Source organism: Morus notabilis, unplaced genomic scaffold, assembly GCF_000414095.1.
Source record: "Morus notabilis unplaced genomic scaffold, ASM41409v2 Scaffold666, whole genome shotgun sequence".
Classification (NCBI taxonomy): domain Eukaryota; kingdom Viridiplantae; phylum Streptophyta; class Magnoliopsida; order Rosales; family Moraceae; genus Morus; species Morus notabilis.
Genome location: NW_010359376.1, coordinates 505,592 through 577,680, shown reverse-complemented (window position 1 = coordinate 577,680; position 72,089 = coordinate 505,592). Strand labels below are relative to the sequence as shown.

The following is a 72,089-nucleotide window of genomic DNA, read 5'->3' as shown; positions in this document are numbered from 1 at the left end:
AAAGGAATTAGTTCATCTCTAAACAAAATAAATTCCTAAACAAAGTCTTAATCATTGGAAAGGAAAGAAAAGAACTAGTTTGGAGTTGAATTGAAGCGTAGCCGTCTCCGGATTTGAGCCGTTCTTCTTCTCCGTCCCAATTCTCCTTTTCTCCTCTTGAATACTCTCTCAAAAGCCAGCCGTCATTCCACAGTCTAAAAGTCTCCTCTAATTGCCCTAGAATCATCTATTTATATGTTTCGGAGCATTAGGGTCAAAACGGGTAAGTTTTCGCGCGATTGGCCTTCAAAACGCGTAATTTCTCACGTCGTAGCGCTGCGGCGCTGTGTTTCCAGTGCTGCGGCGCTACTGTGTCAAATGCCTGGGCACTGCTGCGCTGTAATGGGCGCCTAAGCGCTGCCCATTCTGCCCAGTGCACAAATTCTGCCGGATTTCGGCGCCGCGGCGCTACAAACTGGCGCCAAAGTGCCACCAGTTCTGCCCAAATTGTTGATTCCGTATAACTCAGCGCCAAGGCGCTACAGATTGGCGCCTAAGCACTATGATTGCTGTCTTTTTCCACCGAAATTTGTCCAAAACCTTCCAAATCATAGACTTCCACCTATCCTTCAAACAAAGAACGAAAACACACATAAAAACTAACAAAAACCTCGAAACCAACTAGATATTAAGTCTAAAACGATACCAAATGAGCGAGTAAAACTCACTCATCACAAATCATGCATAACAATACAAGCAATCACCAACTCACGCCATTTTTCAGAATTTTTGCTACAAGAGCCAAACGACAAGCTACTATCACGAGAAATAAGCATTTGACCAATATCTCTAGTGTCTGATCTCGGACTAGTTTTAATATACTTTAACATGTTACCTATTTCATACTTACTGGCAGCAATATATTATTGCCCACACTTCTTGCAAGCACTCCTATGCTTTTTGTCCGGACCAAAAGGAAGGATGTCAAAAAAGTTACAAACTTTTGATTTCAACTTCTTCTTCTTGAGAGGTTGTTGGCCACCAACGCCTATGAGCTCAACCACATCCTCATCAAGCTCGATATCCACATCTATTGGTTCCTCAAAATCATTGTTCTCACTTTGTGCCTCCAAATCATTGTTGTTTATCTACAATAGAATTAAGAGAAAACAAAATCAGAATCCGAATCATGGAGCTGCCCAACTTTTTTAAGTGGCCCAGAGGCAAACTTGTAAAAACTAACACTGCCACAAATTTAACAAAATCGAAATAAAAACACACCCCATAATTTTGGCCTCACATTCATGTTTTACACCAATTTAAGAAATCATATAAAAGTTGTTCCCAAAAACAAAATACTCATATTGCTGTAGGTAAAAAGTATCATTTTATACATACATACGCACATAAACGTTTAACATGTACATACACACACACATGTACATATACACATATTTGAGTTAATTAGAATTATGTTCACGACGTTACATTTAGTTCACCCTAAAAAAGCTTCTCAGGTTCGGCTTCTGCTTGAAACATAAAGTAATTTCACTTTGTATTTTCATAGCCATCATTTTACAATAGTTCAAGACAAAATGCCAAACCAGCATGAGATATTGCAAATATATTGTATTAACATGTTGACATAATAAATTACAGTACTGGCCCATAGGCAAACTTGCAAAAACTAACACTGACACAAATTGAAATTATATTAATAACCCATCAAAATTGCAATGTTCCCACATTCCATCTGTAGAGGTGCAAAAGAAAGCTGAATTTTTATTAGACCTAAAGGTGGAACGTAGTGAAACTAACATTGGCCTTCAAAACGCGTAATTTCTCACGTCGTAGCGCTGCGGCGCTGTGTTTCCAGTGCTGCGGCGCTACTGTGTCAAATGCATGGGCACTGCTGCGCTGTAATGGGCGCCTAAGCGCTGCCCATTCTGCCCAGTGCACAAATTCTGCCGGATTTCGGCGCCGCGGCGCTACAAACTGGCGCCAAAGTGCCACCAGTTCTGCCCAAATTGTTGATTCCGTATAACTCAGCGCCAAGGCGCTACAGATTGGCGCCTAAGCACTATGATTGCTGTCTTTTTCCACCGAAATTTGTCCAAAACCTTCCAAATCATAGACTTCCACCTGTCCTTCAAACAAAGAACGAAAACACACATAAAAACTAACAAAAACCTCGAAACCAACTAGATATTAAGTCTAAAACGATACCAAATGAGCGAGTAAAACTCACTCATCACAAATCATGCATAACAATACAAGCAATCACCAACTCACGCCATTTTTCAGAATTTTTGCTACAAGAGCCAAACGACAAGCTACTATCACGAGAAATAAGCATTTGACCAATATCTCTAGTGTCTGATCTCGGACTAGTTTTAATATACTTTAACATGTTACCTATTTCATACTTACTGGCAGCAATATATTATTGCCCACACTTCTTGCAAGCACTCCTATGCTTTTTGTCCGGACCAAAAGGAAGGATGTCAAAAAAGTTACAAACTTTTGATTTCAACTTCTTCTTCTTGAGAGGTTGTTGGCCACCAACGCCTATGAGCTCAACCACATCCTCATCAAGCTCGATATCCACATCTATTGGTTCCTCAAAATCATTGTTCTCACTTTGTGCCTCCAAATCATTGTTGTTTATCTACAATAGAATTAAGAGAAAACAAAATCAGAATCCGAATCATGGAGCTGCCCAACTTTTTTAAGTGGCCCAGAGGCAAACTTGTAAAAACTAACACTGCCACAAATTTAACAAAATCGAAATAAAAACACACCCCATAATTTTGGCCTCACATTCATGTTTTACACCAATTTAAGAAATCATATAAAAGTTGTTCCCAAAAACAAAATACTCATATTGCTGTAGGTAAAAAGTATCATTTTATACATACATACGCACATAAACGTTTAACATGTACATACACACACACATGTACATATACACATATTTGAGTTAATTAGAATTATGTTCACGACGTTACATTTAGTTCACCCTAAAAAAGCTTCTCAGGTTCGGCTTCTGCTTGAAACATAAAGTAATTTCACTTTGTATTTTCATAGCCATCATTTTACAATAGTTCAAGACAAAATGCCAAACCAGCATGAGATATTGCAAATATATTGTATTAACATGTTGACATAATAAATTACAGTACTGGCCTATAGGCAAACTTGTAAAAACTAACACTGTCAAAAATTGAAATTATGTTAATAACCCATCAAAATTACAATGTTCCCACATTCCATCTGTAGAGGTGCAAAAGAAAGCTGAATTTTTATTAGACCTAAAGGTGGAATGTAGTGAACTAACAAACAATAGTACGTCCACAGCCTAGCAATCAAGTCCAGGCAACTCACAAATACCCTCGTGGCCTCTATTGAATGCATTTTATAGAACAACCGTTAAAAGGCAATCCCCTTAAAGCGCCCCATGGAAATCAACTCAAAAACACGAGCAGATCTAAAAGTAACATTGCAATGCTTATAAAGATGCAACATCAACAACCACGACCTAGGCACATAGCACATCATGCTCCAAAGATTTATAGCATATCTACTGAAGTGAGATTAAGCTTTATATAGTTCAAATACTAAAATCTCTATTCAACTTCAGACATGTAAGAAAGTCATAAGCAGTAAATGGACCTGAAGGACTTAATGGCTTTAATCGTTGAGAAGAAGAGGAAAGCTTTACTGTCGAGAGAGAGAGTTGCTCCTTACCTTGTCGCTATTTTGAGAGAGTGTTGCTCCGAATCTGAAAACTCACTGTCGAGAGAAGAAAAAAACAGACAAGAAATTGGCAGAGAGGACGGAACAGAGGCGGAGAAACAACCAACAAGATGAGGGAGATGTGGAAATTTGAAGGCAGAGAGGGAAATTTGAGGACAAAGAGGGAAATTTGAGGGCAGGCGTGCTTACTGGCGTAGAGATTTAGAGACGAAGAAGAAGAAGAAGAACACGAAAGAGGCGCAGAGGCAAAAGTATGAGGGCAAAGAACAGAAGAGAGGAAACTAGGGCATAGATGAACACGAAAGAGGCGCAGAGGCAAAAAAAGTTAGAGGCGTCGTTTTTGGTTAGTATTATATATATATATATATATATATTTTACGGGTAACTACGGGTCAGGTTCGGGTTTCAACCTGAAATTGACACGATATTGAATTGCAGGTCAATTTTGGGTCACACAGGTCCAACCCGAAAATGACCCGTTTTTTTCATGTCAATTTCGAGTTGACCCGATTCCGACCCGCACCCCATTTTTCTCAACCCTAACCCGTAATTTTCGTGTCAATTTCAATTCGTGTTGTCGTGTCGCGACCTGTATTGCCGCCCCTAACCTGCACACACCTGTACATTTTTCTTTCTTTCTTTCTTTCACGCGCACACGCACCTGCACTTTGAAATTTGATTTCTTTCTTTCACCTCTCTGCACACACGCACCTGCACACACCTGCACCCTCTTTTTTTTCTTTCTTTCTTTTACGCGCACACGCACTTGCACACAAAATTTTTTTTCTTCTGCACACATGCACACACGTTTCTAGATGAAAAGCTCTCCGAAAATTTTTTTTTTTGCACTCGCTTCCTTTATATAAGAGAATTTCACATTCTGCATGTTCTACACCACGTTTTGCACCACGTTCTGCACCATGTTTTTTTACCACTACTTCACGTTTTAAAACGTGCATTTTTTTAATCCTCCTTTTTTTATTATTATTTTTTTGGGCCAGCACAAAATTTTATTTTCTCCTCTCATTTTTTTTAAGCCCAATTTATGTTCATCATCCCAATGTATATATATATCCCCTAATCCCCCCTAACACTCCCAACCTAATACCCCCTAACACCCTAACACCCCCTAATACCCCCACCTAATACCCCCTAATACCCCTAATACCCCCTACCAAAGTGATGTTAAGTTAAAAACAATGTATCATTCTTTTTAAAGATAAGGTATCAAAATGATAAAACTCATTGAAAAATTATAATAATACTAGGAATACCAGCTTAAATTTTAACTCTTGTATAACAATTGATGTGATATGAGAGTTGTTATCCTTTTATTTATAGATAGAATCTTTTATCATTAATTGAGATAGCAATGTTTTTGTTACTCTTTAAACATAAGTACAAAAATAAGGCATTTTTTACTATGAGAAAAAAAAACTCACTAGTGAGATTCCCTTTAACCGTTAGATTAATTTTTCAATGGTCATATCTGTGCAGGTCCATATTAAATATTTACAGCGCGACACAAAGAATTACTCTTGGTGCAAATCTAACTGTTGAAAAATTAATCCAACAGTCAAAAAGCAGTGCTCTACCGGTGAGTTTTTTTTAAAGAAAATTTAGCCTCGTTCATTTCACCGATTCGAGTTTTCAGTTCTAGGTTTCTACAGTAAAAGGCTCTCAGAAAATGTCACATCTAACTTTTTCTGCTACAGTAAAAAGTTCTCACAAAATGTCACATCTCAGTTCGAATTGAAAACTCGAATCTGCGAAGTGAACGAGGCCTTAATTTTAACAATTGTTTTTCTAACTCTATTATTTATGTCATTACATAAAATGTTAATGCCGCTACAAAAAAATAACCTGGAGGTTACGAAAGGTAATGGTTACGAAAAGATAACGTATATGTTATGAAAAAATAACCTGCAGGTTATAAAAAGATAAAATGTAAATTATTATTAAAAATAAATTAGCGTATATCTTTGATAAATTTAACTTTTTTGCTATTTTGATAGTAATTGATTTTGATCTCAATAGATTTTGTGGTTGCGGGTAAAGTTTTATGGTAATTCTATGCCAACTTCACCGCAAGATGAGTTTGAATTCCAACATCCCCACTCTAAATTTAAAAATAAAATAAAATAAAAGAGAAAGATCGGGTTTTTTTTTTTTTTTTGAAAATAGTCTTAATAATCTGATGTTGGACTAAATTATTGTGCTTAAAATTAAATGTGTACGCTTTTTTGTTAGATAACACAGAAATGCAGACTGACAGTTTATTTTGATTAAAACACAAGGGTAAATTTTGTTTGATTAAAAAAAACACAAGGATACTCTGAATATTTTCAAAAGACATGGTATACATATATATATATATATATATATATGTATTCTTACATATTGTTGATTAAAACTTTAATTAGACATGGTATAATTAAAGAAGTAGATATATAAGTATCTAGAGATTGAGCATCGTTAGAAACCCGAAAAAGGTTTTCCCGAGCATCAGCTATTGGAGCAACAAACACAACAAACAGCAGCAACAATAAAACAGAAACTTTAATGAAGGCCATAATATTTATTTATTTTTTTTGACAATATTTATAGAAGATTGATATATGAAGTGATTGGGGGATGCAGAAACAAAGACTTTCTAGGACCTATAAATAGTTACATATTGAGGACTGTCATATAAGATAAAATTATCATACAGATCCTATATTTCACTAGAGCAATAATATTACTCTGCAAAAAAAGCACGTACCCTCTTTTCTATTTGTTTTCTTCAATTGAGCTTTTTGTTTTTTTCCCCTTGCCCTTTACGTCTCTTTTACATACAGAACCTATGCTTCACGTCTCTTTTTTCTATTTTAAAAGACATGGTACATATATATACTATTTTATTATATTTAAAACATTATTACTCCGGATGAAAAGCATGTGCCCTTTTTTCTATTTTTTTTTTTTCTTCAATTGAACTTTTTTTTCCTTGCCTTTACGTCTCTTTTTCGTACAGACCCTATGCTTCACTAGATTAACATCATACTAGGCACGCTGCGTTTGACTTTTATAATATATGTACACAAACGAGTGATGAGTCCAAATTTGGACCACTCTTTGTTTTTTAATAAATTGTATACACGAAAAGATCTACACGTTTGCATATATAGCTGAATAATTTTTTACTGGTCCTATGATGATTGTAAATATTATATATATAAGTTTTTTCTCCAATCTCTCTAAAAGAACTGTCCCTCTAATATAATGTATATGTAAGTGGACAACTTAACATTATAGTTATTTAGCATAATAGATATATTTTATAAAATAACGTGACAATTATTTAAGGTAACATGATTGCTAAAATACGTTAAACCAACAACTTAAATTATATGATATAATTGTTACACTGTAATTTTGTTATTTAACATAATAAAGAAGTTTAGAAGATGTAAAAATAGGCAGAATAATTAAATATCTTGATATATCATATTCTTAGTTTTATGTGGAATAAGTATTATCATATTACGTTTTACACTTTTATAAGTTATGTTTGAGAGACAATCCCTTTAGAGGGACTGAAGAAAAACCCTATATAAGTGTGTGTATTGCGGCATCTATGAGTATGTCATCACTTTGCTGATGATACTAGGAAAAACTAATGCACTAGCCATGTAATTGAAACAATTAGAATTGACGTAACAAATTGAGACCTCAATGCTACACTCATGATCACAACGATAGATCAAAGACGAAAATGTCGATGCCGACGGGGTTGTCGAAGTTTTGATTTATGGATAACGTAATATGCAAGTGGAAAACATAATATTATAGTTATTTAACGCAATACATATATTTTATAAAATAACGTGATTATTACTTAAGATAACATAAATACTAAAAATATGTTACACCAAGAACTTAAATTATATGATATAATTTTATACTGTAATTTAGTTATTTAACAAGATAAGGATGTTTAAAAGGCGTAATAATAGTCGGAATAATTAAATATGTTGATATCTCATATTGTTAGTGTGTTACGTAAAATAATTATAATCATATCATATTTTACACTTTTATACGTTACGTTGGAGAGACGGCCCTTCTAGGGAGACTGAAGAAAAACCCTATATATAAAAAGCACTTACCCTCTTTTCTTTTTTTGTTGTTCTTTAATCGGTTTTTTTTTTTTCTTCCCCTTAACCCAATTGCCGTCAGATAATAGTGTCTTTTTTGTTTACCTAACTCAACGAATATTAAGCACGCGAAAAATGTTCTAGTTTGTTAACGTTTGTCTTTTGAAGTAGTGTTTACCTTTATTTATGTACACGAATGAGTCCAATTATTGATCCATATATGTTGGACCACTAAATTGTGTCATCTGACACATGACACATCTTGCATAAGAAATTCAAATTTATAGCAAATACTTGATCCAATTTGTAGCAAATACTTGATTAATTAAAAAGAGTATCAAAATGATGTAAACTTCATCATTGTTTAAGGATAAACTTCATGATTGTTCAATTCGGGCCATTACATCGATTCCGCAAAGGACTGTAAAGTATTTTTTTTTATTATTAAGCATTTTTTTTCACAACTCAAAGTATAATTTAAATTTTTTTACTACAGCATTTTCTTCAAAATAAAAAAGCTTGAGTTGTAATTTCTAACTTTATAAAAAGAGTATATGTATGAGACAGGCCATGAAAAGTTAAGTAGATATATAGCTTCATCATTATTCAAGGATAAGCTTACACTTATTTAAAAGCCTCAACATTAGTAATTGAGGCAATATATGGGGGGCAAACTCTCATTATTCAAGCTTATATATGTATATATTTAGTTTTTCTTCATGGGGATAGCATTTTTCTGTCTGATCGATAGCATTTTCATGTCGTCGCAGATAATTCGCGACGACATAATGTCGTCGCAAATGTATTTGCGACGACGACCGTCTCTAATACGTTGTCACAAATTTCTCGTGATATGATCTATTTTGGCGACGGCAAGTCTAAAAAAGTCATCACAAAAAAATTAAAATTAATTTTTTTTAATTTTTAAAAAATGGTAATTATTTAATTTTTAATATTTTTAATTAAACATTATTATGTTACATAATGAATAGAATTTATTAAGATACATTAAAAGTGAAATATAAATTAATATTAAAAACAGTAAATCTAAATAAATTTATAAAATATATTTTGAATACTACATGAAGTGCATATATAATATTCAAAAAAATATAAAAGTCTAAATAAAGTGAAAAATAAAAAAGTACATATAACAGAACTAATCGTCTAAGTTTACAGCATCGCCAGCATCTGAATCATCATCAGGACCGTCATCATCTGAAGGAGGCAGAGGAGCGTCTAGGTCAACTAGTTCTGGACGATCAATCGTAGGTAATTAGATGTTGGGCTGCAATTTAGCCATCAACTCTAACACATTCACCTGATTCTCATAAATCTTAACTTGTTGCCGATATGATTTCTCTAAATAACGACTCATATGTGGGTCAGGTTGAGCCGATGATGTTGCGTCCGAGTATGAACCAGCAGATGAAGAAGAAGCCCCAGAGTAATGCTTTTGGGAGAGCGTCGGACTCACTCCTATCTTATATCCTCTACGCATGCCAAGAACTTGCTTAACGGCTTATTTTGGCAGCATAACGGCTTATTTTTCATATGATCCAAAAATTAAAACCTGTAAAAAAATAACTTTAAAAGATTTCGGCACACCATAGCTGCAAGATGTGCCACCTAGAACAATCATCAAAAACATATAAGTACGATAATGAAGTCAAAAAATAACTTTAGAATAATGACTTCATTTTAATGAAGTGGAAAAAATAACTACTAACCTTCTTATTGCGATGCTGAGAGTACGATATTTGACCATGTAAGCTTGGATACTTTTGGTTGCTACGATTAGTTTTATTTGTCTCTGATATTTTCTGTTTATGATTAACTATAATAAGTAATAGTAAAATTAAGCAAATTATGTATAAAAAATCATCAAGTTGTAACAAATCTATAATTACTTGAAATTTGTCGGCGGAGAACCTATCGCAACAACAATCCCAATGAAGTGGACTCCTCATGTTACTCAGGAGACTGTCTCCACCATAGCGTTTGAAGTGGCAGTGCAGGGAACTTTTCCAGTCCTTGTAGCACTTTGTTGCCTCCCTATCAACTACGGACCTCAGAATACCGTTCTTATAGTTGTAGTCGATGTTAAACCAGTCCTTACAAAACAGTTTCACACCACAACAACGAGCCGGTGGAGATCATTTCTCAACCTTACCATTAAACTTCTTATTCTTTCTCATCCCATGATTAATAGGAAGCCATTGCCAATGGCCAACAAAACAAGTCTTACTTGTTATCCTCTTTGAAGGGGTTGCATCGTTGCAAGTTGGGCATGCTAAATAGCCCTGACCACTCCATCCAGATAAACTACTACGAGCAATAAAATCATTAACTGTCATGAGCAACACAGCCCGCATTTGAAATGATGTATTCGAAACTGCGTCACGTACAATTACTCCTTCATTCCACAAATTTTTTAGCTCATCCACAAGGGGCCTTAAAAAGACATCCCTATCCTTTCCGGGTGCATTTGGGCTAAGAATCAACAATGTCAACATCTTAAAAGGATCCTTAGTGCATAACCACGGAGGTAAATTGTAGGTCGTTAAAACCACCGGCCACATACTGTATGAGAGGCTCATGTTCCCGAAAGGATTGAAACCATCAGCGGCCAACCCCAAGCGAATATTTCTCGGCTCACGTGAAAACTCATGATACTTTTCATCTACCATCGACTGGATGACACATTAAATCTTCATCATTTGAACGCCGACGCTTGTGCCACGTCATATCTTTAGCTATGTGACGAGAACCATACAGACGCACCAACTGATCTGTTAAAGGGAAATAACATAGTACTTTACACGGCACTTGTTTAGTACCCTTTGTCTTTTTTTTCTTCCAACGGGATGTTTTACATACTGAACACATTTGTAGATCGGCATTCTCCTTCCAAAACAAAGCACAATCGTACTTGCAAACATGAATTGTTTCGTAACCCAGTCCAAGTTTACTCATGAGCTTCTTCGACTCATAATGAGAAGAAGGTAACTTCACATCCGGGAATGCCCCTTTCAATAGATTTAACAGAGTATCCATACACTCATTAGGCCACTTGTATAACATTTTTAAATGCATCAATTTCACTAAGAAATTTAAAGATGAATACTTAGTGCAGCCCGGATACAATCCCACCTGGAGCTCAGAAAGTAGATCTTTAAATTCAGCGTACTGTGCATCTTCTAGATCTACACGCGTCTCATCCAACATTTCATGGTCATCATTAATCCCAGCAACGTCTTGTAAGACTGCAAACATCTCGTCTACTGGTTGATTAACTATTAGGTCGACACCTGAAACTGCTTTTACTTCACCATGGTGAATCCATGTACTATACAATGGATCAAAACCAAATCAATGTATATGCGCTCTCACAGTTTCTACTAGATGCATTTCATGGTTTCTACATTTTACACAAGGACAGCTGATATGACCACTTTTGTCAAATAAAAGCAGATAACTCATTCCAATATTGATCCGACAATCGGTTCCTCAAATAAATCTAACTTTTTTCAATCGGCATTTCAACTATACACAACAACAACATAACAATTTATTAATGTGTTTAATTAATTTTAATTTTACTCTTTATTAACACAATTAAATTTTATTCATTAATGTTTGTTAATGAACTTATTAAAATTCTCATTTTCTAACTAAATTTCGGCAGCATAACAGCTTATTTTTCTTATGATCCAAAAATCTAAACCTGCAGAAAAATAACTTTAGATTTCGGCACACCATAGCTGTGAGATGTGCCACCCAGAACAAGAATCACAAACATATACTAAATTTTAATAATATAAGAAAATCATAGTTCAAATATCAAAATCATAATCCCGAATTCATACAACCAAAAAGTATAATAATTTTAAACTAAAAGTACAATAAATATAAAAAACTTACAAAGTTCAAACCCACAAAACGGGGGTTGAAAATAGCGGGATTACATCAGAGGAACCGGACAAACAGTGACGAAGGTGAAAAATCAAACGCCTACATCAAATTGAAGCATCAAACATAATTTTCAAACACCGAAATTAACATTTTATTAACATCTAGAGTAACATATAGACACAATTCTTGATTAATCAGTGCAAGCTTAAATTTTCACATTCTCATAACCATAAAAAATGACTAAACTCGAACAAAACTCCTAAACAAAATCCCCAATATTCAACTCCTAGAGTGTCAATATTCTCGTAACAAAATCCAAGCACATACTCGATAAGCAAAACAAGAGCAATAAAATTTTCTCGGACGTGCACGATTCTTCTTCCATTTTCCATTTTCTCGGCAACCAAACAAAATTTACAAAATGAAAAAAAAAGGAGAAAACCCAAACCTGTCAGAGTATGTTAGCCTCTTCGAAGTCCTGGTGGGGAGGGGGCGGTGGGAGCGGCAGCGGCGGCCGGAGGGGGGAAAAAGAGAGATAAGAGAGAGATAGAGAGAGAAAGAAGGGAAGAGAGAGAGAAGAGGGGCAGCGGCGGCGACAGGAAGAGTTGGCAGAGAAAGAGAGAGATTTTGCAGGAGAGAGAGAGAAAACGTTGGGGGAAAATGAAGAAGAAGAAGAAGAAGATAGGGTCTATTAGATCAGACTTATTTGCGACGACATAATGTCGTCGCAAATATGTCATAACTGGCAATTAGTTGCGACGACATTATGTCGTCACAAATAATTTTTGAGTCGTCGTAAATAATCATATTTTCCGCGTTTAGTTTTTGGTGAAATCTTAAAATGATTATTTGCGGCAACAAAGAGAAAAATGTCGTCGCAAATAACCTCAAACTATTTGTGATGACAAATATCGTCGCAAATATCATATTATTTACGACGCTTTTTCGACGTAAAAAATGGATTACCTTGGCGGCAAAAATCCGCGCCATTGAAATTTGCGCTCCAAAATTATTTATGACGATATTTATATTATTAGTGACGACATAATTATTAGTGACGACATAATTATTTTATTTAACGGGAAGTAATTACAACGACATGTCGCATGTTTGATGGTCGCAGGTGTCAACCTCGTATGTGCACTGGCACGTCGGTGGTTGCCTTCTATCACAGAAACAAGGTGACCCACAAACCACTGGGCAGCCGCCAACCTTCCTGTCTGACCGATAGCATTTTCTGATTCCAAATTCTACTCTGCACACGCAGCTTGAGCAGAAGATTTTTCATGTACCTGAATATATATATATATATATATATATAAACACACACGCAAAGATGTGATGAAAATCGGAGACAATATTGTGTTTATAATAAAAACATACCTTTTGTTTTATTATTACTTTTTTTGCCCAAAAAAAAAAAGACCAATTAAGTTATTCGTTATGTTCTTTTAATCAGATAAATTATTTCATCCCCCAAATTAAGTACGATAAACACAATTACCATTAATAAAGAAATGCAGGTTTTCCAGGAGAGAATTCCCAAAGGGGGTAAACATAATTCATAATATTCTACTTTTTTACCATTTTGAGAGTAATTCATTTTGATCTCTATAAATTTTGTGATTGCGGGTGTTGTGTGGGAAAATGTGACGGACACATGGACGAAGTAGACCGCGACACGTGGTCTTGACACAATCCCCACCAAGCAAGGAACCCTCGATGCTTATGGACCCCTCCTATTCCGCTGCGAAGGCCTAAGGACGAAGTCCAAGTTAAGGCGACGATCCCTTATGGCGTCGAGGCTAAGGGATGAAGATCTCTCGACCGTAGAAAGGGCCACCGAAGAAGGCGGTTGGGTTAAGCAGCGCTGACGACGAGGGGAACGTCCTTTAGAGGACGTAACGGGTTACGTGCAGAACTGGAGGAGGTCTGCAGGCATTTATTGTAAGCTGATAGACCGCTCCCACAGGGGACGAAAAAGTATTACGGGGAAGCACAGAGCCGTAATAGGAGACTAATTGGCTGAGTGAACAGTGCTGATTAGTGGGCTACGTTTGGGCCTACCAAAGGAGAGCACTTGAGTGCTTCTACCTATGAAGGAAACCCCCTAAGCGAAGGAAGCCCAATATAAAAAGAGGAAGACCCCAGTGAGGAAGGGGTTCGAGAGAATGAAAAGAGAGGAATAAATTCAATAAGAATTTTGATTGTAAGTGGTGATCTTCCAACAAAGATATACAAAATTACAGTGGATGTAGCTCTGATTTTATAGGGTGAACCACTATAAAAACTCCTTGTATCATTTGCCTATGTATGATTTAGTTAGCTTACAAACACACACATGTTCTACAAATCCACATACGTTAAACTATACACACGCGGCCGGTAATCCGAAGGGAAACCAAGAGGTAATCCGGTCGGTTTTTTGTTGGCGAAATTTGACCGTAATTTTGTGCCGACTTCACCGCAAGATGAGTTTGAATTCCAACATCTCCGCTCTAAGTTTAAAATAAAATAAAAAAGAAAGGAAAAGAAAAGAAAAGAAAAATATTGGTTTTTTTTTTTTGTTGGAAACTAGCCTTAATAATATGATGGTAGACAAAATGATTGTGCTTAAAATTATATGTGTACACTTTTTTTTTTGTTAGATAACACAAATGTTGATTGACAGTTGATTTTGATTAAAACACAGGGTAAATTTTGTTTGATTAAACAAAAAAACACAAGGATACTCTGAATATTTTTAAAAGACATGGTATATACCATTATCATTATCATCATTAGTATATATAGGTATATCATTATCATGAGTATAAATGAGAGAAGCTAAAGTACATATGTGTATGCGCGAGCATATATATATATTCAGTCTATATTTAGGCACGTGCAGAATGTTTCTAACTTTTTGTTTCTACTAATTGAAACATATTCGTCCCTCCATTCTAGATGCTCGAGGTTGAAACTACGCAACTGTTCCTTAGAATATAAGCATCTTGATACAAAATAAACAAGATGAATATATGCACTTTTTTTCATATACGACTTAAATTTTCTTTAATTTTTCTAACTCCGCATGTGCACTTTGGGTGCCAATTTTCATTTATTAATAAATCATTTTAAGGATATAAATTTATTATTTTGATCTTCTTACAAACGAAACAAAAAACTATCTTGACCCGTCATTACTACAAAATATATGTCCTATTTAAAACCATGCCTCAAAATGGATTACCAAGCCGCCAATTTTCTAAAGTCTTTCCGGTAGTACTGCCATGTATGCTTTTCTCTTATATATAAGTATTTTTTTTAAGTGAAAAAGAGAGAAGGCAACTATCTTTTATGCATAAGTAATTATTCTTTAAAAAAACAAATATTTACGACGAACTGGAATGTCAAGGATGTGAAGAATAATTCTACATGCCACGTTTCAGTACCAACACGGTATTAAAATAATGAATTTAAAAAAACAGCAACAACAAACAAACAGGGAAAAAGGAGAACAAAAATAGCTTTAGAAGTTTCAATGCGTAAGCAAATTGGTAATAATAATAATAATAATAATAATAATATTCCCTTTTTTCTGGCATTAATGCTGGCAAGCCCCTATGATCTATCAACGGTGCTTTTACGGAAACGTTCCCATACGATGTCCTAGACAATGCTTATTGGGATTGATTTTTGTGACTTTAATATTTTTCTTGCATATATTTTCCTTGTTTTTATCACCCATCTTATTATTAAAAACAGAGAAAAGGCTAACAAAATCATATGAATTAGAGAGCAAAGGGGTGATTACATGGGAGGGCAAGGGCGACGAAGTCGTATGCTAACGCACAGAAGTCATATGCTAGAGCACAGAGCAGAAGTCACAGATTTACGTAAGTCCTCCATTTGTTTTGTATTAACTTTTTTGTTTGATTAAGTTTCTAACGTTTCTTCTACATTTATATTTTAATTTTTCTATTTCTCTTATTTCTATATTTCAGTTTATACTGTTCATCTAAATATTATTATTTAGCTCGACAGATGTATAATAAAGAATGCTTTATATCAATGTCGCATCATCTCTTAGATTCCAACTATGTGCATGAAATAGAAAAATATTCAAAAAAAGGGGATAAAAATTACTGAAGTTTTACTTCATTATTAATTTATTATGATACGCTTACACTTATTTAAAAGCCTCAACATCACAGCAGTAGAAAATTCTCAAATAATCACATTTAACTTTTTTACTACAGTTACATGAGGAAAGAAATTTAAAATAAAATAGTCACATTTAACTTTATTTAAAAGCCTCAAATAGTCACATCTCAACACAAATTAAAAATTAAATCAACGAACTAAACGGACCCTCAACCTATCACTAAGCGGAAAGGAATAGAGTTGGGCGAAGGGGATAGAATTCAGGGAGAGATTAATATGAGGGAAGAAATTAAGGTTTGTTATTTTGGTCAAATTTATTTGAGGATAATTATATAATTATGACGGCTCATAATATATATATATATATATACATATCTCTCGAAGGGGTACAAATTAGACCCAAGGGCAAAAATAATCGTTAAGTTTCTCTAAATATTTAGCTTTTCAGAAAAAAAAAATGAAAACTAAACATGCAACAGATACCAAACAAAATTTAACGTACCTCCTTACAACCTTTTGGAATAATTATTAAGAGAAAAACTGGGATTTTTATTGGATTTCAAAATAGCAATAGTTTGTAACTTGAATGTATGATATATGAGTGTTTGGAGAGGAGTTTGGTCATAGACTCAAAATTGTTTTTACTTGTCATTTTAAGTGAGTATTTTGTTATAATAAGAAATTTTAATTTAAAGGGGTACTGACGGTAAAAAAAAATTGTGTAAATAAAACTGGACTTTTAAAATTCATAAAGTATCATTTTTTAATATTTTTTAAACACAAGGTACCTCTGTGATATTAAGTCAAAAACAATGTATCATTCTGTTTAAACATAAGGTATTAAAATGATAAAACTCATCGAAAAATTTAGAATAATGCTGGAAATACCAGCTCAAATTTTAACTCTTGTATAGCAATTAATATGACAGGAGAGTTATTATTATTTTATTGATAGATGGAATCTTTTATCATTAATTAAGATAGCAATGTTTTTGTTACTCTTTAAACACAAGTGCAAAACTAAGGCATTCTTTAATGTGAGACAAAAAAAAAATCACCAGTGAGACTCACTTTAACCGTGAGATTAATTTTTTAATGGTATTATCTGTTCAAGTCCGTATTAAAAATTTATAAGGCGCTACATAGAACTGCTCATGGTACAGATCTGATGGTTAAAAAATGAATCCAACAATCAAAAAGTAGTACTCTACCAGTATTGTTTTTTAAAAAAAAACTTTTAATTTTAACCATTATTTTTTCCAACTCTATTATTTATGTCATTACATAAAATGTTAATTCCACTACAAAAAAATAACCTGCAGGTTATGAAAGGTAACCTGTAGGTTACGAAAAGATAACTTGTAGGTTATGAAAAGATAACATGCAGATTATTAGTGACATACGATAAATTTTAAAACAATGACAAAAATAAATTAGCGTTATATCTTTAATTGTTTTTCTGAAAATATCCCCTTGTTTTTGGAGTCTAATCGTAGAAATGTATTTGAGATTAAAATATGAGAGTATAATTTTTGTTACCCTTAAAACATAGGTATAAAAATGATAAATGCCACATCAAGGTTTGTTTTTTTGGTTAGGACATGTATAAAACATGCTCGCAGACAGATGACAGGAAGTACTATCAATGGTGCTCTGCATTTGTACCCTATACTTCCATTTCAAAGAAGAAAATAGTATAAAATCTTTGATGGGATATTATGTATCAGTAGAATATAATTTTTACAATCAATAGAATATAAATTATTAATTGTCAAATTTTATAATTAGGGTTTGTTGCTTTTACATATTTTCTCATCTTGATCATGAAATTTTGACTAATCTGACATTAAAACACGTTATACTACTGAACCTAATCTAATCTAACAAAGCTGAAACAAAAATAAGAGGAAAAAAGGGACAAAAATAGGCTTATTTACATGTTTCACGTGTAAGAAAATTAGCTAGCTTTATAAACAGTAGACAAATCAAAAATCTTACTGTAACATTCCATTTTACGTAATCGTTACTCTATTTAATCTTAATACTTAACTTAAATTATTTAGAATTTATACGAAATTTTTTGAGTTTTTTTATTTTTTAAATATTTTTTTTTGTAAAAATGTAAAATATATAATTTTAAATTAAATAAATAGAATGACAGAATGAACATTTTACGTTCCGAAAATCAATTTTAAAATATCGAAACAATGTTTCTTTAGAAGTAAAGATACCATTTTTATATTATTAAAAACACATGCTACATTCATATCACGATCCAACCTTTACGTACCATGATTTAAACTGAAAATCTCTTTAACTAATCATTTTATAAACTCGTAATCCAAAATTTTGGGAATTCATTTTTTAAATATGATTTAAAATCTCGAAACACGAAATAACTTTGAGCGAGTTAAAACGTAAGGAGTTGTACTAAAGTTCTGATATACACAATATAATTGCTATCTTAAATTAGGTTCAGTAATAAAGTTCTAAAGAGACAATCAATCACATTATTCAAATCATACAAGTCATAGTGGATTGCGTGTTTTCTCATCTTGATTCTAAAATTTTGACTAATCAAAGGTTAAAAACACGTTATACTACTCAACCTAATCCAAGAAAGATAAAACAGAAATAAAAGGAAAAAGGGGAGACAAATAGGCTTATTTACATGTTTCACATGTAAGAAAATTAGCCAGCTTTATAAGTAGTAGACAAATTAGAAATCTTACTATAACATTCAATTTTACCTGATCGCGACTTAACTATTTAATCTTCATATATTCTTATCTTTATGGAATCTTCATATATACTTATTGTCAGGGCATGTTCAAAGTGATAGACCTTTTTAAAAAGTTATATGCACTTTTTTATTTAAAATATATGCTTTTGTTTTAAACTGCAATATCATGCTATATATATATATATATATTGAATTCAGTAAATTTTTTTACTAATGATCAATTTGATGTTTTCTATTATATTGTGGATTTTAAGTATCATCGTAGTTAATTCATTTTATTAATATATATTTTCTACTATTATGATACTCCTAATTCATATGTTTCAACTACTAAACTTTTACTTTTAGTCAGATCTTTTTTATTGCTAGTTAGAAACTAATTGAGAACTCCTCTCTAGGATTCCATAAAACCTTATGTTCTTAAGTTTTTTTTTATTCTCTTAAATTCCTCGTATCCGGATTAGTATATTGATAAGTTATGTTGGACAAATAACCAAACTACTACCCAAACAAGACAATAGATAAAAATATGATATGAATCTCAAGGAAAAATTAAGAATATAAAAACCAGTGCAAGATTATTCAAATATTCAACTAAAAACCTTCAACTTGTACTGTTGGAATGATTTTTTTTTTAATAGCGTTATGGAATGAATATTGAGATGGAAGCAATGGGAAATCAGGAATGAAAAAGTTGTATTGTTGGAGACTGTTTTCTTTTGAGTGAAGAACAAATCTGGGTGTTTAGAGGAAAACAAGAAATATCAATGTCTCAAATGAAGAAAATTAAGTGGCAATAATACATAAAATATAAGTTACAATAACTATTTCTTGGGATTATGCTCTATCTTGATTACAATCGTTTATTTCCCCAACACAAAATTAAAATTTAGAAGATTCACTGCAATACACTTAAAAAAATATACATAATAAGGTTGCATATTGGGGACCATCACATCAGATAAAATTACCATAGAAAACGTAGAAAATTTTCTATTTTGTTTTCTTCAATTGATTTTTTGTTTTATTTTCCCTTCCCCTTCACGACTCTTTTTATTTTTTTATTTTTTCACTTAACCGGATAAATATTAGGCACGCCAAAAATGTTTGACATGTACGTTTGTCTTTTATAATGTGTACACAAAAGAGTGATAAGTCCAAATGTGGCATTTACATATGTTTTTTTTCATAATATGTTATCAATCAGTAAATAATTATGATGTTTGTTTCATAGGTTCAGAATCATGGTTCATGATTTAAATTTTTAAAATTTAAATTTTTTGTAATAGAAAAAAATTATAGAGAACCAAGAACTATGGTTCAGAACCGGGGACGAACCCTTGAAACAAACATCCTATAAGTAAGAAAAATGAACTTGCATCGACTAATTTCTTGCGAGCTTCCTGCAGCTCAGCACTGCCCCCCGCTTCCTTGTCCTGAGCTTCAGTCGATGTTTCTCCATCTTTAAGTTCTTTGCGGTATATATAGGTATATCATTATCATTAGTATAAACGAATGAAGCTGAAGTACATAGATGTGTATGCGCACGTGTGTATATATATATATATATTCAGTCTATATATAGGCACGTGCAGAATGTTTTTAACTTTTTGTTTTCACTAATTGAACATATGCACTTTTTTTCATATAGGACGATCAAATTTTTCTTTAATTTTTCTAACTCCGCATGTGCAGTTTGGGTGTCAATTTTCATTTATCAATATATCATTTTTAAGCATATAAATTTATTATTTTGATCTTCTTGCAGACGAAATAAGAAACTATCTTAACCCGTCATTACTACAAAACATATGTCCTATTTAAAACCATGCCTCAAAATGGATTACCAAGCTGTCACTTTTCTAAAGTCTTTTTGGTAGTACTGCTCTGCATCCTTTTCTCTTATATATAAGTATTTTTTTCAAGTGAAAAGAGAGAAGGCAACTATCTTTTATGCACAAGTAAATATTCTTTAAAAAAAAATATTTACGACCAATTGAAATGTCAAGGATGTGAAGAATAATTCTAGATGCCATGTTTTAATACCAACACTGTATTAAAAATAATGAATTTATAAAAACAAGAACAACAAACAAAGAGGGAAAAAAGGAGAACAAAAATAGCTTTAGAGGTTTCAATGCGTAAGCAAATTGGTGATTTATAATGATAATAATAATAATAATAATAATAATAATAATAATAATAATAATTATTATTATTATTATTATATATTTGGAGCAGAAGAACAAAAGAGAAAATGATGGCTCGGCAATGTCACAACGGGTTACTAAAACCATTGTTATAGTTTGCTGAAATTTTTGCGCGACATTTGTAAGTACGTGTTACTTTTTCAATTCACATTGGACAACAATTTAAAGTTTAGAAAGTATAGTGACAGTTTTAAAAATAACCTAAAATTTAAGAGTTACTAGTGATAATAATCTTATTTTTGTATGGCATTAATGCTGGCAAGCCCCCAAGATCTATCAACGGTGCTTTTAGGGAAACTACGTTTCCATACGATGTTCTAGACGAGGCTTCTTGGGATTGATTTTTGTGACTTTTATATTTTTCTTTCATGTATTAAAACAAAATCATATGAATTAGAGAGCAAACGGGTGATTACGTGGAATGGCAGGGGCGAAAAAGTCATATGCTAGCGCACAGAGCAGAACGAACAGATGTACGTAAGCCCTCTATTTGTTTTGTATTCACTATTTTGTTTGATTAAGTTTCTACCTTTCTTCTACATTTATATTTTAATATTTCTAATTCTCCTATTTCCATATTTCCATTTATATTGTTCATCTAAATATTATTATTTTTCCCGATAGATGTATAGTAAAGAATGCTTTTTTAAATGTTGCATCATCTCTTAGATCCCAACTATGTGCATGAAATAGAAAAATATTTAAAAAAACCGGATAAAAATTATTGAAGTTTTACTTCATTATTATTATACGCTTACACTTATTTAAAAGCCTCAACATCACAGCAGTAGTTGAAGCGTGGCAAGCTTTAATTACCCCATATTTTCTACATATATATATATATAGACGTAATATATATTGCACGTAGCATGCAATATATAGTTTCTAATTATTCATCATGCGCCTTTGACAGCGAGAAGTTTCTCAAACGTCAGCATATGATCAGTAGTGCCGATGGAGTTGCATTGTTCAGGATTGCAGGTCTCAACCTCATATCTGCAAAAGCATATTGGTGGCATACTTCTTGTACAAATGCAAGGTTCTCCGCAAACTAAGGGGCATCCGCCTATCTTTCTGTCCGTACGATAACATATTGTGGTTTCGGATTCTGTCTCGCACTCACAGGTAGAGCAGAATTTTTGTCCAAAACCTAAGATAACAAATATATAAGTATATCATTATCATTAGTATAAATGAGAGAAGCTGAAGTACATGTGTGGGTGCGCGTATATATATATATATATTATATATATCAGTCTATATTTAGGCAACTTTCTGTTTCCACTGGTTAGGGAGTCAGCGAAGGAAAGTGGAGAGAGAGACGAGCGAGAGGCAAGAAAAATAGAGAGAGAGAGAGGCAGCGAAGGTGCAGAGAGAAAAAGGTCGTTACGTGGAGGAGAGAGAAAGGTTGAATATCGTTAGAAATTAATTGAGATAGCAATGTTTTTGTTACTCTTTAAACTCAAGGCATTTTTTACTATGAGGAAAAAAAAAAACTCACCAGTGAGACTCTCTTTTAACCTTAGATTAATTTTTCAATGATTATATCTTTCTAGGTCCATATTAAAAATTTATAGCGCTCCACAAAGAATTGCTCCTAGTGCAGATCTAACCGTTGAAAAGTTAATCCAACGGTTAAAAAACAGTGCTCTATTGGTGAGTTTTTTTTTAGAAAATTTTAATTTTAACAATTATTTTTCCAACTCTATTATTTATGCCATTACACAAAATGTTAATGCCGCTAAAAAAAAAATAACCTAGAGGTTACGAAAGGTAATCTAATGGTTACGAAAAGATAACCTACAGGTTATAAAAAAATAACCTGTCAATTATGAAAAGATAACATACAAATTATTAGTGGTATAAGATAAATTTTGAAACAATGGCAGAAATAAATTAGCGTATATCTTTGATAAATTCAACTTTTTTGCCATTTTGGGAGTAATTGATTTTGATCTCAATAGATTTTGTGGTTGCGGGTATAGTTTATAGTAATTCTATACCGACTTCGCCGCAAGATGAGTTTGAGTTCCAACATCCCCACTCTAAGTTTAAAAAAAATAAATAAAAATAAAAGAGAAAGATTGGTTTTTTTTTTTTTTTTGGAAAATAGTCATAATAATCTGATGTTGGACTAAATTATTGTGCTTAAAATTAAATGTGTATGATTTTTTTGTTAGATAACACAAAAATGTAGATTGACAGTTGCTTTTGTTTAAAACACAAGGATAAATTTTGTTTAATTAAAAAAAAAAACACAAGGATACTCTGAATATTTTCAAAAGACATGGTGTATATATATGTATGTATTCTTACATATTGTTGATTAAAACCTTAATTAGACATGGTATAATTAAGAAGTAGATATATAAGTACCTAGAGATTGAGCATCATTAGAAACCCGGAAAAGGTTTCCCCGAGCATCAGCTATTGGAGCAACAAGCACAACAAACAGCAGCAACAACAAAACAGAAACTTTGATGAAGGCCATAATATTTATTATATTTTTCTGATAATATTATGAAGTGATTGGGGGATGCGGAAACAAAGGCCTTCTAGGACCTATAAATAGTTGCATATTGAGGACTGTCATATAAGATAAAATTACCATATAGACCCTAAAATTACCATACAGGCCTTCTAGGACCTATACTTTTTCCCCTTGCCCTTTACATCTCTTTTTCAACATTATTACTCCGCATGAAAAGCAAGTGCCTTTTTTTCTTTTTTGTTTTCTTTAATTGAACTTTTTTTTCCTTGCCCTTTTCGTCTATGCTTCACTAGAACAACATTATTACTCCGCATGAAAAGCACGTGCCCTTTTTTCTATTTTTTTTTTCTTCAATTGAACTTTTTTTTCCTTGCCTTTACGTCTCTTTTTCGTACAGACCCTATGCTTCACTAGATTAACATCATACTAGGCACGTTGCGTTTGACTTTTATAATATATGTACACAAACGAGTGACGAGTCCAAATTTGGACCACTCTTTTTTTTTTTTTAATAAATTGTGGACACGAAAAGATTTATACGTTTGCATATATAGCAGAATAATTTTTTACTGGCCCTATGATGATTGTAAATATTATATATATAATCTTTTTCTCCAATCTCTCTAAAAGAACTGTCCCTCTAATATAATATACGTGAGTGGAAAACTTAACATTATAGTTATTTAGTGTAATGCAGATAACGTGACAATTATTTAAGATGACATGAATACTAAAATGTGTTACACCAAGAACTTAAATTATATGATATAATTGTTACGCTGTAATTTGATTATTTAACATAATAAGCAAGTTTAAAAGATGTAATAATAATCGGAATAATTAAATATCTTGATATCTCATATTCTTAGTTTTATGTGGAATAAGTATTATCATATTACATTTTACACTTTTATACATTATGTTTGAGAGAGAAGGACCGAAGAAAAACCCTATATAAGTGTGTGTATTGCGGCATCTATGGGTTTGTCATCACTTTGCTGATGATACTAGGAAAAACTAATGCACTGGCCATGTAATTGAAACAATTAGAATTGACGTAACAAATTGAGACCTCAATGCTACACTCATGATCACAACGATAGATCAAAGACAAAAATGTCGATGCCGAGGGGTTGTCGAGGTTTTGAATTATGGATAATGTCGATAGAAATATCGATGTTGACGGATATTCAGAAAAAAATGGATACATCGAGAACACCTTAGAAGTTTTTGTTAAAATTGTACAAAATGCTCAAACCATCAATATTACTTAATTTCAACTAATTTAATAACAAAAAAGATAGTTTTTTAACTTAACCGGATGAATATTAGGCAGGCCAAAAATGTTTGACATGTACGTTTGTCTTTTATAATGTGTACACAAAAGAGTGATAAGTCCAAATGTAGCATTTATATATGTTTTTTTTTTAATAATAAGTTATCAATCAGTAAATAACTATGACGTTTGTTTCATAGGTTCAGAATCATGATTTATAATTGGAATTTTTAAAATTTAAATTTTTTGTAATAGAAAAACATTGTAGAGAACCAAGAATCATGGTTCAAATTACAAAAAAACATTGTAGAGAACCAAGAATCATGGTTCAAAACTAGGGACGAACCCTTGAAACAAACATCCCATAAGTAAGAAAAATGAACTTGCATCGACTAATTTGTTGGGAGCTTCCTGCAGCTCAGCACTGCCCCCCGCTTCCTCGTCTTGAGCTTCAGTCGATGTTTCTCCATCTTTAAGTTCTTTGCGGCATCTTATCATCTGTTTCCTCATAGTCTTCATCTCTTTCCAGACCTGTAGGCAACATAAATATTAAGTCTCTAAAGTTTGAACCGAGCAATAACACACAGGCATCATCAATAACAGAGCTAAGTGCCTCATCAAGAAAGAAAAAACGATATTTACTGAGAAGTTAATGAATTCTGCGCATTTTACATCTCAGATCCGCAAATCAAGCAATAAAAGAACAAACTAATGCGCTAGTTCAATGTCACATATACAGCTCTATCAAAAAGTTGCTAATGCTATTAACAACCAAACTAATGATAAGTCCAGACCCTTGGTAAGACAGCTGCAGGAAGCTCCCAAAAAAAAGCATACATAAACAAGCAAAGAGTAAACGCAAAATAGGCTTAATCAAGCAAAGAAAAGTATTGTGAGTTGTGTGTTTCCTTCAAGTATCCCACCCTCAAAAAATTCCTTGAACCTAGAGGTCGATAGAAAACCATGTTTCATTCAATTTCCTTATTTCCCTCATATAGCCATGTAATCAAACGATTGGTTGAAATAAACAAGGACGCTAACTCCAACTACGAAGTTATCAATCAGTAAATAACTAAGTAAGAAAAACGAACTTGCATCGACTAATTTGTTGGGAGCTTCCTGCAGCTCAGCACTGCCCCCCGCTTCCTCGTCTTGAGCTTCAGTCGATGTTTCTCCATCTTTAAGTTCTTTGCGGCATCTTATCATCTGTTTCCTCATAGTCTTCATCTCTTTCCAGACCTGTAAGCAACATAAATATTAAGTCTCTAAAGTTTGAACCGAGCAATAACACACAGGCATCATCAATAACAGAGCTAAGTGCCTCATCAAGAAAGAAAAAACGATATTTACTGAGAAGTTAATGAATTCTGCGCATTTTACATCTCAGATCCGCAAATCAAGCAATAAAAGAACAAACTAATGCGCTAGTTCAATGTCACATATACAGCTCTATCAAAAAGTTGCTAATGCTATTAACAACCTTACTAACTATTGAATCGTTAGAAGTTTAACCAACTTCAGAAGACTATTTGTGCTTAACAAAACTTACCTTTTCCCTTTCATCAATTAACCGTGCTCATTCTCGTATTTGGCTACCATCTTCTCCAATTTATCAATCCTTTTCTGCTTCATCTCGTTGAGTTCGGCAATGTCATTCACCTTCTTGAATCCTGATTAACATATTGTAACAGAAAACATACGCTTAAAATGACACATATACACACCATAAGTGGTGTGTATAACAGTGGGAGGCCTATATGATCCATATGTCATGCAAATAGAAAATTGTGCCAAAAAAAAAAACAAAAAACAAAAAGAAGCTCAACAGATTCTGATGCTCAATAGCAGACATTATTTTCAAAAGCCTGTGAAGACAAAATTGAAATATGATTGAACAAACTTATCACAAAAAGGAGAGCCTGAAAAAAATAATAATAATGTGGTGCGTAAACAAAAAGAGATTACAACCAAGTTAAATAGTTAGTATAAATGAATGAAGCTGAAGTACATAGATGTGTATGCGCGCATATGTATATATACATATATATATATATATATACATATATTCAGTCTATATTTAGGCACGTGCAGAATGTTTTTAACTTTTTGTTTTCAATAGTAGGAACATATTCGTCCCTTCATTCACGACTGTTCCTTAGAATACAAGCATCTTGATGCAAAATAAACAAGATGAACAATGCACTTTTTTTCGTAAAGGACGATCAAATTTTCTTTAATTTTTCTAACTCCGCATGTGCACTTTGGGTGTCAATTTTCATTTATCAATGTATCATTTTAAGCATGTAAAATTATTATTTTGATGTTCTCACAGACAAAACAAGAAACTATCTTGACCCGTCATTACTACAAAACATATGTCCTATTTAAAACCATGCCTCAAAATGGATTACCAAGCCGCCACTTTTTTAAAGCCTTTTCGGTAGTACTGTTATGTATCCTTTTCTCTTATATATAAGTATTTTTTTCAAGTGAAAAGAGAGAAGGCAACTATCTTTTATGCATAAGTAATTATTCTTTAAAAAAACAAATATTTACGACCAACTGAAATGTCAAGGATGTGAAGAATAATTCTACATGCCACGTTTTAATACCAACACTATATTAAAAATAATGAATTTAAAAAAAAACAACAACAACAAACAAAGAGGGAAAAAAGAGAACAAAAATAGCTTTAGAGGTTTCAATGCGTAAGCAAATTGGTGATTTATAATAATAATAATAATAATAATAATAATATCAGATAAATTTAAAAAAAAAAAAATTAGAGCACAGATGCGTGCTTCACCCGAACAACTAATTACTTGGCATAAAAAGCACTTGTCCTCTTTTCTTTTTTTGTTTTTTTTAATCGGTTTTTTTTCTTTTCCTTCCCCTTAACCCAATTGCCGTCAGATAATGTCTTTTTTGTTTACCTAACACAACGAATATATATATACATATATATATATATATATCTATGTTTAAACGCACGAATATACTTGATCCAATTTATAGCAAATACTTGATTAATTAAAAAGCGTATCAAAATACTGTAAACTTCATCATTGTTTAAGGATAAACTTACGCTTTCTTAAAAGCCCTCAACGTCACAGTGATACAAGGGCGGGCAAGCATTACTTACCACAAGTTTTTCAGTGATCAGTTGGTAATAAGTCCGAACTATCTATGTAGGACTACTAAATTGTTCTCATGCCAAGCATATGTATCGTTCAATGTTTTACATGTCTGATCGTGATGCGAGTCTCTCTATATATGCATACAAATTTATATAAATGTATATACCCATACATATGTTGGAAAAAATGGCTTATTAAGCCATTTTAAAGGCCATTTTGAGGCCCATGTTTGAAAGGGGCTCAATAGGTTTTGAGACGGGTCTCGATGGATTTGCGTTCTTCGTCACGAGGAGATCGAAATCAAGTATTCATACACTCAAAATGGATTTTGGGTGAATGAGAAATTGATGGTCTAAGTATGGTACTTGGAATGGCATATGTAGAAGGAAAATTGCAAAAGTCCCACATTGGCTAGGAGTGAAGCCAATGAGGTGTTTATAAGTGATTGCACTTTGAAACCTAGGTAAGCATGTATACTAGAGAGGCTCTCTCATGCGCAGGGGGGGGGAATCACGGGCCCGGCGGGTTTGGGGCCTAATGTGTGCGCCCGCGACTTGCGGACACGAATGCCGGACCGAAAAACCCGCTCCGTGCGTGCTTACTTTTGCGATTTTATTTTTGCTCTAGCCAAGACCTTCCTTCCAGCTTCCGTTTGGCATAAAACAATGATGGTTAAAGACCATAATGAGACCTTAATGGTGATCAATAGAGGCAAACCGAATCAAGCTTTCATGGCTTCAGTTTTTCATCATCAAAAGCTGAATTACTAGCCAGAATGTGGCCAGATTCACCATGGGAAATAAAAAAAAATAAAACGTTTTGGCTGATTTTAATCACCATTATTCCGGGAATAAATCTGGGTTATTACACCATAATGTCTTGGTGTAACACCCAGATTTTGGAGTCTATATAAAGGCCAAAACTCCACATGATAGGAACACACTTTCTCACTATTCTCTTCTCCTTTTCGGTTCTCTCTTTCTCTTGGTTTGTTCCGGATTTTCTTGAGTAGTTCTTGTAGTTCGGTTTTGGTGATAGAGGAAAGATCAAGTTCTAGTTCGCCGGACGGTTTCGAAAGTGCATCGAGCTGCCGTCGTTGTCGTTGTATCCTGAGAGACGGACGTCTAACGTAACCTCAAGCACACGCCGGAGGGGACGAATCTGTTTTAAGGACAACGTGGTTCACGTGCCTCGACATTCATACAATTCCGTTTTCCGAATTCCATAGAAAGGTTGATTTCGGGTTGTAACAATTTTCATTATTTTGTTATTCCTTTATTTCCTGTTTCTTTGTATTTTCTATTATATTGTCTAACAATATACATACATATGTATACATCACATACATATGTACATCTATAAACCATTGGGCAGCCGCCAACCTTGTTTATCTTTGATAAGTTACATATGCATATAAATATGCACAAATATATGTACATCTATAAACCTCGTATGTGCACTGGCACGTCGGTGGTTGCATTCTATCACAGAAACAAGTTGCACCCACAAACCACTGGGCAGCCGCCAACCTTCCTGTCTAACCGATAGCATTTTCTGATTCCAGATTCTACTACGCAATCGCAGCTTGAGCAGAAGATTTTCCATGTACCTGAATACATATATATATATATATATATGTATAAATATATGTATATATAAACACACACACGCAAGCATGTGATGAAAATCGGAGACAATATTGTGTTTATAATAAAAGCATACCTTTTGTTTTATTTTTATTTTTATTTTTGCCAAAAAAAAAAGACCAATTAAGTTATTCGTTGTGTTCTTTTAATCAGATAAATTATTCCATCCCCAAAATTAAGTATGAAAAACACAATTATCATTAATAAAGGAAATGCTGGTTTTCCGAGAGAGAATTCTCAAAGGTGGTAAACATAATTCATATTATTCAACTTTTTTGCCATTTTGAGAGTAATTAATTTTGATCTCAATAAATTTTGTGGTTGCGGGTATAGCTTTATAATAATTTTGTGCCGACTTCACCGCAAGATGAGTTTGAGTTCCAACATCCCTGCTCTAAGTTTAAAATAAAATAAAAAAGAAAAGAAAACGATCGGTTTTTTTAGAAAATAACCTTAATAATATGCTGTTGGATAAAATTGTTGTGCTTAAAATTATATCTGTACACCTTTTTGTTAGATAACAGAAAAATGTAGATTGACAGTTGATTTTAATTAAAACACAGGGTAGATTTTCTTGGATTAAACAAAAAACACAAGGATACTCTGAATATTTTTAAAAGACATGATATATATATATATATCATTATCATTATCGTCATTAGTATATATAGGTATATCATTATCATGAGAAGAAATGAGAGAAGATGAAGTACATATATGTGTATGCGCATATATATATATATATATATATATATATATTCGGTCTATATTTAAGCATGTGCAGAATGTTTCTAACTTCTTGTTTTCACTAGTTGAAACATATTAGTATTATTATTATAATATATTTGGAGCAGAAGAACAAAAGAGAAAATGATGGCTCGGCAATGTCACAACGGGTTACAAAAACCATTGTTATAGCTTGCGGAAATTTTTGCGTAACATTTATAAGTACGTGCTACTTTTTTCATTCACATTGGACGACAACTCAAAGTTTAAATAGTTAAGTGAGAGTTTTTAAAATTTAAAGGATAAACTGAGAATGATTTTGAAATTTAAGGATTACCAGTGATAATAAATTTTTTTTATGGAAACTTCGGTGCTTTTACGGAACTTATCAACGGTGCTTTTACGGAAACTACGTTCCCATACGATGTCCTAGACAAGGCTTCTTGGGATTGATTTTTGTGACTTTTACATTTTTCTTGCATATATTATCCTTGTTTTTATCACCCATCTTATTATTAAGAACAGAGAAAAGGCCAACAAAATCATATGAATTAGAGAGCAAAGGGGCGACGAAGTCATATGCTAGCGCACAGAGCAGAAGTAAGTATTAACCATTTTGTTTGATTAATTTTCTACGTTTCTTCTACATTTATATTTTAATATTTCTATTTCTCTTATTTTCATATTTCCGTTTATACTGTTCATCTAAATATTATTATTTGGCCCGACAGCTGTATAGTGAAGAATGTTTTTTTAAATGTTGCATCATCTCTTAGATCCCAACTATGTGCATGAAATAGAAAAATATTTAAAAAAACCGGATAAAAATTACTGAAGTTTTACTTCATTATTATGATACGCTTTCACTTATTTAAAAGCCTCAACATCACAACAGTAGTTGAAGCTTAGCAAGCTTTAATTACCCCAAGTTTTCTAGTGACTTGGTAGTTTTATAAACATACATATATATATGTAGACGTAATATATTGCACGTAGCATGTAATATATAGCTTCTAATTATTCATCATGCGCCTTTGACAGTGAGAAGTTTCTCAAACGTCAGCATATGATCAGTAGTACCGATGGAGTTGCATTGTTCAGGATTGCAGGTCTCAACCTCATATCTGCAAAAGCATATTGGTGGGATACTTCTTGTACAAATGCAAGGTTCTCCGCATACTAAGGGGCATCCGCCTATCTTTCTGTCCGTACGATAACATTTTGTGGTTTCGGATTCTGTCTCGCACTCACAGCTAGAGCAGAAGTTTTGTCGAAAACCTAAAATAACAAATATATAGGAATATCATTATCATTAATATAGATAAGAGAAGCTCAAATACATATATGTGTGTGCGCGTATGTATATATATATATTCAGTCCATATTTAGGCACGTGCAGAATGTTTTGAACTTTCTGTTTCTACTGGTTATCGAGTTAACCAAGGAAAGTGGAGAGAGTGATGAGTGAAAGGCAAGAGAAATAGAGAGAGAAAGAGGCAGTGAAGTTGTAGAGAGAAAAAGGTGGTTACGTAGAAAAGAGAGAGAGAGGTTGAATATGGTTAGAACGTTTTTAAAAAAAACACAAGGATACTCTGAATATTTTTAGAAGACATGGTGTGTGTATATATATATATATATATATATATATATATTCTTACATATTGTTGATTGAAACCTTAATTAGACATGGTATAACTAAAGAAGTAGATATATACATACCTAGAGATTGAGCATCATTAGAAACCCGAAAAAGGTCTCCCCGAGCATCAGCTATTGGAGCAACAAGTACAATAAACAGCAGCAACAACAAAACAGAAACTTTGATGAAGGCCATAATATATATATTTTTTCCTGATAATATTTATGAAAGATTGATATATGAAGTGATTGGGGGATGTGGAAACAAGGACCTTCTAGGACCTATAAATAGTTGCATATTGGGTACTGTCATATCTGATAAAATTACCATACAGACCCTATATATACTTCACTAGAATAACATTATTAGTCCGCATGAAAAGCATGTGCCCTTTTTTTATTTTGTTTTCTTCAATTAAACTTTTTTTTCCCTTGCCGTATACGTCTCTTTTTCATACACACCCTGTGGTTCATTAGTACAACATTATACTCGGCGCGCCAAAAATGTTCTGACTTCTTTCGTTCGGCTTTTATAATATATGTACACAAACGAGGGATGAGTCCAAATTTGAACCACTATTTTTTTTTAATAAAATGTGTACACGAAAAGATCTAAACGGTTGCATATATAGCAGAATAATTTTTTACTTGATGGTTGTAAATATATATTATATATATAAGCTTTTTCTCCGATCTCTCTAAGGATCTGCCCTCCAATATAACATATGTAAGTGAAAAATGTAATATTATAGTTATTTAACGTAATACAAATATTTTATAAAATAATGTGACAATTACTTAAGATAACATGAACACTAGAAATACGTTACACCAAGAACTTAAATTATATGATATAATTGTATATTGTAATTTACAATTATAAGAAATACGTGACATATTACATTTTACACTTTTATACATTATGTTGGAGAGACGGTCCTTCTAGAGAGATTGAAGAAAAACCGTATATATAAAAAGCACTGGCCCTCTTTTCTTTTTTTGCTTTTCTTTAATCGTTTTTTTTTCTTCCCCTTAACACAATTGCCGTCAGATAATAATGTCTTTTTCGTTTACCTAACTCAACGAATATTAAGCACGCGAAAAATATTCTAGTCTGTTAACGTTTGTCTTTTGAAGTAGTGTTTACCTTTATTTATGTACACGAATGAGTCCAATTAATGATCCATATATGTTGGACCACTAAATTGTGTCATCTGATACATGACACATATTGCATATGAAATTCAAAATATAATATATATATATACACATATACGTATATAAATATATATATATATATATATATATATCTATGTATATATGCACGAATACTTGCTCCAATTTATAGCAAATACTTGATTAATTAAAAAGCGTGTCAAAATATTGTAAACTTCATCATTGTTTAAGGATAAACTTACGCTTTTTTAAAAGCCCTCAGCGTCAGAGTGGTACAGAGGAGGGCAAGCATTAGTTACCACAAGTTTTTTAGTGATCACCTGGTAATAATTCCAAACTTTCTATGTTGGACCACTAAATTATTCTCATGCCAAGCATATGTGTCGTTCAATGTCATACAAATTTATATAAATATATATACCCATACATGCATACATATGTATACTTCATCATTGATTATTATCATTCCAAGCATATGTCTCGTTCAATGTCTTACATGTCCGATCGTGATGCGAGTCTCTCTATATATGCATACAAATTTATATAAATATATATACCCATACATACATACATACATACATATGTATACATCACATACATATACTCTAAAATAAAACAGTAGAGAGTATATGGCAAATTGTACGAACACATGTTTATCTTTTATATGTTACATATGTATACATATACACACACAAACATATGTACTATACAACACATACATCTACAAATATATACTTTAGGGTTAACAACATAGGATTGATTTTTAGGATTCATTTTTGTGACTTTTATATTTTTCTTGCATATATTCTCCTTGTTTTTATCACCCATCTTATTATTAAAAACAGAGAAAAGGCCAACAAAATCATATGAATTAGAGAGCAAAGGGGTGACGAAGTCATATGCTAGCACACAGAGCAGAAATAACAGATGTACGTAAGCCCTCCATTTGATTTGTATTAACTGTTTTGTTTGATTAAGTGTCTACATTTCTTCTACATTTATATTTTAATTTTTCTATTTCTCTTATTTCCATATTTCAGTTTATACTGTTCATCTAAATATTATTATTTGGCCCGACAGATGTACAGTGAAGAATGCTTTATATAAATATCGCATCATCTCTTAGATCCCTACTATGTGCATGAAATAGAAAAATATTTAAAAAAAGAGGATAAAAATGACTGAAGTTTTACTTCATTATTAATTTATTATGATACGCTTACACTTATTTAAAAGCCTCAATATCACAGTAGTGGTTGAACCGTGGCAAGCTTTAATTACCCTCAAATTTTCTAGTGACTTGGTAGTTTTATAAACATACATATATTTATAGACGTAATATATATTGCACGTAGCATGCAATATATAGTTTCTAATTATTCATCATGCGCCTTTGACAGCAAGAAGATTCTGAAACGTCAGCATATCATTAGTACTGATGGAGTCGCATTTTTCAGGATTGCAGGTCTCAACCTCATATGTGCAAGGGCATATTGGAGGGTAACTTAAGTAACAAAATTTGCAAGTTTCTCTGCAAACTAAGGGGCGTCCGTACGATAAAATTTTGTGGTTCCAGATTCTGTCTTGCACTCACAGCTTGAGTAGAAGTTTTGTTGAAAACTTAAAATAACAAATATAAATGAGAGAAGCTCAAGTACATATGTGTGCGCGCGCATATATATATATATATATATATATATATATATTCAGTCTATATTTAGGCACGTGCAGAATGTTTTGAACTTTCTGTTTCTACTGGTTACCGAGTTAGCGAAGGAAAGTGGGGGAGAGTGATGAGTGAGAGGCAAGAGAAATAGAGAGAGAAAGAGGCAGCGAAGGTGCAGAGAGAAAAAGGTCGTAACGTGGAGGAGAGAGAGAAAGGTTGAATATGGCTATAAATTTTTCTTTCTTATATAGGTCTTACATAAGCGTTCTTTTTATATTCCTATTGATTAATAGGATTAATTGTCTAAAATGAGTGGTTCACAGTGAGAGAACGCACTTCTGTGAGAGTTCTCTCGTCGTCCAAAAATCGACTAATCCAATCAATCAATCTATCCCTAAGCGGAAAGAGATGGAGTTGGGGAAGGGGACAGAATTTAGAGAGAGATTGACATGAGGGAAGAAATTAAGGTTTGTTATTTTTGGTCAAATTTCATTGAGGGTAAGTATTTTGTTATGATGGCTGATAATATATATATATACACATACATATATATATATATATATATCTCGAACGGTTACAATTTAGACCAAAAGGAAAAAAGAATCCTTAATTTTCTCTAAATATTTAGCTTTTCAGAAAAAAAAATAAAAACTATACATACAACGAATACCAAACAAAATTTAACGTACCTGCTTACAACTTTTTGAATAATTATTAGGATAAAAATTTGGATTTTTATTGGATTTTAAAATAGCAATAGTTTATAACTTGAGTGTATGATATATGAGTGTTTGAGAGTGTTGAGTAAAAATATTTATTAATGTTAAAATAATATTTCACACACAACATAATTTTACCTATACTAGGATTTAATTAATATAGGAGTTTATTATTTTTAGTTCGACCCATTCAAGATTATAAGAATAACCTCTTAATTACAATCCATCGGTATAAGAAAAGATCTTTTGATTCCAATTAAAACAGAAAATTCTATTTTCTGTGAATTTGGGAAATTTGGGTTGATTTAAAAGTGTGGCTGAACTCGATGAATTTAGCCGAGTTGCCTACATACCCTATTAGGGGATCAAGCCACTTGTAGTTCAAATTTTGGGTTTGAAAATTTTGGATAATTCCTCAGTGTATGACCTTATGAGAAATTTACGCACTTTGAAATTTGATTTGGATTTGTTTTGACTTTGTCCTTTATGTGGATTTTTTAGGATTTAATTTGGTCTTGAAACTGCACTTAAATTTTAGGTTGCCTACGTATCCGATAGGGAATCAAGTCAATCGTAGTTCTTGAGTTTGAATTTAGATTTTGGAGAATTTCTCGATATATGACCATAGGAAGAACTCAAAGATATTTTTAAAATTCGATTTGGAATTTTACTTTAGAATTTGGATTTGAAAGTTACATTTGGATAATTCCTTAGTATATAACCTTATGAGGAATTAAAAGGATCCTTTTTGAATTTGGTGTTGAGAGATTTTTTTTTTGAATTTGGGATTTGAAACTTGTATTTAATCACCATATGGTTTTACGAGACAATGAGCTCATATTTAATATATATATATATACACACACATACCAGGTGCTTGTCTTCCTTTTTTTTATGTATCTATGCAAAAGCTATATAAATATATAAAAGATACCAGGTGCTTGTCTTCCTTTTTTTTTTTATGTATCTATATATACGTGTACGTGAACATCAATTTCCATCAATTCTCAATTTGCATGTAAAGCTATCAGCCCGAGTATTTGCTCTTCTTTTTTAATCTTCCTTCTTTAATTGTTTTTTAATGGGTATAGTGCAATTTATATGGATATTTTCATAATATGCCGATCATTAAAGTATAATTCGTATGAATTTTTCACTCGAATTGCACTCAAAACAATCGTAACAAATAATTTGGAAAACTTTTAATTCTTGATTTTTTTAAAGTCACATTTGACTTATATAGATCTCTAAAAAGAAATCTAAGTCTTAGTAATAATCATAAGATTATGATAAGAACGAGAAACTACACACCATGAGTGCATTCAGAATTTATTAAGAGCATCGCAAATAAGAAATCTCACACTATAAGACGTATATAAGATTTATCTTTGTGGAGAGTGTCAAGGAGAAAATCATAATCCTACACTTTAAAATGTATATAGGACTTGATTTAAATGCACTGCAATATAGAAAACTAAAATTGTTAGTGCAAAAAAAAATTAAAATATCAAAACATGTATTTACCTTGTTGTTTTGAAATATCATTTTTTTTAGAATGTATATTTTTCTTTTTCTCACGTCACTGTCACTGCACACCTGCACCCTTTTTTTTTCCTGCGCACCTTTTGTTTTTGTTTTTTTTCTCTTTCTTTCTTTCTTCTCACGTCTCCTGCACCCTTTTTTTCTTTCTTTCTTTCACTTCTCTATACACACACACCTGCATCCTCTTTTTTTTATTTATTTCTTTTTACGCGCACACGCACCTGCACACAGAAAATTTTTTTCTTCTGCACACACGCACACACGTTTCTAGATGAAAAGCTCTCCAAAATTTTTTTTTTCTGCACTCGCTTCCTTTATAGAAGAGAATTCCACATTTTGTACGTTCTGCATCACGTTTTACACCACATTATACACCATGTTTTTTACCACTACTTCATGTTTTAAAATGTGTATTTGTTTTTAATCTCCCTTTTTTTATTATTATGTTTTTGAGCCAGCATAAAATTTTATTTTCTCCGCTCATTTTTTTTAAGGCCCATTTGTGATTCATCATCTAATATATATATATATATATATCCGCTCTTTTTTTTTAAGGCCCATTTGTGATTCATCATATAATATATATATATATATATATATATATATATTACCGCGAACAGAGAGCAAATTCGAATTTCAGTTGAAGTCTCATAGAGTTGGTACGAGTACCTAATGCCCCCTAATACCCCTTAAAACTCCCAACCTAACACTCCCTAACACCCCTAACACCCCCTAATACCCCCACCTAATACCCCCTAATACCCCCTACCAAAGTGATGTTAAGTTAAAAACAATGTATCATTCTTTTTAAAGATAAGGTATCAAAATGATAAAACTCATTGAAAAGTTATAATAATGCTGGGAATACTAGCTTAAATTTTAACTCTTGTATAGCAATTGATGTGATATGAGAGTTGTTATCTTTTTATTTATAGATAGAATCTTTTATCATTAATTGAGATAGCAATGTTTTTGTTACTCTTTAAACATAAGTACAAAAATAAGGCATTTTTTACTATGAGGAAAAAAAAAACTCACCAGTGAGACTCCCTTTAACCGTTAGATTAATTTTTTAATGGTCATATCTGTGTAGGTCCATATTAAAAATTTACAGCGCGACACAAAGAATTGCTCTTGGTGCAGATCTAACCGTTGAAAAATTAATCCAACGTTCAAAAAGCAGTGCTCTACCGATGAGTTTTTTTTTAGAAAATTTTAATTTTAACAATTGTTTTTCCAACTCTATTATTTATGTCATTACATAAAATGTTAATGCCGCTACAAAAAAATAACCTAGAGATTACGAAAGGTAATGGTTACGAAAAGATAACGTACATATTATGAAAAAATAACCTGCATGTTATAAAATGATAACATGTAAATTATTAGTGGCATAAGATAAATTTTAAAACAATGGCAAAAATAAATTAGTGTATATCTTTAATAAATTTAACTTTTTTGCTATTTTGATAGTAATTGATTTTGATCTCAATAGATTTTGTGGTTACGGGTATAGTTTTATGGTAATTCTATGCCGACTTCGCCGCAAGATGAGTTTGAGTTCCAACATCCCCACTCTAAGTTTAAAAATAAAATAAAATAAAATAAAAGAGAAAGATCGGTTTTTTTTTTTTTTTTTGAAAATAGTCTTAATAATTTGATGTTGGACTAAATTATTGTGCTTAAAATTAAATGTGTACGCTTTTTTGTTAGATAACACAAAAATGTAGATTGACAGTTGATTTTGATTAAAACACAAGGGTAAATTTTGTTTGATTAAAAAAACACAAGGATAGTTGATTAAAACCTTAATTAGACATGGCATAATTAAAGAAGTAGATATATAAGTATCTAGAGATTGAGCATCGTTAGAAACCCGAAAAAGGTTTCCCCGAGCATCAGCTATTGGAGCAACAAGCACAACAAACAGCAGTAACAACAAAACAGAAACTTTGATGAAGGCCATAATATTTATTTTTTTTTCTGATAATATTTATGGAAGATTGATATATGGGGTTGTTTGGTTGAGAGATTCGTACCCCGATTCGAATCATGGTTCACGGTTCGTTACAGTATTTTTTCTCACAAAAAATACACGTAAATCAAAAATAATTCTAATCTTATTATTCTAATCCATTAACCAAACGTCTCCGAAGTGATTGAGGGATGCGGAAACAAAAGCCTTCTAAGACCTATAAATTGTTGCATATTGGGAACTGTCATATAAGATAAAATTACCATACAAACCCTATGCTTCACTAAAACAACAATATTACTCCGCATAAAAAGTATGTGCCCTCTTTTCTATTTGTTTTCTTCAATTGAGCTTTTTTTTTTCCTTGCCCTTTGGGTGTCTTTTTCATACAGACCCTATGCTTCACTAGAACAACATTATTACTCCGTATGAAAAGGTGCCCTTTTTTCTTTTTTGTTTTCTTCAATTGAACTTTTTTTTTCCCCTTGCCCTTTACGTCTATTGCTTCACTAGAACAAAATTATTATTCCGCATGAAAAGCACGTGCCCTTTTTTCTATTATTTTTTTCTTCAATTGAACTTTTTTTCCCTTGCCTTTACGTCTCGTTTTCGTACAGACCCTATGCTTCACTATATTAACATCATACTAGGCACGTTGCGTTTCACTTTTATAATATATGTACACAAACGAGTGATGAGTCCAAATTTGGACCACTATTTTGTTTAAAATAAAATGTGTACACGAAAAGATCTACACGTTTGCATATATAGCAGAATAATTTTTTACTGGCCCTATGATGATTGTAAATATTATATATATATATATAAGCTTTTTCTCCAATCCTTCTAAAAGAATTGTCCTTCTAATATAATATATTTAAGTGGAAAACGTAACATCATCGTTATTTAGCGTAATATAGATATTTTATAAAATAACGTGACAATTATTTATGGTAACATGAACACTAAAATGCATTACACCAAAAACTTAAATTATATGATATAATTGTTATACTGTAATTTGCTTATTTAAGATAATAAGGATGTTTAAAAGCTGTAATAATAGTTAGAATAATTAAATATCTTAATATCTCATATTCTTAGTTTTATGTTGAATAAGTATTATCATATTACGTTTTATATTTTTATAGGTTATGTGAGAGAGACGATCCCTTTAGAGGGATTGAAGAAAAACCCTACATATAAGTGTGTGTAGTGTGGCATCTATGGATATGTCATCACTTTGACGAAGATACTAAGGAAAAACTAATGCACTAGCCATGTAATTGAAACCATTAGAGTTGACGTAACAAATTGAGACCTCAGTGCTACACTCATGATCACAACGATAGATCAAAGACGAAAATGTGTTGACGGGGTTGTCGAAGTTTTGATTCAAGGATAATGTCGACAGAAATGTCGATGTGAACGGATATTCAGAAAAAGAATGGATGCATCAAGAACACCTTAGAAGTTTTTGTTAAAATTGTACAAAATGCTAAAACCATCAATATTACTTAATTTGAACTAATTTAATAACAAAAATGATACTTTTTCTATTGGAATATGAGAGTTATGTCGAATAGTATACTAAGAAATTATCATAATTATACATGGATTATGATTCAAATATAATTTTACCTACTCATTATAAACAAGGAACAATAATTCAACCTACTACATAGAAATTAACTACCAAACATAGTAAAGTACACACGAATTTAAAGTGCTTTCAGCAAAAATGATTTTCTAGCAGGTTGAAAAGCGCTAGGTAGGTTCTGATCTTGATCTAAACAATACATTTGTCAAGATATTACCCTTGAATAATTCTGAATGTAGTTGTTGATGTGCCACGTGTATGTTTCTTGATATCTTCCCATTGTTAACCCATAAATTAGATACTATTGGTTTATCAAACTTGATGACTTTAGGGATGTGTAATGACATTTTAATACTGACATGTGGTGGAAGATATACTAATATATCATACAAACTATCTTAGTTTTGTACTTCTGAAGTAGATCCCATGTGAGAATTGTATGGATAGCTATATGAACTTTGCTCTATTCCTAAGCTCATGTAATCAAAACTCAAGGCCGCAGAATCCTCATTGGTTTGACTCAATTAAAAAGTATAAATTTTAAAATACTAATTAAGTCTTAATATTTGCTTTTTATTTAAACCATGTTGTTACATTTTAGTGAAAAATATGAAAAAATGTGCTACGACAATAATTTTTATTAAAAAAAAAATTTCTCAAGGTTTTTGGACATTTTGTGGACATTTTCAAAAATATCCTGAATATTTACGGATATTCACAGATTTTACGGATTTTCTTAGACATTGCGGACATTTTGCGAATATGTCATGAAGAATATCTTTCCCCCATATCCATATCGAGACTTGCTTTGTTTGGTATGAGGATTCAAACCAGGGTGATTCTAGTTTTGATTTTGGAACCAAAACCATGATTCATGATTTTGGGTCCAAATCATGGTTTTGAAACCAGAACCAGAATCAGGGGTTCGAATCACCCAAAACCAGGGTGTGATTTTAGAATCATGGGTGATTCTGGTTTAAAATATCACGTCAGAGTTCAAACCTTAAATTAGAACTATCCAAACCAAACATTGATTATGGGTGAGTCAAATCAAAACTACTTTTTACTTTTTGTAAATAAATATGGATTTGAATTATAATCATGGTTCCGAGTTCTAAAACTCTTCTACCAAACGTGCTTGAAACTTGAAAATATGGAAAATGTCATGTCGTGGACATTTTCATCCTTACGATATCTATATAAAGCATACTTCACCACACATCTGTTAGGCAAAAGAATACTATGAAGATAAGCATAAAACGGAGACAGGAAAATAAAAGAATAGAAATCTGAAAATATAAACGTACGAGAAATACAAAAGCTGAATGAATAAAACAAGTAGAGAAACTGCAAACCGGTGAAGAACTGAGGTATTTCTTTAGAACATAATCGTCCCTTCATCCTAGAATACAAGCATCTTGATACAAAATAATGAACATATGCACTTTTTTCATATGGGACGATCAAATTTTCTTTAATATTTCCAACTCCGCACGTGCACTTTGGGTGTCAATTTTTATTTACCAATGTATCGTTCTAAACTTATAAATTTATTATTTTGATCTTCTCACAGACGAAACAAGAAACTATCTTGACTCGTCATTACTACAAAACATGTCCTATTTAAAATCATGCATCAAAATAGATTACTGAGCCGCCACTTTTCTAAAGTCTTTCATGTATCCTTTTCTCTTATATATTATTATATTGTTTCTAAAGTGAAAAGAGAGAACGCAACTATCTTATATGCATAAGTAATTTAAAAAAAAAATATATATATTTACGACTGACTGAAATGTCAAGGATGTGAAGAATAATTCTACATGCCATGTTTTAATACCAACGTTGTATTAAAAATAATGAATTTAAAAAAACAACAACAACAAAGAGAGAAAAAAGGAGAACAAAAATAGCTTTAGAGGTTTCGATGTGTAAGAAAATTGGTGATTGATGATGATGATGATGATAATTGTATAGATCCGTATTAAAAATTAACAATGCGTTACACAGAACTATTCCTAGTGTAAATCTGAACGTTAAAAAATTAATCAAACGGTAAAAAAACAGTGCTCTACCAGTGAGGTTTTTTTTTTTTTTTTTTGAGAAAATTTTAATTTTCACAATTATTTTTTTCAACTCTATTATTTATGCCATTACACAAAATGTTAATGCCACAAAAAAAAAAAAAAAAAAAAAAGAAAGAAACCTTCAGGTTATATAAGGTAATATGCATGTTACGAAAAGATAAATTGCAGGTTATTAAAAAATAACCTGCAGGTTATGAAAAGATAACATGCAGATTATTAGTGGCATATGATAAATTTTAAAATAATGACAAAAATAAATTAGCGTTATATCTTTAATTGTTTTTCAGAAAATCTCTTTTTTTGGAGCCTAATCGTAGAGAATGCCTAAAACTAAACCAGAAATAAAAATTGAATATTACAAAGTCGTATGAATGAATTTGAGATTAAAATATGAGAGTATAACCCTTAAAACATGAACGTTTGTTTTTTTGGTTAAGACATATAAAACATGCTCGCAGACAGATGACAGGTAATACTATCAATGGTGCTCTGCATTTGTACGCTATACTTCCATTTCAAAGAAGAAAATAGTATGAAATCTTTGGTTGGATATATATCAGTAGAATATAATTTTTGACAATCAATAGAATATAATTTTCAATTGTTAAATTTTATAATTAGCTTTATAAAGAGACCTTAAACGAAATTGTATAAAGAAACTTTTTAAAAAAATTATACGCACTTTTTTATTTAAGATATATTTTTTTTGTTTTCAACTGTACTATCATGATATATATTTTACATTATTAAAAACACATGGTACATTCATGATACATATTTTATTATCATAGAAAGTATCAAAATGATTTTATTCATTATTTTTTGATAATTTGTATGGAAGATTGATTTCATTAAAAAAAAAAAAATGTATGGAAGATTAATGTATGAAGTTGTGGGGTGGATGCGGAAACAATGGCCTTTTAGGACCAATGCATAAATGGATGCATATTGGGGACCATCATATCAGATAAAATTACCATAGGTGGTAATGTCATTCACCTTCTTCAATCCTGATTAACATATTGTAACACAAAACACACGCTTAAAATGACACATATACACACCATAAGTGGTTTGTATAACAGGTGGGAGGCCTATATGATCCATATGTCATGCAAATAGAAAATTGTGCCAAAAAAAAAAAAAAAAAAACAGGTCAACAGATTCTGATGCTCAATAGCAGACATTATTTTCAAAAGCCTGTGAAGACAAAATTGAAATATGATTGAACAAACTTATCACAAAAAGGAGAGCCTGAAAAAAATAATAATAATGTGGTGCGTAAACAAAAAGAGATTACAACCAAGTTAAATAGTTAGTATAAATGAATGAAGCTGAAGTACTTTTTTTTTTTTTTTTTTGGGAAGGGTCATAGAACAGTCTAACTGAAAGAATTTTGATCGACAACCAAGCAATGAATAGATAGAATCTGGAAAAACCCAAAAAACTAAAATAGTGAATATTGCAAGCTTAGCCTAGCATACCCATATTTGTATTTTTATCCTTAGGAGATCAAGAGTTCAAATCCCTTCATAATCCCAAATTCAAAAAAAAAGGTAATAAATAATAATAATAATAATAATAATAATAATAATAATAACAATAATAATTTACTTAGAGACAATTTTACTACAGTCATTTCAAATCTTTTTGAATGTGAAGGATGAATGACGATATTTCTCAAAAAAAAATAAAAAAATAAAACAATAAAACAATAAAGCATAGCCCACCTTCAAAATAGGCTTCATAAAGCCGAGCATTTTCTTTGGACAAACGACATATTGTTGCCTGCAACTCTTCAAACTTTTGGTTCTCCATCCTAGAATAACAGCTAACAATAAATTAGTTACAAGAACCGAAAAAACATCAACCAATGTAATAACAATAATAACAAAGACCTTTATATTAAGAGTAAAATGTCGAAATTTTACATCGTTTAAATACAAATATAATTATATAAGCATATTGAACCACTATATTTAAATAGGTTAACTATTTAAAATAAAAGTTTAATATCTTATAAAGTGTTATTCTTCTCCATCACTTTCCTCCTCAAATTTTAACATGATATCAGAACTTATTGCTCAAATGAGTTAGGTCGATCCATAAAAAATACAAGATTAGTGACTCTTAACATAATACTATCTTACGATAACATGTTGAGAGTAAAATGCCCGAATCCTATATCGTTTAAATACAAATATAATCAGTCATATAAATTATATTAGACTACTCTACTTAAATATGTTAACTTTTTAAAGATAAAAACTTAATACTTTATAAAGTGATTTTTCTCTTTCACTTCTCTGTTCAAACTCTAACACTCTGTTTATTTCACTAATTTAAATTTAAATTTTAAATTTTATTACAGTAAAAACTTCTCACATAAAATCACATTTAAACTCAAATTAAAAAATTTAATTAGTGAACTAAACGGATTTTAATACTTTATTCCTTTGCCCATTTCAGCCAAAATAAAAATCTACCGACCCAAGACGTTATTTTCAAGTTCCGAGATATATGGGTTTGGAAGAACAAACATAAATGTAAGTAAAAAAAACAAAAAGAAGACAAGACAAGAAAATTTCCGTAAATGTTTGGAATAGCAAATGATTCTTCCTTACCGTTACCGCCAGAGGGTCAAGCAGAAGATGGAAGAGTAGTACACAACAGAGAAGGCGTGAAGGGCAAGCAAATGGGTTTGCTTTATTAGTATTTAGCCAGGAGTTGTTTGGTTTTCTTTTTGTTAATTGCCGGAAATCAAGTACATGGTCGCAGGTCTATACTTGTGTGTCTGAAAATCAAGTACAGTCCTTTTTATTTCATGAAATTGCATTTTTCTCCCTACTAATGATGTTATTTTAACTATTAATCCCTAAGAGAGTGTTTAGTAGGAAGAAGAAATAGAGGGATGGAGATGAGTGGAGGGAGAAAGAGGTAATCATTTAGGGGATATTTAGTTTATAAATTTAGAATTATTTTTAATTTATATTTTTTTTAAGAGAAAATGTTGTAACGAATCACGAATTATAATTTAAATTATGACACGAATTCACTAACTAAATGCACCAAAAAAAAGAAAAAAATGAGAGAAAAAAGAATGAGCCTTCGTTCTTTGCCTATAAAATTGCATCCTTTCACTTATGAGAGGATGCATGAAATCCATCTCAATTATGTTTTAAAAGACTTTTTTATTCTCTAAAATAACTAGTAAAAAATAATAAAAAGGTAATGTAATAATTATACATTCATTTATCTTTTCAATTTTTATCTCTCTTAGTAAATAACATAAAATATTACTATAATTATTTTCATCTTTACTACTTTCTATCCTTCTAAATTTTTCCATTCTTCTTACTCTTATGTCTCCTAGCAAACGAAGCTTAAGGATATATATTTGTCTTATGTTATTCTAGTCATTCACTTTTAAAGGTTTTTTTGCTCTGAATTCACTTTTAAAAATTTAAGTGATATTTAGTTTATGAATTTAGAATCATAATTTATAATTTTAATTTTTAAAATTTAAATTTTTTGTGAGAAAGAAAACATTGTAGCTGAACCAAGAACTAAATTCAGAATCAGACATAACCCTTAAAATAAAAGTCACCTTAACTATATATCACGAGATTTTCTCAACAAAAATAAAATAATATATATCATGAGGTTTCCATAATCTACTATTTATTTTCATACGAGTTTAAAAATGAGTGTATATATAAAGATGAGTTTTTAATGATTACATTTCTATAAATAATTACTATTAAAGTTAAAATTTTAATAACATAACATGATAAAATTTTAATTTCATTAATAATACTTATTAATAAATAAATATTAAAATAACCGTTAAAATCACATATAACATAACAGGCACTCACTCATTTTTGTGCCCATTAATTATATTTATTCTTTCCTTTTTTTTTCACTGGAAGGACGTGGTTAGTAACTCTCACATCCGATGAGTGATGAGTATGACCAATTAATTAAATATGCTAAACACACATGGGAGTAACATGAAGGTGCATTCTTAACCGTCGATCTATGTGAAGAACTATGAATTATGACATTTATCAACATTTTATAATGAGTATTATTTAACTAGTATGAGGCTTTAACATCTCTCAGCTAAAAAAAAAAAAAAAAAAAAGAAAGAAAGAAAGAAAGAAGGAAAGGAAGAAGGAAAGATATGTTTTAACACTCCTCCAAAACCTCACACCGTAGATATTAAGGATCCGTTTAGTTCATTGATTTAAGTTTTTAATTCGAGTTAATATGTGATTTTATGTGAGAACTTTTTACTGTAACAAAAAAATTAGATGTGACTGTTTCTGAGAACTTTTTACTGTAATAGAACTCGAATTCTAAACTCAAATCGGTAAAATGAACGGGGGCCTAAATTGACATGACCATCTACTGATCCAAGCCAGGGGATTAATGCCCTTTACCTGATTCTCTAGATTCCAAGCTTTCTCGTGTACCTATGCTTTTTTCTTTTTGTCAAATAGAAAATCGGGGTCTTTCTTAAATTTGTTTATTTTACCGATTTAAGTTTTTAATTTTAAGTTATATTTAATTTTTTTTATTACAATTAAAAGCTCTCAAAAATGGCATATTTCAACTTAAATGAAAAACTCGAATCCGCAAAGCGAATGAGACCTAAATAAGCTTGTCGGGTTGGTATTTTTGCTTTTGTGAACTTATAAGCACTTGAAAAAATGAATATATTTTCCGTCGTCAAATTGTATTAAAAATTATTTATTTTTTATTTTTTTAAAATTTAATGTGGTTTTAATCTGACTACGGTTAAAAATTAACATTATTGATAAAACTAACCTCCCAAAAAAAACTCCCAACTAAAAACGTACTTTTTGAGTTTTAGGCTTTTAGCTAGATTCCATATTTGCCTCCATATATAATTGCTTATTCGAAAAATATATCTTATATTTTAAACTATGTCAAAAGTACTATTTAGTTGCATAACATTTTTAATTTGAATTTGTGTTTAGAAGTCATTTGAACCTAAAATTACCCCCTTCCCTCCAAAGTTCTTAAGGTTCTAACTCATTTTAATGTTCAAAATTCAACCCAAACGTTTTTACTAATCATTTTCATTCACATTTTTTAAGAAACTCATACTTACAATAATGTAACTAAATGTAGATTCAAACTTTATTCCTGTTTAGACCTTACACTATTCAACGTCAATTTAAACCACAAAAAATTCACGTATAAGTTTAAGTCCAAAAGTTCAAACTCACACCATTCAAAGTTACGAAGCGAACAATATCTTTGTTTATTCTAGGATAGAAATTAAATTTCTCTGCAATTAGTTGATGACCTCAAATATCCGATATTTAGTCAATTAATAGAAAAGTCAGTATTAAGTGATCAATTAATACTACTACGTTAACATTTATTAAAAAAAAAAAAAAAGGAATACTTAAATTTATAGAGTACCGCATTAAACTACATGGCTACACGCATGCATGAAAATTGGGATCACATATTTCAAAAGAAGAAGAAAAAAAAAAAGAAAAAACTATCTTTCTTCGAAGTCCATAAGTCTTCTATATCTAATCTATCGATACAATTTTAAAAATGATGATGATGGTATGGTACTTACTATTTCAATGTTGCTTAGGCATATTTACAAGTGTGTCTCTTGCATGACATAGTCCAGCAACTACGTTACCGATGTGCATTCGTTCTTGTGGCAGTTCCACGGAGCAAGCAACACCGATCCTAAAGATAGAAACCAAGCACTCCTGAGTTATTTCGCGTCGCGTCGTGAAAGCGCGTTTTGTCCGACGTATTTTCTTCATCATGATCTCCTTGAAGAAGAATTTTGGGATCCAGTATTTCTTCTACATGTTGAGGCAAAGCAAGTGAAACAAAGTTATGCAGGTTCATGTCATCTTTAAACATGTCATCCGTAGGCTTCTTGCCGGTAAACATCTCCAACAAAAGAATTCCATAGCTGTACATATCGCCCGATGTTGACACCTCACTTCCCATGCCATACTCTAATAACATAACACCATAATTAGTTAAATTGAGGAAGAAAAAGTCTTATTTATGAATCATATTGTAGTGCTTGAAATGATACATGTTTTTTTTTTTTTTAATTGCTCTTTCTTCTTCGTTTACGCCATATATTATCACTTCAAAAACTTTTGGCACAGAGAATAGAAGACACACGCATAAATAAATATAATTTATAACATACTATTATAACACTACTTTCTTCTCAAATGTAATTGGAAGATTATGTTCTCGGTGGCATAAACATAGTGTCAATAATAATAATTTAGTGGGGGTTTAAAAATGTAAGAAATGGCAATCCCTTGAAATATTGACTCTTGGGAAGCACAAGACAAGTTGGAAGTGGTATAAACAGTGTGTTAATAATAATTTAGTCGAGCTTCAAAAAGTTATGACATTTCGTTGTGAATGCATAGAAAGAAAAAATATCTCAATCAGAATTTAAACGAAAAAATTATGACATTTTTAAGAATAGAAAAAATATTGTTCATTAACTTGAGTTCGAGTTTATGAACTCGAGTTGAAGGGGAAACTTGAATTCATGTTCAAACTCAAGTTTTACAAAAGAATATGAACTTGAATAAAGTTGTAACTCGAATTCAAATTTTTTTTGAATTTTGTTGTAAAAGAACAACCCCTCAATCTCTTGAAATATTGACTAATATTGGAAGTAAGAGACAAGTTGGAAGTGTTTAAGTGGCATAAAGATTAGGCAAATAATCATGTAGGCCCTATTCATTTCACTGATTCGAGTTTTACTATAGTAAAAAACTCTTAGAAACAATCACATCTAACTTTTTTATTACAGTAAAAAGTTCTCACATAAAATCACATCTTAACTTGAATCAGCGAACTAAACGGGTGCGTAGTGGTTTATAATGGTTAGAATCAATTTGTAATTCTGCAAAATATTGGCAACTATACATAAATTGCAGATAATAGGTTTTGTACAAGAAATGATAGACAAGGACGATAAATTTTTAGTTTAAATTTACCTGGAGCAGCATAGCCGACGGAACCTCTTAATCCAATAGAACTAGTTGGGTTTGATGAAAATGAAGGCCGGGAATCGTGTGGGAGAAATCTCGCTAATCCGAAATTTCCAACATGACTGGTCATGTCACTGTCCATAAGAATGTTGCGTGGCTTCAAGTCACAATGAGCTATTTTGATGTCGAAATGGTTGTGGATATAATCTAGAACATTTGCCACATCAATGGCAATGTTCAACCTTTGAAGGAGATTCAGATTTCCCTCTTCATGTAGCCACCTTTCTAAATTCCCATTAACCATGAACTCATACACTAGAGCTTCGAAAATGTTTCCTTGAAAGTCGATGCTCGAACACGCGGTTAAGAGTTTCACGAGATTCCGATGCTTAATTCCTTTTAAGACTACACATTCCGCTATGAAACTTTTTGAATACTTTTACGGCAACAACTGATTGATCATTCAGAATTCCCTTATACACAGATCCAAAACTGCCAAGACCAACTAAATTCGAAGAAGAAAAGCCATCAGTTGCTCTAAAAATATCGCCATATGATACTCGCAAGACTCGAATCCCAAAGGATAACGATCCCAAAGTTGAGTCACTTGTTCTTTTCTTTGACCAACAGACAAAAAATGAGAATCGACAACAAAATCAATCCAATAATTCCACAAGCAACTGAAATTAGCGCCTTCTGCGTAGCGAATAAATGATGCCTTTTGTTTTCGGTATCTTAGATGCATCTTGTCAATTCTAATTGAGCTATACCTCCAAAAAGCCTTGTATTTCCTGCCAAGGAAAATGCACTTACATTTCTGAAAACGAAATGCCAAGTTTAAATCTTGTAGAAAACGAAATGCCTCCAAGTATCTTGGAATTTTTCCAGACAAGTTGTTGCGAGAAAGATTGATCTCTTGAGTTCCTTTTAAAGAAGACAGAGACTTTGGAATTGTACCGTGAAACAAGTTGCCCTCTTAAGCACAAATACACCAAGCTTGTGCAACTACCAAGAGTATCAGGAATTTTGCCTGCTAAACTATTTTCAGGGTCTTCAATCTTCCTATTGTTTCCGGTATATGGCCACTTAGATGGTTTTCCTCCAAACCTAATGCCACCAAGTTGATGAGATTTCCAATCCCAGTTGGAATGCTTCCCGTTATTTGATTTCTTCCAAATGCCAAGAGATTGAGCTTTGTTGAGAAGTTGCTTATAGACACCGGCAGCACTCATCCTAAGTTGTTGCCGTCAATAGCCGCAACTTGTAGATTTGTGCAGTTTAGAAGAGAGTAGATAAAATCCAAGTCCCCCTCCTCGCCATAACCGAGATTGTTCTTATGAATTGTAAGCGTATACAAGTTGGACAAGCCTGCAAAACTCGGCACTTTGCCACTCAAGTTGTTAGTTGAAACTTGAATAAGCGATATAGTTTCGACGCATTAGAGATCGAAATAGGAATCCGTCCGGTGAAATGGTTAGAATGGAAATAAAGAGCTTCAAGATTTGGAAGAGTGTGACCCAAGTCAGGAGGCAGACTTCCTACAAGTTGGTTTGTGTGGACAGAGAATAATTGAATGGAAGATAAATTATATAGTGAGGAAGGGATAGTACCATTCAGGTTATTTAGGCCTAGTGCAAGATATGTCAAACCTTCTAACTGGCCAAGGCTATTTGGAATATTACCATGAAACTTATTTGATTCCATGGTGACCATCTCAAGAGAAGAAAGGTTCCCAAAGGAAGATGGTATTTTCCCAACAAAGTCGTTGAATCTTAAATTTAGTACTTGAAGTTTTGATAGATACCCCATACCGTTAGGAAGTTTGCCCGTGAGATTGTTACTTCCTAGTCCTAGGTACCATAGATTGGAGCAGAGAGATATGTTGACCGGAATTTCGCCACTCAAAGAGTTGTTCTGAAGCCGTAGTACTTGCAACCGGAACAAAGCACCAATTTGTGGAGGAATTTCACCCTCAAAACTATTGTTTTGGAGATTCAATGTCCTTAGAAAGCTCAAATTTCCGACATGGGGAGATATTTGGCCCTTTAGTTCACACGAGTCGAGGTCCAACATAGTAACTCTTCGGTGTCTTCGACCGCAAGTAATGGCTTGCCAGCGACAAAAATGGAGGGAATCATTCCAAGAATTGAGGATGCCTAGCGGATCATCACTTATTTTGCTCTTGAAGGCAAGTAAAGAGAGCTTGTCCGTCTCATTGCTGGGGCGGCCAAGTGCAAAGGAGATTGAACTTGAACTAGTCATCACCATGAAAATATGGACAACAAACAACCAAGACATGGTTAAATGAATCATATTGCGTAGGACAAGTTGAATTTGTTCAGGGGATAATTCTTAAGAGCATATACAAGTAGAGAAGCTGAGGAAAGTTGGTGTTTGAGTAAGACGGCAAGGAAACTTTAGAATATGGTTGTTAATATGTTGCTAGTCAGCTATGGTTTTTTTTTTTTTTTTTTTTTAGTATTGTTGACTTCTTATTGATAAATTTTGGAAAATAATGATTTAATTTTCCGCAAATTTAGTCCATTCACTATTTTTTAAATAATCAGTGCTCCAAACGCGAGAAGAAAAATATGTGCCGTCTTCAAATGCATGTGACGCGTGTAATGACGACTATACATGATTATTTCCTTGTTTTTAAAAAAAAAATGACTACAATTGGACAAAATTGAACTAATAATACTGTTTTTTAAATTAATAATAATAATTGAGACTTTTTTCGGTACACTAACATATCGATAGGTTAAGTTTTTTGTTCGTTAAATTTATATAAAATCACATAAAAATTAAAAAAATATACATATTTAACTGATAGAAAAATTTAACTCACCGATACATCAGTCGTACTATAAAATCTCTTATAATAATTATTTGTTTTGATTGTTTTATAGTTGTGAAGTTTCATTCGGTTCAGAGAAGCACCTGTGCTGGCACGTCTAGTCAGTAGTCACCACAGCAAGAGGCATTTTGCAACCACATTTGCCATCTTTGAAAGTATTAATTAAGTTTATGTTTGGTAGAGTGGAAAGGAAGGATAGATACTTATCTTTAATATTTAGTTTTGAATTTAAGATTATGTTTATGCCTTAGGGTTGTGTAGGATGTGGATAATTTTCTTTTATATTATAATTATTCTTGAATATTGAGATTTTAGATTTTCTCCTTTAGAGTTCTCCTAGTATCTCTAGAAATTTTTCGTTTTACTTCTCCTTTAACTGCTTTAATATCTAGTTATTTAATTACTCTATTGTCAAAAGCCTGAAAAAATAGGGTCTTTGTCTAAAGAAATGCTTTGAGAAATAACCTTTGTGCGTTTTCAACCCTCTCAAAAAAGAATATATTCCAAACTCACAATTCATGGATTCTTTAATAGAGGAAAGTCGAGGTAGAATTTTTTTTTTTTAGTTGGCTTAAATAAAAGAAGCCCCATGTTAGGTATTTTTATTAGTTGGCAATTTATTAGCGATCTTGTAAAAATTCAAAAAAAAAAAAAAAACAGGTTCAAAAAGATTTCGTATTGTAGAAGAAGATTCAGAATAAGATTTTAAGTTAAAGTTACAGATTTTGTTGAGTTGAGATTTAAAGAGATAAGGATAAAGGTTTGGTCAAAGGAAGATAAGATATTGGTTAAGATTTGGAGAGATAAGGATAAGACCCTACTCAAAGGAAGCTAAAGCATTGGTTATTTGAATTTAAATGGGATTCTAGCAAGATAATGTGGAAATTAAGTTGCTATTTTAAAGGAGTAATTCGGATTTGAAAAGTAGATGTATAATCCGAATATGCATTGGTTTGTTTCAAATTCGCCACTACGAGATATACTTCAAAGGCATCATCTTTGGATATATTTATATATATATATAGCTCGATTTGAATTTAAAAAGGTGCTGGACAATTCAAAGCCTTCAAAAGTGGTGAAACGTGAAGATAAAGTGATTGATGGACGAATTGTTTGAATTAGATTTTTTTCACTTTATTTAAAGGTTTTGTTTCTTAGCATATGGAAAGTACGGGTTTAATAGAATATTTTTAGAAAGAGTCTGTGAGTTTTTGTGAGCCTAGTACGCTATTGAGATCGTCCTTCGAGAGAGGGATTTGTTGCTTTCGGGAGGAAGCTCTGTCAGTCGAAAGGAGTTCGTCAGGTGAATAGAAGACGTGTGGTGCACACTAAACAATCACTATGGAGATTCATCACAGCAACGTCATTGTCTAGGAGGGAGTCCTTAAGTGAATAAGTCAGTCCGGTGTCTGTAATTTACTGTCTGGGCGTGGCCCCGCAGATGTAGGTGTGCGCACTGAACTGCGATATCATATTGTGTGTTCCTTTACTTTCTACACTTTATTTTGCTCGAGCAACTGAACGTAATTAACCCAAATCTAACAAGTGGTATCAGAGCGGTTCACTGACCATAAGTTCAATGAGATCTTGGAGAGTTGATCTGCTATGTTTGGAATGGATTTTCTAAAGGAATGAGGTTCAGTTGCATGTCCCCCTCTACTTGATGGTTCGAATTATTCCTACTGGAAGGCCCGGTGAAGGCTTTCATCAAGGCTCAAGATGAGAAGGCATGGCGTGCTGTTTTGAATGGCTGGAAACATCTAGTAACTAAATATGCAGAGGGAAAAGAGATTCTAAAACCCGAAGGCTCCTGGAATAGTGATGAAGACAAGTTAGCCATCTACAACTCTCGTGCTCTCAATACAATATTCAATGGAGTTGACATCAACCAGTTCAAGATGATATCTACATGTGAATCGGAAAAAGAAGCATGGGAGATTTTATAGATTGCTCATAAGGGAACCGCCGCCGTGAGACAATTCAAATTGAATATTCTCACAACCAGGTTTGAAAATCTTTGAATGCATGAAACTGAAACTATTTCTGAATTTAATTCACGGTTGTGTGATATAGCTAATGAATCATTTGTTCTTGGTGAAAAAATTCCTGGGGCAAAACTTGTCAGCAAGACGTTGAGATCATTACCACAGAGATTTGCCTACAAAGTGACTGCTATCGAAGAAGTGAAAAACACTGAGACTATGAGACTTGATGAATTAATGGGATCACTGAGGACATTTGAAATGAATCTGAGTCAAAATAAGAAGGAGAATGAGATTTCTCAGGCGATTGCTTTCCAAGCTGAAGTGGAAGATAATGTTGAAGAAGAAGATGAAGACTTAGCGGAGTCTCTTGCTTGATTGACTAAAAATTTCAACAAGGTGATGAAGAAGTTCAACGAGAAGAACTAAACTCTAACTTTCAACAACTCCAACAATTTTTAGAAAAATAAGGGAGCAACAAATTCCTCCAATGATAAGAAGAAGAATATGAGAATTCAATACCTGCAGTGCGACGGTTACGGTCACATTCAGTCTATGTGTGCTAACACTCTCAAGAAGAGGAAGAAGTCTCTCAACGTCACATGGAATGATGAGGATTCTGAAGGCAACCAGGAAGATGATGATCATGTGAACAACTATGTTGCGTTCAATGTCTATGAAGATGTTCCAAACTGTAGTGTTACAGATCGTGTCACAGCTCATGTTGCAACATCATCTGCAACACACTCTGGAAAACCAGAAGAAAGCGGAGATTTTTCAGATTCTGACGGCTCCAGCGATGGTGAAGAACTGACTGAGGAGACAATCCAAGAGGCATATGAAACAATGTTCAACAAATGGGTTTTGGTGGTTAAAATGAATAAGTCTTTGCGGGAACGAGTCAATGAGCTTATTAAAGAGAATGATGTACTTAAGAGGGCTGCTGTAAACTATGAATTTCGGGCTGCTGAAAAGGAGAAAAAGCTGCAGGAGATAAGAGTTGAATTGGAGCACACTTAAAATTCATTGAAGATGATGAATTCTGGCACTACAAAATTGGATCACATTCTCTCGATAGGAAAAATGAGTGGTGATTTACATGGCCTTGGCAATACTAGTGAGAGCTCAACGTCCAAAACAGTGTTTGTGAAGAAGATGTATGCCCCTAAGCCTCCAACTTCCTCCAGTAAGAAGGCTACTATCTCATTCCCTCGACATAAAAAGTTTATCCCCACATGCCATTACTGTAGTTTACCTGGCCACATAAGACCGAGATGCTATAAGTATTTAAATGCTTTAAAGAGAGGTATGTTTATTAATCCACCAAATTCTGCAAACTCAAAGAAGACACCTAACGTGAAGATTGATGTGAAAAATAATTTTTCTAGACGTGTGTGGATAAAGAAATCTGATTTGAGATGTCATAAAGCTTATACTTCTTTAGAAGCATGTACTAATGATTGTGGGTGTAGTGATGCGGTTGCACTAAGCGATTGACAGGTGTTAAGAGCATTATACATGGAAGAATGCTACATTCAGGGGGAGTAAGACACATAAAAGATTTAGGAAAAGTAAGCTACAGAGTTCAATGCCCTCGAAGATATCTAGTGCGAAGTGTTGCACCGAGTGTTCCAGCAAATGTTCCAACATAATCTGCGACATCAGCTGCTGAAGACGTGTCTAGGGTGTGATATATTTTTTTTTTTTTTGGTGTGTCTTTGGCTTATTTTTGTCAAAAAGGGGGAGAACAATGTAATTTTATATTGTTTTGTTGTTTTTGAATTTTTTAGGATCTCTTGTTAGTTTTGCCAAAAAATGCCAAAGGGGAAGATTGTTAGGTATTTTTATTAGTTGGCAATTTATTGGCAATCTTGTAAAAATTCAAAAAAAAAAAAAAACAGGTTCAAGAAGATTTTGTATTGCAGAAGAAGATTCAGAATAAGATTTTAAGTTAAAGTTGCAGATTTTATTGAGTTGAGATTTGAAGAGATAAGGATAAAGGCTTGGTCAAAAGAAGATAAGATATTAGTTGAGATTTGGAGAGATAACGATAAGACCCTGCTCAAAGGAAGATAAGGCATTGGTTATTTGAATTTAAATGGGATTCTAGCAAGATAATGTGGAGATTAAGTTGTTTCTAACTTTTTGTTTTCACTGGTTGAAACATATTATTATTATTATTATTATTATATATTTGGAGCATAAGAACAAAAGAGAAAATGATGACTCGGCAATGTCACAACGGGTTACTAAAACCATTGTTATAGTTTGCTCAAATTTTTGCGCGACATTTATAAGTACATGTTACTTTTTTCATTCATATTGGACGAGAATTCAAAGTTTAGAGAGTAAAATGAGAGTTTTTAAAATTTAAAATGTAAACTTAAAATGATTCTAAAATTTAAGAGTTATCAATGATAATAATCTTTTTTTTTTATGGCATTAATGCTGGCAAGCCCCCATTATCTATCAACGGTGCTTTTACGGAAACTACGTTCCCATACGATGTCCTAGACAAGGCTTCTTGGGATTGATTTTTGTGACTTTTAGTGGACGTTTGGGTCATAGATTCAGAATCATGATTCAGAACTATTTACATTTTACATGTATTTTTTGTAAGAGAAAAACACTATAGAGAATCATGAATCATGATGGAGAATTAAGAACGAATATAGGAAACAAACGTCCCCTTATATTTTTCTTGCATATATTCTCCTTATTTTATCACCCATCTTATTATTAAAACCAGAAAAAAAAAAAAAAAAAAAAAAGGCCAACAACATCATATGAATTAGAGAGCAAAGGGGCGACGAAGTCATATGCTAGCGCACAGAGCAGAAGTCACAGATGTACGTAAGCCCTCTATTTGTTTTGTATTAACTGTTTTATTTGATATTTCTATTTCTCTTATTTCCATATTTCCGTTTATATTGTTCATCTAAATATTATTATTTAGCCCGATAGATGTATAGTGAAGAATGTTTTATACAAATGTCGCATCATCTCTTAGATTCAAACTATGTGCATGAAATAGAAAAATATTTAAAAAAACCGGATAAAAATTATTGAAGTTTTACTTCATTATTATGATACGCTTACACTTATTTAAAAGCCTCAACATCACGGCAGTAGTTGAAGCGTAGCAAGCTTTAATTACCCCAAGTTTTCTAGTGACTTGGTAGTTTTATAAACATACATATATATATGTAGACGTAATATATTGCACGTAGCATGCAATATATAGTTTCTAATTATTCACCATGCGCCTTTGATAGCGAGAAGTTTCTCAAACGTCAGCATATGATCAGTAGTGCCGATGGAGTTGCATTGTTCAGGATTGCAGGTCTCAACCTCATATCTGCAAAAGCATATTGGTGGGATACTTTTTGTACAACTGCAAGGTTCTCCGCAAACTAAGGGGCATCCGCCTATCTTTCTGTCCGTACGATAACATCTTGTGGTTTTGGATTCTGTCTCGCACTTACAGGTAGAGCAGAATTTTTGTCCAAAACCTAAAATAACAAATATATAAGTATATCATTATCATTAGTATAAATGAGAGAAGCTGAAGTACATGTGTGAGTCGCGTATATATATATATAAATTTATATATATCAGTCTATATTTAGGCAACTTTCTGTTTCCACTGGTTAGGGAGTCAGCGAAGGAAAGTGGAGAGAGAGACGAGCGAGAGGCAAGAAAAATAGAGAGAGAGAGAGGCAGCGAAGGTGCAGAGAGAAAAAGGTCGTTACGTGGAGGAGAGAGAAAGGTTGAATATGGTTAGAAATTTTTCTTTCTTGTGTAGGTCTTACATGAGCGTTCTTTTTATATTCCTATTGATTAATAGGATTAATTGTCTAAAGTGAGTGGTTCACAGTGAGAAAACGCACTTCTGTAAGAGTTCTCTCGTCGTCAAAAACAGAGAGAGCTCTTTTGTGTGGGATTGATCGACTAATCCAATCAATCAATCTACCATTAAGCGGAAAGAGATGGAGTTAGAGAAGAAAATAGAATTTAGAGAGAGATTGATATGAGGGAAGAAATTAAGGTTTGTTATTTTTGGTCAAATTTAATTGAGGGTAAGTATGTAGTTATGATGGCTGACAAAATATATATATATATATATAGAGAGAGAGAGAGAGATATATATATATATATATATATAAATTGAACGGTTACAATTTAGACCAAAAGGCAAAAATAATCCTTCATTTTCTCTAAATATTTCGGTTTTCAGAAAAAAAAAAAATGAAAACTATACATACAACGAATACCAAAAAAAATTTAACGTACCTCCTTAAAACTTTTTGAATAATTATTAAGATAAAAAATTTTCAAAATAGCAATAGTTTAAAACTTGAGTGTATGATAAATTTTTCAAAATGGCAGAAATAAATTAGCGTATATCTTTGATAAATTCAACTTTTTTGCCACTTTGAGAGTAATTGATTTTTATCTCAATAGATTTTGTGGTTGCGGGTATAGTTTTATAGTAATTCTATTCCGACTTCGCCGCAAGATGAGTTTGAGTTCCAACATCCCCACTCTAAGTTAAAAATAAATAAATAAAATTAAAAGAGAAAGATCGGATTTTTTTTTTGGAAAATAGTCTTAATAATCTGATGTTGGACTAAATTATTGTGCGTAAAATTAAATGTGTTCCCTTTTTTGTTAGATAACACAAAAAAATAGATTGACAGTTGATTTTGATTAAAACACAAGCGTAAATTTTGTTTAATTAAAAAAAAAACACAAGGATACTCTGAATATTTTCAAAAGATATGGTGTATATTTATATATATATATATATGTATGTATTCTTACATATTGTTGATTAAAACCTCAATTAGACATGGTATAATTAAAGAAGTAGATATATAAGTACCTAGAGATTGAACATCATTAGAAACCCGGAAAAGGTTTCCCCGAGCATCAGCTATTGGAGCAACAAGCACAACAAACAGCAGCAACAACAAAACAGAAACTTTGATGAAGGCCATAATATTTTTTTTTTTTTCCTGACAATATTTATAGAAGATTGATATATGAAGTGATTGGGGGATGCAGAAACAAAGACTTTCTAGGACCTATAAATAGTTGCATATTGAGGACCGTCATATAAGATAAAATTATCATACAGATCCTATATTTCACTAGAGCAATAATATTACTCCGCAAAAAAAGCACGTACGTGCCCTCTTTTCTATTTGTTTTCTTCAATTGAGCTTTTTGTTTTTTTCCCCTTGCCCTTTACGTCTCTTTTACATACAGAACCTATGCTTCACGTCTCTTTTTTTCTATTTTAAAAGACATGGTACATGTATATACTATTTTATTATATTTAAAACATTATTACTCCGGATGAAAAGCATGTGCCCTTTTTACTATTTTTTTTTTTCTTCAATTGAGCTTTTATTTCCTTGCCTTTACGTCTCTTTTTCTTACAGACCCTATGCTTCACTAGATTAACATCAACCTAGGCACGTTGCGTTTGACTTTTATAATATATGTACACAAACGAGTGATGAGTCCAAATTTGGACCACTATTTTTAAAAAAAAAAAAATTTGTGTACACGAAAAGATCTACACGTTTGCATATATAGCAAAATAATTTTTTACTCGCCCTATGATGATTGTAAATATTATATATATAATTGTAGAGAATGCCTAAAAATAAACCAGAAATAAAAATTGAATATTACAAAGTCGTATGAATGAATTTGATATTAAAATATGAGAGTATGACCCTTAAAACATAGGTATAAAAATGATAAAAGCCACATCAACGTTTGTTTTTTTGGTTAGGACATATATAAAACATGCTCGCAGACAGATCATGACAGGTAGTACTATCAATGGTGCTCTGCATTTGTACTCTATACTTCCATTTCAAAGAAGAAAATAGTATGAAATCTTTGGTTGGATATATATCAGTAGAAGATAATTTTTGACAATCAATAGAATATAATTTTCAATTGTTAAATTTTATAATTAGGGTTTATTGCTTTTACATATTTTCTCATCTTGATCATGAAATTTTGACTAATTTGACATTAAAAACACATTATACTACTGAACCTAATCTAATCTAAGAAAGCTGAAACAAAAATAAGAGGAAAAAAGGGACGAAAATAGGCTTACATTTGATCTTATTACTTAAATTATTTAGAATTTATAGGAAATTTTTTGGAGTTTTTATACTTTTTAAATATTTTTTTTGTAAAAATGTAAAATTTCTAATTTCTAATTAAATAAATAGAATGATAGAATGCACATTTTACATTTTGAAAATCAACTTCAAATTATCGAAATAATATTTCTTTAGAAGTGAATGTACCATTTTTATATTATTAAAAACACATGCTACATTCATATAATGATTTAACCGTTACTTACCATGATTTAAATTGAAAATCTCTTTAACTATTCATTTTATAAACTCGTAATCCAAAATTTTGAGAATTCATTTCTTAAATCTTATTTAAAATCCCGAAACACGAAATAACTTTGGGTGAGTTAAAACGTAAGGAGTTGTACTAAAGTTCTAATATACACAATATAATTGCTTTCTTAAATTAGGTTCAGTACTAAAGTTCTAAAGAGACAATCAATCACATTATTCAAATCATACAAGTCATAGTGAATTGCGTGTTTTCTCATCTTGATTCTAAAATTTTGACTAATCAAAGGTTGAAAACACGTTATACTACTCAACCTAATCCATGAAAGATAAAACAGAAATAAAAGGAAAAAAGGGAGACAAATAGGCTTATTTACATGTTTCACATGTAAGAAAATTAGCTAGCTTTATAAATAATAGACAAATTAGAAATCTTACTATAACATTCAATTTTACGTGATCGCCACTTAAATATTTAATCTTTATATATACTTATCTTTAAGGAATCTTCATATATACTTATCATCAGGGCCTGCTCAAAGTGATTTAACACCTTAAATAAAATTGTATAAAGAGACTTTTTTTAAAAAAATTATATGCACTTTTATATTTAAAATATATTTTTTTTTAAACTGCAATATCATGATATATTTATAGATTGAATTCAGTAAATTATTTGACTAATGATCAATTTGATGTTTTCTATTATATTGTGGATTTTAAGTACCATCGTAGTTAATTCATTTTATTAATATCTTTTTTAACTATCATGATACTACTAGTTCATACGTTTCAACTACTAAACTTTCACTTTTAGTCGAATCTTTTTTATTGCTAGTTAGAAACTAATTGAGAACTCATCTCTAGGATTCAATAAAACCTTATGTTCTTAAGTTTTTTTTTTTATTCTATAAAATTCCTCGTATCCGGATTAGTATATTGATAAGTTATGTTGGACAAATAACCAAACTACTACCCAAACAAGACAATAGATAAAAATATGATATGAATCTCAAGACAAAATTAAGAATATTAAAACCAGTGCAAGATTATTCAAATATTGAATTGAAAACCTTCAACTTGTACTGTTGGAATGATTTTTTTTTTTTTAATTAGCGTTATAGAATGAATATTGAGATGGAAGCAATGGGAAATCAGGAATGAAAAAGTTGTATTGTTGGAGATTGTTTTTCTTTTGAGAGGAGAAAAAATCTGGGTGTTTATAGGAAAACAAGAAATATCAATATCTCAAGTGAAGAAAATTAAGTGGCAATAATACATAAAATTTAAGTTACAATAACTATTTCTTGGGATTATTCTCTATCTTGATTACAATCTTTTATTTCCCTACCACAATTAAAATTTAGAAGATTCACTGCAATACACTTAAGAAAACATACACAGTAAGGTTCTTTTCTAAAAAAAAAAATGAAAAAGAAACGAAAGACTCCAGCAAGATGGGGCCTTGGTTCATTGGGGGGGGGGGGGGCCGAAAATGGCCGGATTAGCAGGAGGAAGGGCGGCCCCACCCGGGGGTGGAGGAATGCAATGGGCTTAGTGGCCTTACCTTGACCCACCTCTGCTTATCTTAAATTACTTAGGGCCGTTTAGTTCGTTGATTCGAGTTGAGATATGATTTTATGTGAAAGTTTTTTACTGTAGTAAAAAAGTTAGATGTGACTGTTTGTGAGAGCTTTTTACTGTAACAAAACTCGAATCCTAAACTCGAATCAACGAAATGGATAGTATGTCTAGTTTTTGAAATATCGAGAATATCGAGCTTTTTACAGAAAAGTTTTTGAGTTTTTTAGGCTTTTAAAATACTTTTTGTAAAATTTTAAAATATCTAGTTTCTAATACATAAATAAATGAATAGAAGGAACTTTTATATTCCAAAAATCGGCTTTAAAGTATAAAAGAATGTTTCTTTAAGATATAATTTTAATACACATGGTACATTCAAGATGCATAATTTGCTATAAGAGAAAGTTCCAAAATGATTTTATTCATTATTTTTTCATAATTTGTATGGAAGATTGATTTCAATTAAAAAAAAAATGTTTGGAAGATTGATGTATGAAGTTGTGGGGTGGACGCGGAAACAAGGGCCTTTTAGGACCAATGCATAAATGGTTGCATATTGGGGACCATCATATCAGATAAAATTACCATAGAATATTTTCTATTTTGTTTTCTTCAATTGATTTTTTGTTTTTTCCTTCCCCTTCACGACTCTTTTTATTTTTTATTTTTTAACTTAACCGGATGAATATTAGGCACGCCAAAAATGTTTGACATTTACGTTTTGTCTTTTATAATGTGTACACAAAAGAGTGATAAGTCCAAATGTGGCATTTATATATGTTGGACCACTATTTTTTTTTTTTTTAATAATATGTGTACATTAAAAAGATCCACAAATTCTAGGGAAATATAACTTGTTTCATTCATGGAAATGTCAGCTAGCTATTCTGTACTTGTAAATAGTAATCCCATGGGTCAGTACACACCAATCCAAAATAAAACAGATTTTGTCCGCCTATGGGCTATGACTTCTTATATACAAAAGCCACATACAAAATAGGAAGAAAGAGGGAAATATGTAAGACTTGAGATGAATTAAAATTAATAGACCAATAATTTACATAAGTTAATAAATAAGCTAAATTACTATTTTCGTCCATAACTTGTCTGGTTATGAATCATAACTTGATAAATTATTTCCGGTTTTGTCCATAACTTATTTGGTTATGAACCATAACTTGACAAGTTTATCCATAACTTATCTGATTATGAACCATAACTTGACAAGTTATGGCCTATTAATTTCTATAACTAAAAATTGGCCTATATACTTTCTTAAGTTTTTCATATTAGTCTATTTCCTACTATTTCCCTACAAAATACACCCATTTGAGCACTTTGTGAGTACTTCCATATTTGCATATAGTCCAATCAAAATAAAATAATTAACCATTTTAAGCCAAGAAAAGCCTCTTCTCCTTCCTGGACTATTTGACCTGCCAAAATATCACATAATTTTTTTAAATTGTTTAGAATCAGCTTTTCTGTTTCTTTGGTCATATAGAAAACTGTAACCAGAAAATACAATGGCATTTGTTTATTTGATAACATTTTTTTTTTAAGAGAATTAACACAAAGATAAGTACTGACCTTTTTTGTTAGTTTTGCTCCCTAATAATATAGGGTTCCAAGTAGTGCTCCGCAACAAATGTGATGCCCTCTTTCAAACTCGCTTTCCTGTCTTCTTTAAAATTCCAAAGTTCCAGTACTACATTCCGACGACCCTTTGGATTATATTCGTTTGCCTCCATTAAGGCCATTGTAACCGCATGGTATACTTCTTCACCCATATCGTGTAATAATACTTTCAAGTTCTCATCATCGTTGTCAATGACTTCCTGTATTTGTAACAATGCGCAAAAAAGATTTTTGTAAGTGTTGAGGATCAAAAGGAAAGAAACAACCAATAAATTATGAGTGACGATATACAATTCTAGCGATTACATTTAGATTTAGTATTTTTTTTTTTTCTTAATTCTGAACTTAAAAACCAGCAACTTTGGTAGACTCAAAAAAGAGTAATAAAACGTGTCAGGGGCAGCTCACTAGAGTTCAATATTGAGCCCATTGATGAATATATATAAATGTTGTCAAACAGGTATACTGAGACAAGAATTTAACCCTTCATTATTATAAAGTATATAATTGGCACTTGCTAGAAAGGAGCAAACAAATTGTATAATTGGAAGCCATAGATAACTATAAGAAAATTATTGCCAACCATAAATACAAGGCTATACTAGTCTCCTATTGCCTTGTCCTGAAGATGAATAAAAAGACGCTTATGCAAATGCTCGTGAAATCATCATCATTATTCTAGAAAAGAGCCAAAGTCGCAAAAGGGAAGTCGGCAAAGCCATAGAATCAATCGAAGCATACCGTGAGTTTCTCGTCAGCCTTGACGACTTTGAAGGGATGCCAGGATGTATTCATAATATAATTCTCCCATAATGTGCACAATCTTGAGGCCCTAAAAAGCGCATCAGCACCTCTCCTTCCGACTCTCTCCATTTCTTTGTGGAACGGCGTAAAGTTGAGCTGCCCGAGTCTCTTAACACCAATATCCCCCATCACAACATCAGTCGATAACAAGGTCTCAAAAACCTATAAGATGAAACTAATTAGTACTCTGTAAACATTCATAGCCTGCAGTAGCAAAAAGGGAAAAGAAAGAAAAAAATTATTCAAAAAAAAAAAAGCATACATAAACAAGCAAAGAGTAAACGCAAAATAGGCTTAATCAAGCAAAGAAAAGTATTGTGAGTTGTGTGTTTCCTTCAAGTATCCCACCCTCAAAAAATTCCTTGAACCTAGAGGTCGATAGAAAACCATGTTTCATTCAATTTCCTTATTTCCCTCATATAGCCATGTAATCAAACGATTGGTTGAAATAAACAAGGACGCTAACTCCAACTACGAAGTTATCAATCAGTAAATAACTAAGTAAGAAAAACGAACTTGCATCGACTAATTTGTTGGGAGCTTCCTGCAGCTCAGCACTGCCCCCCGCTTCCTCGTCTTGAGCTTCAGTCGATGTTTCTCCATCTTTAAGTTCTTTGCGGCATCTTATCATCTGTTTCCTCATAGTCTTCATCTCTTTCCAGACCTGTAAGCAACATAAATATTAAGTCTCTAAAGTTTGAACCGAGCAATAACACACAGGCATCATCAATAACAGAGCTAAGTGCCTCATCAAGAAAGAAAAAACGATATTTACTGAGAAGTTAATGAATTCTGCGCATTTTACATCTCAGATCCGCAAATCAAGCAATAAAAGAACAAACTAATGCGCTAGTTCAATGTCACATATACAGCTCTATCAAAAAGTTGCTAATGCTATTAACAACCAAACTAATGATAAGTCCAGACCCTTGGTAAGACAGCTGCAGGAAGCTCCCAAAAAAAAGCATACATAAACAAGCAAAGAGTAAACGCAAAATAGGCTTAATCAAGCAAAGAAAAGTATTGTGAGTTGTGTGTTTCCTTCAAGTATCCCACCCTCAAAAAATTCCTTGAACCTAGAGGTCGATAGAAAACCATGTTTCATTCAATTTCCTTATTTCCCTCATATAGCCATGTAATCAAACGATTGGTTGAAATAAACAAGGACGCTAACTCCAACTACGAAGTTATCAATCAGTAAATAACTAAGTAAGAAAAACGAACTTGCATCGACTAATTTGTTGGGAGCTTCCTGCAGCTCAGCACTGCCCCCCGCTTCCTCGTCTTGAGCTTCAGTCGATGTTTCTCCATCTTTAAGTTCTTTGCGGCATCTTATCATCTGTTTCCTCATAGTCTTCATCTCTTTCCAGACCTGTAAGCAACATAAATATTAAGTCTCTAAAGTTTGAACCGAGCAATAACACACAGGCATCATCAATAACAGAGCTAAGTGCCTCATCAAGAAAGAAAAAACGATATTTACTGAGAAGTTAATGAATTCTGCGCATTTTACATCTCAGATCCGCAAATCAAGCAATAAAAGAACAAACTAATGCGCTAGTTCAATGTCACATATACAGCTCTATCAAAAAGTTGCTAATGCTATTAACAACCAAACTAATGATAAGTCCAGACCCTTGGTAAGACAGGTGTTTGTGAGAAGAGGGAAACGGCTGTAGGCTTTGGGGAAAGACAGGTGTCGCTAGGAAGGGGAAGGTGGCAAGTGTAGGTTGATTAATGAAATGTAACCAATCGGAGGAAACGATATTTACTGAGAAGTTAATGAATTCTGCGCATTTTACATCTCAGATCCGCAAATCAAGCAATAAAAGAACAAACTAATGCGCTAGTTCAATGTCACATATACAGCTCTATCAAAAAGTTGCTAATGCTATTAACAACCTTACTAACTATTGAATCGTTAGAAGTTTAACCAACTTCAGAAGACTATTTGTGCTTAACAAAACTTACCTTTTCCCTTTCATCAATTAACCGTGCTCATTCTCGTATTTGGCTACCATCTTCTCCAATTTATCAATCCTTTTCTGCTTCATCTCGTTGAGTTCGGCAATGTCATTCACCTTCTTGAATCCTGATTAACATATTGTAACAGAAAACATACGCTTAAAATGACACATATACACACCATAAGTGGTGTGTATAACATCTATTCTGTTCTTTACTATTTCCGGCAATAGGAATCCTAGGGTCTAACATTTTGGTATCAGAGCGAGATTCTGGGAAGGCGATGGCGGCCAGGAAGACGGAAGAGAGATTCGACACTGTCGAGAGGGAAATCAAGGAGATGCGAGAAGCGACGACGAAGGAGGTAGGCGAGGTTAAGGCTGAGATGATTCAGAGCCTGGCCGATTTCCGTCGAATATGGGAAGAATACGTCAAGAAAACGACCGAGAATGTACCGGCGCCGGAGAAGGCGAAGACAGTGGCGGTGGACGGCGAAGAAGCTACGAGTAACGCCGGAGCAGCGGTGGAGCATCGTCCGAAAGTCGCAATGGGAACTAGCGGGCCGATTCGCGTAGCGGATCGAAGGGGGGCCGCGAGAATTTGGTCGGGAGTTCGCGAGGGAAGAAAATTCGAGGTACGGCGGAGATCGAGAGGTACCGATGGGGAATCGGAGGGGGGAAACCTCTGGGTACAGGGGCAACTGGTGTGGCGCTACTGGAGAAGAGGGGATTCGAAGGAACGGCGGTGGTTGGGGCGGGTGGAACTGTGCTCGCGGGAACGGCGGAGAGACGTGGCGAGGGGGTACGAGAGAGGAACCCCGACGAGATGTTCCTAGGGCTGGTTTTCAGCACGGGGAAGGGGGAAATAGAGAGGAAAGAAGGAACGTGGGACTACGGGAAGAAGACATGGAGGATGAGGAATGGGTGGCTAACCGCCGACGGCACGTTGAATGCCCGATTTTCAGTGGAGACGACCCAGATGGCTGGGTGTTCAGAATGGAGTAGTTCTTTGCAATTAACCGTTGCTCAGAGAGGGAGAAGTTGATCACGGCAGGGATAGCTTTAGAGAGTGAAGCCCTGTCATGGTTTCAATGGCAGAATGGAAGGAGACCGTTTTTCAACTGGACGGAATTCAAGATGGCTTTGTTGCAGCGTTTCCGTTCGTCGCAGGAAGGGAGTTTGTGCGAAAAATTCTTGGCAATTAGGCAAGATGGCACGGTGGCCGATTACCGCCGGAGGTTTGAGATTACGGCAGCCCCACTGAAGGACGTACCCGAGGAAATCTTGGAGGGAATCTTCATCAATGGGCTCAGGGCCGAAGTACGGGCTGAATTGAGATTGTTGAAACCATCGGGGTTAGGGGAGATTATGGAAATTGCACAACGTATAGAGGAAAAAAATGAATTGCTTCGTAAGGAGGTCACAGGGATGAAGTGGTCACGGGGACCTCAGTTTGGGGGGGGACGAGGGGAATTCTCTTCTCTGGTTTCAAAGAACAGTACGGGCGCGGTTATCCGTACCCCTCTGGTGACAGAAAAAATCGTACCTCCAAAGAAGGATTTTCCTTTCCGGAAATTATCCGATTCAGAATGGCAAGAGAAGAGGGAGAAAGGCCTGTGTTTTCGCTGTGACGAGAAGTTCACCATGGGGCATAGGTGCAAGAAGAAGGAGTTACGGGTAATGCTGGTCAGTGATGAAGATGAAGATGAGGGGGGGGAGCTAGAACAGGAATTTCAAGGGCAGGGCCTGGAGGACGTACAACAGGAAGTTATCAAACTTTCTTTGAACTCGGTAGTGGGACTGTCGACTCCGAAAACGATAAAGCTGCGAGGGGTCATTGCTCAACGTGAGGTAATAGTTTTGATTGACTCCGGTGCTTCGCATAATTTCATTTCATTGGATACAGTAAAAAAATTAGCTATTCCGGTGGTTCCCACTACTGGGTTCGGTGTTCAAGTGGGAACGGGAGAGTCGGTCCGGGGAAAGGGGCTGTGTAGGGAGGTGGTTTTGACCCTTCCAAATTTAACCATTGTGGAAAATTTTTTGCCGCTGGAATTAGGAGGAGTAGACGTGATCTTAGGTATGCAGTGGCTGGAAACTTTGGGTGGAATGCACGTTAATTGGAAGTCCCAAATTATGAAATTTAGGGTAGGAGGAGAGGGAGTGACCTTAAAAGGGGATATGAGCCTTTCTAGAGCGATGGTCTCTCTTAAGGCAATGTTCCGCACTTTGAGGCACGAGGGCCAAGGGGTCTATGTGGAGTTAAGCACACTAAGGGTGGACTCTGGCGTGGAAAACCCACTTCCGGAATCGGTGCAACATTTGTTGCAACGACATTCGAAGGTTTTACGTATGCCAGAAGGATTACCTCCTTGCCGATTGCGTGATCACCGCATTATTCTCCAGGAAGGGGCAGGGCCGATTAGTGTCCGTCCATACAAATACCCCTATTTCCAAAAGAATGAGATAGAAAGGTTGGTTAAGGAGATGCTCGCAGCCGGAATAATTCAGCCAAGTACAAGTCCTTTCTCTAGTCCGGTGCTCTTAGTTAAAAAGAAAGATGGGAGTTGGCATTTTTATATTGATTATCGAGCACTCAACAAAGCTACGGTGCCGGACAAATTTCCCATACCGGTAATTGAGGAACTTTTGGACGAGTTGGGCGGGGCAACAATTTTTTCCAAATTGGATCTCAAGGCCGGGTATCACCAAATAAGGATGGAGGAAGCGGATATCCCAAAAACGGCATTTCGGACACATGAGGGACACTATGAATTTTTAGTAATGCCATTCGGCCTCACTAATGCCCCTGCCACGTTTCAATCCTTGATGAATGAGGTATTGAAACCCTTCTTGAGGAAATTTGTATTGGTATTTTTTGACGACATTCTGATTTACAGCGCTTCTTTCAAGGAGCATTTGAGGCACTTGGATGTGGTCCTGGCTACTTTAGTGGAGCAGCAGCTGTATGTCAATCAGAAGAAGTGTACGTTCGCCCAAAATCGAGTGGAGTATCTTGGTCATTATATCTCGGGGGAGGGGGTGTCAGCCGACCCTACCAAGATCTCGGCTATGGTGGATTGGCCCACTCCTCGTTCTATCAAGGAGCTGAGAGGATTTCTAGGGCTTACAGGATATTATAGACGATTTGTGGCTGGATATGGGCACATGGCCTGGCCGTTAACTCAACAGTTGAAGAAGGACAATTTCAAATGGAATTCTTCGGCGGAGGAAGCTTTCAAAAGTCTAAAAACGGCCATGACAATGGTGCCGGTCCTCGCCTTGCCTAATTTTTCTCTACCGTTTGTACTGGAATCCGATGCCTCTGGTTTTGGTATTGGGGCGGTTTTGATGCAGCAACAGCAACCGATTGCTTACTTCAGCCAGGTGTTGTCGGCTCGAGCTCAAGCAAAGTCCGTGTACGAGCGGGAGTTGATGGCAGTAGTTCTTGCCACTCAAAAATGGCGTCATTACTTGCTTGGAAGACACTTTATCGTGCGGACTGACCAAAAAAGTCTGAAATTTCTTTTAGACCAACGTTTGGTAAGCGAGGAACACCAACATTGGCTGTGCAAGCTTTTGGGGTACGATTTCAAAATACAATATAAACCTGGCGTAGAGAACCGAATGGCAGATGCTTTGTCTCGGAGGCCTGCGGATTTGGTGCTCATGCGCCTGAGTTCCACGGCCGTTTTCGATTGGGACTCAATCCGTCAACAAGTGCTAAGGGACCCCAAGCTCATGGACATTCGGGCTCAGTTGGAGAAGGATCCGCAGGCTGTGAAAGGGTATACCTTGGTAAATGGGCTGTTACTCTATAGGAACCGGGTGGTGGTCCCTCCTAAATCTCCGCTCATTTCGGTATTACTCAAAGAGTTTCACGGCAGCAAGGTGGGGGGCCACTTTGGGGTTCTAAAGACTTATAAGCGGCTGGCCTCAGAATTTTTTTGGACAGGGATGCGGCAGGATGTCATTGTGTTTGTCGCTGCCTGCTTGGTTTGTCAGCAGCACAAATCGTCCACGCTCTCGCCGGCCGGGTTGCTTCAACCACTTCCCCTACCGGCCCAGGTTTAGGATGACATAACAATGGACTTCGTGGAGGGTCTGCCCAAGTCCGGGGGGCGTGACACTATACTGGTGGTGGTAGATCGTTTGAGTAAGTATGCCCACTTTCTCGGGTTGCGCCACCCGTTTACTGCCAAATCTGTGGCAGCCTTGTTCGTGATGGAGATTGTCCGCCTCCATGGTTTTCCTCGCACCATAGTGTCGGATAGGGACAAAGTTTTCCTGAGCCATTTTTGGACGGAGCTTTTCAAGCTACAGGGCACCGCGTTACACCGGAGTACTGCCTATCACCCTCAAACGGATGGCCAGTCCGAAGTAGTAAACCGTTGTCTCAAGCGTACCTTCGCTGTTTCGTGTCCACCATGCCGGCTCATTGGTTTCCCATCTTCCTTGGGCAGAATACTGGTACAATACCAGCTACCATGTGGTTGCAGGTATGACACCTTTCCGGGCACTTTATGGCCGAGACTCTCCCAAGTTGTTGCGGTTTGAAAGTGGTTCCGCAGCCAATTCCCTGTTGGAACGGCAGCTTCAGTCCCGGAACGATATATTGGAAGAGCTCAAGACGCATCTGTTGCAGGCTCAACAAATGATGAAGGTGAGAGCCGACCTCAAACGGAGGGACGTTAATTTTCAGGTGGGGGAATTGGTCTTTTTAAAATTGAGGCCTTACCGACACCGCTCGTTGGCCAAGGTCACTAACGAGAAGTTATCTCCTAGATTTTATGGGGCATATAAGATATTGGCTCGCGTTGGGCCGGTAGCTTACCGCTTGCAACTGCCGGATTCTGCAAGGATCCATCCGGTTTTCCACGTGTCGCAACTGAAGCAAGCGATTGGCGTGTCCGCTACTTCCCAGGAGCTTCCGTATTTTTTGTCTGAGGATATGGAGTTACGAGTGGAACCAGCGGCTCTCATGGATACCTGTTTTTCTTCATCCACAGGTCGGCTGGAGGTGCTGATTAAGTGGATGGGTCTTCCCGAGTTTGAGGCTTCATGGGAGTTGTTTGAGGTCATTCAGCAACAGTTTCCAGACTTTCACCTTGAGGACAAGGTGACTCTTTTGGGGGGCGGAGTAGTTGATAAGTCCAGACCCTTGGTAAGAGAGGTGTTTGTGAGAAGAGGGAAACGGCTGTAGGCTTTGGGGAAAGACAGGTGTCGCTGGGAAAGGGAAGGTGGCAAGTGTAGGTTGATTA

The 72,089-nt window shown here is 33.5% G+C and overlaps 5 protein-coding genes and 1 pseudogene across 7 annotated transcripts; all 6 read right to left on the bottom strand.

Moving 5' to 3' along the window:
* Positions 1–21,588: 21,588 nt before the first annotated feature.
* Positions 21,589–23,416, bottom strand: LOC112090826. Its single transcript, XM_024163042.1, has 2 exons — positions 23,265–23,416; positions 21,589–22,038 (listed from the first exon to the last, which is right to left on the bottom strand). The coding sequence occupies exons 1-2, from the start codon at positions 23,377–23,379 to the stop codon at positions 21,785–21,787; spliced, it is 369 nt and encodes a 122-aa protein (XP_024018810.1). The 5' UTR covers positions 23,380–23,416; the 3' UTR covers positions 21,589–21,784.
* Positions 23,417–30,992: 7,576 nt separating this feature from the next.
* Positions 30,993–32,051, bottom strand: LOC112090825 (Bowman-Birk type proteinase inhibitor-like). Its single transcript, XM_024163041.1, has 2 exons — positions 31,884–32,051; positions 30,993–31,442 (listed from the first exon to the last, which is right to left on the bottom strand). The coding sequence occupies exons 1-2, from the start codon at positions 31,996–31,998 to the stop codon at positions 31,189–31,191; spliced, it is 369 nt and encodes a 122-aa protein (XP_024018809.1). The 5' UTR covers positions 31,999–32,051; the 3' UTR covers positions 30,993–31,188.
* Positions 32,052–48,309: 16,258 nt separating this feature from the next.
* Positions 48,310–50,830, bottom strand: LOC21402202 (annotated as a pseudogene).
* A 160-nt stretch (positions 50,831–50,990) lies between these two features.
* Positions 50,991–51,896, bottom strand: LOC21402201 (putative receptor-like protein kinase At3g47110). The gene has a single exon (XM_010094193.1). The coding sequence runs from the start codon at positions 51,894–51,896 to the stop codon at positions 50,991–50,993; it is 906 nt and encodes a 301-aa protein (XP_010092495.1).
* Positions 51,897–57,478: 5,582 nt separating this feature from the next.
* LOC112090829 lies at positions 57,479–59,497 on the bottom strand. Its single transcript, XM_024163058.1, has 2 exons — positions 59,323–59,497; positions 57,479–57,949 (listed from the first exon to the last, which is right to left on the bottom strand). Exons 1-2 carry the CDS (start codon positions 59,435–59,437, stop codon positions 57,693–57,695), a joined length of 372 nt encoding a protein of 123 aa, XP_024018826.1. The 5' UTR covers positions 59,438–59,497; the 3' UTR covers positions 57,479–57,692.
* A 4,183-nt stretch (positions 59,498–63,680) lies between these two features.
* Positions 63,681–66,095, bottom strand: LOC21402200 (factor of DNA methylation 3). 3 transcript variants are annotated; one of them, XM_024163027.1, is made up of 5 exons: positions 65,640–65,789; positions 65,385–65,528; positions 64,802–65,026; positions 64,013–64,260; positions 63,681–63,858 (listed from the first exon to the last, which is right to left on the bottom strand). In XM_024163027.1, exons 2-4 carry the CDS (start codon positions 65,514–65,516, stop codon positions 64,021–64,023), a joined length of 597 nt encoding a protein of 198 aa, XP_024018795.1. In that variant the 5' UTR covers positions 65,517–65,528; positions 65,640–65,789; the 3' UTR covers positions 63,681–63,858; positions 64,013–64,020. The 3 variants fall into 3 exon arrangements, with proteins under 3 accessions (XP_024018795.1, XP_024018797.1, XP_024018796.1); XM_024163029.1 differs by lacking the exons at positions 65,385–65,528; positions 65,640–65,789 and adding an exon at positions 66,089–66,095; XM_024163028.1 differs by lacking the exon at positions 65,640–65,789 and having other exon boundaries at positions 65,381–65,458.
* Positions 66,096–72,089: the final 5,994 nt, after the last annotated feature.

Bases quoted from the DNA above. Each gene is read 5' to 3' on its own strand.
- LOC112090826 (XM_024163042.1), bottom strand. From the start codon at position 23,379: ATGGCCTTCATCAAAGTTTCTGTTTTGTTGTTGCTGCTGTTTGTTGTG. The intron at 22,039-23,264 runs GTACTTATATAT...TTGTTATCTTAG, and splicing joins TAATGATGCTCAATCTCTAG to GTTTTGGACAAAAATTCTGC.
- LOC112090825 (XM_024163041.1), bottom strand. From the start codon at position 31,998: ATGGCCTTCATCAAAGTTTCTGTTTTGTTGTTGCTGCTGTTTATTGTA. The intron at 31,443-31,883 runs GTATGTATATAT...TTGTTATTTTAG, and splicing joins TAATGATGCTCAATCTCTAG to GTTTTCGACAAAACTTCTGC.
- LOC21402201 (XM_010094193.1), bottom strand. From the start codon at position 51,896: ATGTCTTGGTTGTTTGTTGTCCATATTTTCATGGTGATGACTAGTTCA.
- LOC21402200 (XM_024163027.1), bottom strand. From the start codon at position 65,516: ATGAAGACTATGAGGAAACAGATGATAAGATGCCGCAAAGAACTTAAA. The intron at 65,027-65,384 runs GCAAGTTCGTTT...TTCATCTTATAG, and splicing joins CTCCCAACAAATTAGTCGAT to GTTTTTGAGACCTTGTTATC. The intron at 64,261-64,801 runs GTATGCTTCGAT...TTACAAATACAG, and splicing joins AGGCTGACGAGAAACTCACG to GAAGTCATTGACAACGATGA.
- LOC112090829 (XM_024163058.1), bottom strand. From the start codon at position 59,437: ATGGCCTTCATCAAAGTTTCTGTTTTGTTGTTGCTGCTGTTTGTTGTG. The intron at 57,950-59,322 runs GTACTTATATAT...TTGTTATTTTAG, and splicing joins TAATGATGTTCAATCTCTAG to GTTTTGGACAAAAATTCTGC.